We start from the raw sequence: 71,903 nt of genomic DNA, 5'->3' as shown, positions 1-71,903 counted from the left end.
ATAATTTAAATTAGAAATAAGTGGTAATTTTTGTTTTCATTAATATTTACATATAGAAAAAAAGTTTTCCAGTTGCAGACCATAAACTGATAGGTGATAAATGTTGGACAGGTACTAGCAATAATGTAGAAACTCAATATGGGTCCTTGAAGGGATATGTAGCTTATATAACTAGCTTTTTCATGTGCTTTAATAGTCTTCTTCACTTCATCTTCAAACAGCTCAGATTGCAGCAAAATTAAATGGAGCCAAATAAGGTGCTCTGGGTATTCCCAAATGCTCAGGAGTTACTGGGCTGGGGCTAATGTAGTCAATCACACATTTACTTTCTGTTAAAATAAATATCAGTTCCTGAGCCTCCAGTATTGTTCCTTCCTGCTCACTGCAGAGAGAGGATTCAATGTGCTGGTGGAATGCACCTTGGGGCTGGAGCCCAGGTGACTACACAGAACAGACAGACAGACGGACAGACAGGTCTCATGAGAGCTGGCATGAACCACCCTCTGAACCACTCTCTCACCCTGCCTCATGCTCAAACCCCACTGAGGACTTGGGCAATGACTAAAACTGGCAGGAGTTTCTGCTGTGGGCAAGGCATAGGGAGCATGCCCCAGCACCGTGGCTGAGGAAAATGCTAAGATGGGGAACAAAAAGGCTGCAGCAGAGTCTCAGTTCTGTGGAAATATGAGCAGCAGCCACAGAGAGCATGAACAGTTTTCCTCTTTTTCCACCAGAAAACAATGGCAACCAGGAGACCTTCAGAAGACAGGTTTGAAAATAGCTGCCCCTAAAATATTTATATCTGTGCTTGCTTTTCTGACATGACTGAGGAGGCATCCACTATGAAACTGTTGCTCTGTGAAGATTACTGGACTTAAATGAAAACTACATATGAGGGATGTGTTTTTCTGGGGAATGAGTGAGGAAGTTCCTAAGAACCCCAGCAGCAGGAAGCTGTGCTGTCACAAGAAGCTGCTGTAACTTCACAAGAAGTTACCAGGGGCCAGCACTGGATGCAGGTATTTCTTGCCAAGCAACAGTGCCAAGAGTGCTGCATCCTCCATCCTGCCTGCAGAAATCAAGCCAAAATATTTTGAGAGCAGAAAATTATGAAATCTGCACTAACACAGATTGACCACCAGTGGGGACTGTCTGTAGCCTGCTGCCATCACCCAGCTCAGAGGGGCTGCATGTTTTCTGTTTGTGTCAGATTTTGGTACCTGCTTTCTTCTCAAAGATCAGATTCCAAAGGTCTCTCTCTCACCTTACTGCAAAGATGACATTTCCAGGCACAAGCAAGGCTTCCATTCTTTTAAACAGATCATTAAAAGTATGGGTGTCTCAGGAAATATTTTGAAGCAAATGAGTCCTGCCTAATGTTCTGATCTTTGTCTGTCTGATTGACACGCTGGGAACAGAGTTACAAGGGCAATTCCAATCTATTTGCACATATATGAAAAGACAGTAAAAAATCAAATGGGAAATTGAATACAGTAATTTCCGCTTCCAGTAAACTGGACAAGAGCCAACACTGATTTCCACACCTAACATTGTTTTTTCTCAGTGCCAGAAAGATCCATGATTCTCAGATTCCTCTCACACATTGTACTATGGAAGCCTGTACTCACTCTAACAGCCACTGCAAGCTGGCTTTTAATCTTCATTTCCTCCATGAGGGCATTCATCTCACATATGCTGTGTTTCACATCCTTGCTCCTTCAGATCTTATATGATTAATGTGAACACTGAACTGATTATGAGACCTAAGTGCAGCAGTCTTTTTTTTTACCCCAAGACCCAGCCCTAAGTACTGCAGTGAGTTCCTATAAACTACCAGAGAAAATACAGACCATGTCACCATCCGGGTCACAGTGTATTTCAAAACCAAGTTTGTAATTTAACATAAAACAAATGTTTTTGTTTTCTTGCTGCCACAGAATTCCACCCATTGTGGTAGGTCAAATACAGCACTTTACTACTACTGCGCTTAACAGAGCCAGTTTCCATCTTGTGGTTAAATTTCTCAACACATTTAAACAATCAGTATCTTGGATCAACACACTGCTTATCTCCAAGTCCCAGTAGAGAAGTCCTATGACGGTTATTATGTCTGAGCATGGTCAACTACTAGAATATCCAGCTGTCCTCCTCTGCAAATTTTAGTTTGGCAGGGAACATCAGTCTTCATCTTCTGCATTTTCTAGCAGCAGCTTTACCAAAACTAAACCTCTGAAGTATTTCCTTTCTTACTTGAACATGGATAAGTGTTAGAAAGAATCAGACACAATCTCTGTCATCCGGAATCATTAAAGAAACAAAATCCTTCTCAAAAAGGCATCAACAACTACTTAGAATAACTACTTTTATTGTCTTATTTTAAAAAATACTGAGCAAATTAAATACATGGAATCTAAAGTACTTTTACAGTTTATTTTGTTTCTGTCTGTTCTGCTGTTATCTGAATCAAGCTGCCCATGTGATTCAGACCTTTCCCTGCTGAAGTTACTGGAATGGTGCTTTCCTTGTCTGTGCACAATGAGTTATTATACATAGTTCAACAACACAGAGATAAACTACAGAAGTTCCTCTGCAGAATTTTTCCTGTTTTCATTTCTCTCACTCTTCTGCACAATAATGTATTGTAGCTTTCCCTTCCCGCCCCAGTACAGACACCTAAGACCATTCACTTTTCTAATTTTCCCAAGGTTTTACAAACTCTGGGTGTAGCAGTGGGGAGCAAAGTGACATGGAGCCCCGTATGCATCCGAAGGAGATCGCTTTATTGTAGAACTCTGCCCTTTTTTATACTTTTAGTTTAACCTGACATAACTGAAACCAAACAGATCCATAGCAGAACTGAGCAGAGGGAAGGCGCCCATTGGCTGGCCCAGCTGCTGTGTCGCTGTCCCCGCGTCCTACCATCCGATCAGCTTCCTGCCACACACTGTCCCTGGTTCCCCCAGCCACTCACAATCTCACTCCCAAGTGACTCTGCCCTCACTCATAATTGCCTCTCACCCTCAGCCGATTACCCCTGCCCAGCCCGTGGCTGTGCCTTTCCCACGGGGCCCTCTGGTGAGCTAAGTCCCGACCACTCTAATAGTTATTACCCCACATCCTACATCTCCTCCCTCTTTTTTTTATCAAGCAATGAAAACCTACTGGGAAAAACAGAAACAACTCCTCAGACATTAATAACAGTGACAACAGTAATAACTATAACAACTTTTCAAAAACTGTAACACAGGCTTATAACACAGTAACTATGTGCGCATCGATTCAGGACCGCGCAACAAAAGGCTGCACACACCCTGACAGAATCCACTCCACTTGATGGCCTGTGGAGACGCAGGCATAGCCTCTGCCCCATTCACCAAGTCCAGTGGTCCTTTCCATTCTCCAGTCAGTAAGTCCTTCACCATCACAGGAGGTTTTAGACGAGCCTTTGTGTCAAAAGAATACTGCCTTTCACATGCAGTTTGTCCCATCTCATCGCAATTTAAAAAAATTGAGATCATACAAAGCTTTAGCTAGACTTCCATGAGGGTACCCAAACTCCCCCTCTTTTTGTTTTCCAAGCATCAATTTTAAGGTTTTACGGGCATGCTCAAAATAGCTTGACCTGTGGGCAAGTATGGAACACCTGTAAATCCTATAATAACAACCACTTGCCATTTTGCCTGGATATGCAAAATATAGGGGTGTTCCAGGGACTAGAAGATGGACAGATGTGGCCTAAGGACAATTGCTCTTCCACAAGCTGATTTAAGTTTAGTAACCATTCCTTTCATAGGGGCCATTGGTAAAGTCACACAGGGTCTTCAGTGAGTGTGAGTTTAGATGCATCCATTCCATTCCATGATTTTGGAAGCACTGATCAATGGCCCCTATGAAAAAGGCCCTCCAGTGAGGTTGAATCTATTTGTATGGTTGTCCCAAATTGTCCCAGAACATCTCTTCCCTATAGTGTGCATGATATAGGCAATGAACAGAACAATTCAGGCAGTTTGCCCATCGGGGCCAAGGACAAGCCAAAGATGAGCACTTTGTCTAGGGTGCTGCATTCCTCCTACCCCAATTAGGGTTGATGTGGGGATGATTGTAGGCAAATTACTAGGCCATTCATTGCTTTTAATAATAGAGACATCAGCTCCAGTATCAACAAGCCCTTTGAATTTTTTGCCATCTATAGTGCATGTTAAAGTTTTTGCCATCTACAGTGCATGTTGAACATATGCAGATGCTGTGCATGGCCCAACACATGCAAGAATCGCAGGTTTAGAAACTTGTGTGCAGAAATTAGAAGATAAGATAAAGGAGGATTACAAGAAACTTGGGAAGGAGGTTAAAGAGGACCTTCTCCAAATCTCAGCAATACAGATCAGAGATTCTAAAACAAAACAGAGATGTCCCCCAGGAAGGGGAACCCTAGTTCTTCCTGCATAATAATAGAAAAAACATGAAGAGGTGAGATGAAAAATCTACTGCTGCTCTGGCACAACGGGTGCTTAAATTAAAGAACAACAAGACTCAGAGAGGAAGTTCCACCAAAAGAGAAGCAACATTTAACAAAGGCCACCTAGTTACTTAACACCGGAAGTTCCACCAACCGAGCAGGCCCTGCCCAGTCTGAGCCCCTCCCTACAATAAACAAAGTCCCAGTGGTACATGTCAGAAGTTTGTCAAAGACAGTGTAAATCAATTCTGCCTCAAATACAAACTCATTTGTAGAGTTGTCTTTGCTCAAAGACCAAGTTGGACACAGTAGATAATAGAGACTAATAGAACAACACAATGGGTACCTCAAGGAGATCTAATTGTTGAGTGAGAACTGTGTGTAAATAGTTTGCTAAATGTTTGCTAAACACTGTTTGCTAAAAGTTACTGCCACTGTCTATGTATAGCTGCATATTATATAAATACATGCGTGTATAATGTATGTGTTTGTAGAGTTAAAATATATATTACTTTTGGTAGTAAGCTGACAATATGGGTATAAATGTAGAATGTCCTGAGGTGACTTTATGATGCTTGCATCCCTAAAATAAATTTTGCACCTTTAAGATTGATTCTGAGAGCAAAGGCAGGGGGTGGGGGGGAGCACACAGTTTGTTTTCCAACTCTGCACTCACTCCTCCACATTCCTGTTCCTGAACTGTGTTGTCTGCAGATGGACAGACCGCAAGACAGAGCTCTCCTTTGCTTTTAGTTAATTTTAGCTAGCTGTGACAGAGAAGTTCCCTAGACTGTGGTTTTTCTTTTTCTTAGAACTGTTTGAACCTGCTCTATACCGAATACCCAGAAAAGCACCGGCAGCTTGCACCTGTGGCCCACAGGGCCGGGCCTGGGCCGCAATATTTCCAGCACAAGAGGGACTGATAAGAGACTGAGTGAGCCAAGCTACAGCCCACAAAGGGGGCTTTCTAAATTTGTCATCTCTTCAAAGTGGACAGAAGTTTTATTGTTTAATATTGTTCATCTCTTTTTGTGCTAGTGAATGCTTTGCCTGTTCAATAAACAACTTTTTCCACTTTTCTCCAAGAAAATATTTTCCTGAACCAGTTGGGAGAAGGGTCACTTAAATCTACTTTCTAGAAGAAAGCCCTTTAGAAGTTTTCTCTCAAATTTGCCCTAAACCAGGACGCTTGTCAAATGTTTCTTCTTGCATTTTTCTGATTCTCCGAGATGCGTAGATCTGCCCCCTGCCAGAAGTTTCCCAGCTGTGTAGCCTTTCCTTTGACAGGGTATTGGGTACAGCAGCCAACAGCCCAATGCTTTCCCCTTCCACACCTGGGACAATCTTTAGATGGCATTTTTGTCCCGTCCCCTTGTTGAGGGCAATCCCTTTTAAAATGACCCATTGAACCACATTTAAAATAATGCCCACCCGTGTCCCCAGAACACAGAAATGCACAGATAAAGCTGCTGCCAGATAATTAGTGTTATTAGCAATAGTTCCTGCATTTTGGCATGCTCTAACCATGCCTGCTACATCACCATGTCTGCTATAGACTGTAAAGATGAACAGATTTCCAAGTGGAAGTACATAGGTCCTTTCCACCAAAATTGACAAATTGACTGCCATGTTTTATAGAAATATAAAAGAGGAGAAATAATTGAAAGACTCAGTGGTAAAGAAACAGTGAGACATATTGTAATATCATGATAGTTGCTGTGAAAGCCAACTGATCCATTAATGTTACTAAACTACGGATTGCCTTTGGCACTGGAGAACATAACTGAAAATGCAACTGAACAAAGTTTTCTCTGCATCCTTCTGCTGCAGCTTGGCCATGCTTACCTGCTGCCCTGCATACTGATCTGGCTTGCAAATCCTCAGTTTGTGCCTTTTTTCATGAGCCAGTGTTGTTTTTAGCCATGAATTGACTTTTCCTGCAGCCTTCCAGGGAGCTGGAAGATGTGGAAAGCTGATAGATGCAGGGGAAAAGAGGTGGCCAGGCCACTGAGCTGGCTGCTGCCCAAAAGAGAAAGGTGTGCAAGACAAAATCTCAAGTGTGTACTAATGAAAGGGCTGCTTGATCATGGTGGCTGAAAGGTGGGAATGAGAGCTGCCAGCAGCCAGTCATCCCACACAGGCAAAGGAGCTGCCACTGTTTGCCAAGTGCCCATCACAGTGGGGTCTGCTGCTCCCTCAGGTCTTCTTCCCCCCCAGCATTTTCACAGTCAGGTCAGTGTCACTGAGGGCTCCCACAAACAGGAGTGAAAATGTAGACAACTGCATTTTTGGAGCTGGAAATGGGAGCCACTGAAGCACAACTCACAGGGGAGAAAAGCACCCAGAGGAAACACAGGACAGAAAAGAGGCCTGGAGAGAAAAACAGAAAAGAAGAATGGTGAAGACAGAAAGTAGACTAGCTAACAAATGAAAAGGGAGATGAGAAGAATGCCTGTGCAAAATATCAGAAATCCCAAAGTTATTTCATGGTTGTGTCCTTGCCTTTCCTGAACAGAAAGGGGAATAGAACTTTGTGGCAATAATCCTGGATAAGATACATAGAACAGAAAGTATGAAAAACTGAAAATCAGCCACCCAGCCTGTAAAGCAGCTCAATTAATAAGTGTTCATAATAATCTGGAATTATTTCGAAATCCTGTGAAAAAAAATAGTGGAGAAAACTGTATGTGTTGACAGTCTCCAAGGGCAACATGAATCATTACTTAACTCTTGTTACTTTGTGCCCACAAGGCTATCTTCTGTCCCACTGGCACATTAACATAAGCAATAAAATAAATCGCTGTAAGCCAGAACCTTTCCTGCTGACTGTGAGCAATTACCAGTATTTATACGCTCAGTGAAATCAAGGAGGTAGCTTATTGGAGTAGCATGGAGGTCCACATCAACCTTTAAACATGGATTCTTAGAATGGATAACTCACAAATAAGCCAAAAGGGACGGCTAAGTTTTTTCAGACTTTACTGGTTTCTAGCTGTTAGACAAAAATACATAAATCCTTTCCTGTCCTGGTTTTCAAGGTGACAAAGAGGAAACCAGTGCTGGAAAACAAAGAAGCACTAGTTCCTGGCACAGCCAGGTGTCTCAGGGCAGCCAAGATGTGCTGGGCAGCAGCACCTGGTGCAGCCCCACAACAGGCAAACTGCAGGCACAGCATTCCTCCTTCTCCTCAGCAGCTACGGAGCAAATGCACGGGCATGTGTGTGCCTCTCTCCAGAAAAGGGCCCTCTCACTTGGTAAAAAGGTTTTTTATACTGATGAGTTTTGGTGTAACAAATATAAAATGTGTTTTCCCTAGGGAAATAGTGAGCCTGATCCATATATTTGAGGGATCCTAAGATTGTCACTCCGTACCAAAATATACCAGAGATGCTGCAGGCTTTTCTACTAACAGTCAATTACAATATTTTGAATCACAAGGATCTCATAAAAATTGCAAATTCGTAAACAAGGTTCTGGCCTTGAGTTAGAAACATCACTTCCTGAATTTTTATTTTTTTTTAAGTGGTAGAAATGATGCAATTTTCCAGGAACCAGATAGGAAGGAAAAGAGAGTAAGTATTTTTTCTGGCCAAAAGATTAATGGGGACACATTTGAAGGGAGGAATTTGCCCTGACTCATAGGAAATTATCTTTGTTCTTGGGCATTTAAAAACACCCTTTGTGGAACAAAAAAGATAGTCTGAACTATGTTTGTGTTTTGAGGAAGGATAGCTTTGCCTATTGAAAAGAATAACAAGGTGAAGTATGTTAATGGAATGTGAGGCCATTTTAATTTTTCTTTATAGCTGGCTGCATCAAAGGCAGATGACAGGGGTGAATTATTTTAAATATCATAGCAACAGAGAAATTGCAAGAAGTTTAGATTTTGAATAATTAATTTGGATCATGTTGCTGTTGCCAAATTATACACTTATCTGGAAGACACAAAAATAGATAAATTCTTTGCTTTGAAGAGATTTATAGCTTTAACAATGATGATCTCATGTGATATTAGTACTAGTCACACATTTACCTTCACTTTTTCTAAACCAATCACGAGGTTAATGAGGATTAATTGAGGCACAAACAGAAGGAGACCTGCAAATCCCCTCCAAATTCCAGTGAAGGTCTTTACTTATCATCTAACCAAATTTTCTGCACAGAAGAATGACTGGGAATTATTGAAACCATCTTCAAACCTGACAGCATCATTATTACATTCCTAAGGTTGCTTTTATGGCAGGATCACAAGCAGCTGTACTCCCCATCCAACGGTGCTGCTGGAGGAGAGGAGCAGCACTTGCTCCAGCCTTGCCTGAACTTAAAGGCAAAGCTGATCTTCCCTGCACAGTGCCTGGGCTCTGGGGACTCAAATTAAGTATATGTTTTAAGTAGCTGGAGCAATCTCACTAACTAATGCTTATTTTAAAGTAGGTTTGGACTCAAGCCTAAAACAAGCCTTTTTTTTTTTTTTTTCTCAAGACCTCCTATACAGAATTAATTTGGAAACTAAAGTAAGAAATTGGAGCTCAAACTTTGCACTGAAACAAGCAAGTAACTGGGACATGTGCTGGGAAAGGTGACAGGGAGAATCCCTGCAGCATGAGAAGAGCCACCCCAGCTCCCAGGCCTATCCAGGATATGCACACCTAATGCTATTACAAACTCTGCTGAATCCTTACCAAAACTGTTTTTCCAGGCTGAAATACCTGTCTGTGTTTCATCAGACATGGCACCCATAAGAGAGGGTACGGCGTCAGCTCATCAGACATGGCACCCATAAGAGAGGGTACGGCGTCAGCATGGCCAGGAGGGCCCAGCATGGCAAAAACAAACTGTGCCACTGGGATGCATTTTCCAGGCATTTGGTCTTTGAACACACCATTTTTTTTTTAGCTTAATTGCCCTTACAAATATTCCCTGACATTCCTTCAGCTGCACCAGTCAAGGAATTTCTCACAGATGTCCTTTCACAGCAAACATTTCAAGGAACTTCTCAGCTAAGGATCCTGAAGGTGTTTCAGGGAAGCCATGGCCACTTTTGGAAGGAGGCTTCTCAGCAGGAGAACGTGGCAGATGAGGATTGGTGACTCAAGGTGGCTGCTGTGGGCATGTTTGCTGCTGCTGCTGGGGCAATGATTTGGTGTTGCCGTGGGTATGCTTTGGTGCTGCTGTGGGAATGCTTTGCTGCTGCATTGGCAGTGCTTTGGTGCTGCTGTGGCAGTGCTTTGGTGCTGCTGTGGGCATGTTTGCTGCTGCTGTGGGAATGCATTGCTGCTGCTGTGGGCATGCTTTGGTGCTGCTGTGGGCAGGCTTTGCTGCTGCTGTGGGAATGCATTGGTGCTGCTGTGGCAGTGCCTTGGTTCTGCTGTGGGCATGCTTTGGTCCTGCTGTGGGCATGCTTTGGTGCTACTGTGGGAATGCTTTGGTGCTGCTGTGGGAATGCTTTGGTGCTACTGTGGGAATGCTTTGGTGCTGCTGTGGGAATGCTTTGGTGCTGCTGTGGGAATGCTGTGCTGCTGCTGTGGGCATGCTTTGGTGCTGCTGTGGGCATGCTTTGGTGCTACTGTGGGAATGCTTTGGTGCTGCTGTGGCAGCGCTTTGCTGCTGCTGTGGCAGTGCCTTGGTTCTGCTGTGAGAATGCTTTGGTGCTGCTGTGGCAGCGCTTTGCTGCTGCTGTGGCAGTGCCTTGGTTCTGCTGTGAGAATGCTTTGGTGCTGCTGTGGCAGCGCTTTGCTGCTGCTGTGGCAGTGCCTTGGTTCTGCTGTGAGAATGCTTTGGTGCTGCTGTGGGCGTGCTTTGCTGCTGCTGTGGCAGTGCTTTGCAGGGGTTGCCTCTGGCGGAGGGCGGCGGAGCCGGGGACAGCAGTGATGCTGCGGATGCCGGAGCGCCCCGCGACCCCTCACGCGGGCCAGCAAAGCAGCCGTTTTCCGCTGGGCAGAGTCATATGACAGCAAACAGAACAATATTGCTGTGTTTCCTTCCCATTGACTACTTAGGGACTGATACTTTGGGGAAAATTAGGAAAATTCCTGCCTGCTGCTGCTGAGCAGCAAAGTTATGAAAAAGCAACTATTTCTTTTAAATTCACTTCTCATTCTCCTCTTGTTACAATTATTTTTTTCATTCTGATGTAGTGCAAGACCTTTTAACATTATTTTCTGTCTCTTAAGTTTCCTGCATAGGAAGCATCATCCTGATGTATTGTGTCAATCCTTAAAGAGGATCAAATGAAAAAAGACAAAAATACTCAAATTAGGATCCTCTTGAAGATGATTTTCTTGTTTTCCATTTCCTGTCAGAATTTGATTTTGCAAATGAAGCTGACATATGCAAACTCTGATCACATCTCGTTATTAGTTTTATATTTAGATTTATGAGCTTGATTCAGATTTAGCTTGGGATTATTAGAATTTCAGCTGCTCATTTCTTTAACACAGAAAAAAGTTCTGCAAGGAAAGCACATCTGAGGATAACAGCATGATAGATCAATAAGAGCATTATATGTAAGACCATATTTCTATCAAAGATAAATCACTTCCCACTTGTCTGAAAGGTGCATATCTATCTCCTGGAACAGCAAAAGAGAAAAGAGACAAATCTATATATCCAAAACCAAATACAAGGGAAACAGCAATAAACTGAAGACTGTTCAATTTGGATGCCAAAATAACATTGAAATCTTTCTGTACATTGCAAAGAGAACTGTGGAAAAACTGCAGTGTAGCAGAGGAACATGTATTCTCAGAAAAGCCTATTATAAAATCATAGGAATCACAGTTTAGTTTTGTGACTTCCCTCCATAAACTTTTTCACAAGAATATGTTGTCTCCTTCATATGATATAAAATGAAAGTTGAGAATATGCTCTCATATATATCAAAATAAGCTGTATTCAACACATATTTGTATCAAAAGATGTAGCATCACTGTAGCCAAGGCACAAGATATAAACAAGAGTGGTTTGGTAAGTAGGGATTACATCTTTTATTAGATGAATTGGTGTAATTAAAAAAAATTAGAAATAAAAAAAAAGCTGCCATGAACACAAGCTCTTGTATAGATCTGAAATAGAAGCAGCAAGCCAAAGTTTGCTATGAAGCTAAGTTTCACTGCACATCACTGACTGCTCCTTTCCCATTCTCACATCTGGCAGGTGATACATTACCCCTCCCCACACTTCAAGGGACAAACTTATCAAATCTCTCCATTTTGCTGAGCAAGTACCAGCTACCTTTTCTGCTGTGTGGCCAAACTTACATGCACCCAATTTGGCTTAGAGCAGCTTCCTTCTACTTCTGTCAAGCTTTGAAGTTTGCTTCTACTTCTTACCAGAGATGGCCATGCATGCTCAAAAGTTTGTCTTACTCAGTGTGCAAACCTCTTCTTGCCAGAGTGTGTTAGTGCACCCCATCTCCATCAATTTGTTGCCATCTCTCATGATGTGCTAACACAGAATAATCCAGATGAGAAGAAAAACATGGGCAAGTTTTACTGCAGCAGCATGACAACGACATAAACACTTCAAGAACTAGCGTCACTGGCATAGGAGAAAATAAACACTTCCACAGCAAGAAATAAATTCTTAGAGAAAATTATAGACTCACGAATGAAATATGAGTGAATTCTTTATGACACAGTATTTTTAGACCGGATGAATGCAGTGGGATGGCAGTCACTTTTGTTAGTAGACGAATATTTTGCAAGAACAGTTCAACACTAGATGTTATTCATAAGTATATATAGAAGTAACTATAGAAATAAATAAATCAATAAGTTTATACCTAAAATATATGTATAAATAATTATTTTTTAAAATTTAATTTCATTTTATAAATATGTAGTGTGGACTCCAAAAGTCTAAGAGAGCACACAATAAGTATCCATACTCAAACAGCCCCAGATAAACCATCTAGATTTTGCATATTATCACAAAAATGAGGGAAGGTGCAGGGTGTGCTTGCTGTCCCTGTGTCCATACGGCATACTGGGATGAGGTCTGGATCAGTGTATAGGGCAATGCAGGTGAGCTGGAAGTGTGGTCTTTTAATTAGCAAAGAGATATGGACTGAAGGTATTGAAAAAGGGAAAGTTTTGTCTGTCCCTAATTAATGATGTTGGTGCTCCACCTTTCTCACTATGTAATGTGACATTATGTTTATTTATGGTGCAAGTTAGCCTAAATAAAGGGAGACAGGGTAAGGAAAAGGGCAGGGGGAAAAACATAAATTTCAATCCAAAAATTTTCCAAGCATGAGATTAAAATGATGAGGAAAAAATCCCTCCATTTTCAGAAGTCCCAACGCAGCACTGTTGTGTGCAAAAGGCCTGAAGAAGGCAGCCCTTGGTTGTGTTACCCTCGTTTTCACATTACACAGGTCATCAACTCTGTTGTCACAACATTTTCAGGCAATTGATTACCTGGTTAGGAAGCACAACTTAATGAGTCATGAGCAGAAAGGTTTTGCTGTGAGTGGCACATGTTTGTTTAATCCACATGAGAAATTAAATGTTTGTTTAATCCACGTGAGAAATTACATTAAAAGCATCAGTAGCCATTTCAAACTAGATGAACGTCAGAGAAGAGCAAACAGTTTTATATTTCTAATACTACATGTTGGCACCAAACTCTTGTTCTGACAGGAACCCAAAAGGTAAACAATGAGCCAGTGAGTGCTTGTGCCCATAGAGGCCACGTGTGTCGCCAGCAACAGTTAGCCGTGAAATTGAAAGCAAATATTTGCTCTGCTTAAAAAATGCTCAGACTGTAATAACTGCATAGTGCTGTAAGCTTCAAGAGCTTCTTGATCATTTACGGACACTGCCTCTCTGCCTGCAGAATATTTACTGAGCTCAGGGTGAGGTTCTCAGCAATTGACAATCAGTCACTCCCCTGGTTAAACCCAAAACATTTTCAAACAGAATTATGCATGTGAGTCAAGTTCTGATACACCATATTTTTAGTTTCCTGGTTCCCTGTATTACAGGCTTCTGGTTTTGTTTGTGGCAGTGGGCATGTCCCAAAGTCCAACCCCTCTTTCATTTAAGGTCCTGATTGGGGTCTCTTAAAATTGCAATCAAACTCTTGATATTTCCTATGCCAGGCATGCTCCAAGCACTAGGTGGCTTGGGGGGAGTTGTGGGACTGGATTTGTCCTGTATCAACCAAAAAGAGTGAAGAGTTTGTGGCTGGGCTTGGCTACTTTTCTCTGTCACAAATCTGCCACTTGGCATCCAGATTTTCCCAATTCTCGACGTTGCACTAAGCCACAGACTTTAATGCAAAAACAAAAAGTGCAAAACCCAAGGAAAATTGCAGCACAGTGCCTTTTACCTGGAATACAGGAATAAGTACAGTTTTACAACCCAGAGAGCTATGTAGCTCCTGTAGGGCTGTGGTGGCTGCTGCAGGGAGCTGCAGTGAGCTCCCATGCTCCCTCCAGGTCAGCATACAGAGCCTCCTTTCTGAGTCTTACCCTGGCTAGCATCATCAGCCCATTCCCCCATGCTAGGAGGCAGCCCTCACCAGCTCTGAGAGCACTGTCCCCCTGCTCTGATCCCAAGCACCCCAGGGCTGCCCCAGCCATGGTGTGCTCCCCCTGAGGCTGCCTGGGGCCCAGGGAGGGTCCTGCTCTGGGGAAGGGAAACAGCAGAGCAGTGGGGACTCTCAAGCACCCAGTCTGGGAAGGGACAGAAGAGGTGGGATTAAAAATCTCTTGTTCTAACTCTTCCAGTGGGAAGTCAGGTCCCAGACAAGTTGTTGTAGACAGCTCTAATGAGTTAAAAGTGCTAGCTCAGGCTTCAGGGAAGCAAAGCTGCCTGTGCACCACCTGCCCATTTCTGCCTTTACAATGGCCCCTCTGTGAACAGATCTGAGCTCAAGGCTTGGGATGATGTGGTTGCTAACCAGGATGTGTGCCCCAGCCTGGCTGGAAGGAAATGGGATGGCTCTGCAACCACAGCCTAGTAGGGAGGCATGTTCCTGCATGGACTGCTCCTTGCCCTGGGCCCTTGTAACTTCAGAGAAATTATTTACACCATTACATCCTGGACTCCTCATTATGGACCAAATTTCAGAAAGTGCTTCAGCACAGCATTTGTTTTATGTATCTCCCTGCCTTCATTATCTTCAGGAAGCTTCTGGCCTGCCCTAACACTAACTGAGATTGCCTAAGAGGCCACTTCTCACAGCCCCCCTGCCCACACATAGAGGGGTGATGAACTCTGCAAAACCGGCACCACAACTTTTTCTGAGAACACCAGTTTTGGACTGCAGTCTTCTAGAAAAGCATCCACAAACTGAACCAGGTTGCATCTGTGATGAACATGAATATTTCAGAACACATTTGCAAAATGCAATTATGCCTTCCTTTTACATCTGCATCAAGCCATGATGGTAATACTAAAAACACCTTGGGCTTTGTACACTAGCCCGTAACAATATTTCCAATGTGACTTCAGTACCTGAATGCACAAAATTTGCAGGATCAGGCTATGGCTTTCTGCCAAGCAAGGCTTTAGGAAGGCAGAGTTTTCAAATGGCCATTTTGAACTAGGTATACTTAGCAAACTACAGTCAAGCTCCTGCATGAAATACAAGTTCTAGACCCATACTCAGGATTTTTTAAAAAATGTATTTATTATAAGAGCTATAGTAGCATCAGATAATATAGATTATACATTGGATCAGCTAATATAGATTATATATTGGATATATTTAAATTTTAGCTATAAAACAATAATGTTAATTTATATAGCCTACATATTGCAATACATCTTTTGCCTTCTGGTTACTCAGAGCTTTATACACCAGATCTACTGGCAAAGCATTTGTTACACTCTGATCTTCTAAGAACTTTTTCTACTATCAGTTTCCTCAGGATACATCTTTTTAAACCAACATTTAGACTCTTACATGAGTCTTTGAAATTTTATTGCACTCTACCTCTGACACAGTCTTGTTAAAATGTTACTGTTACCTGTTCTCATCTTCTGACTAAGCAACATGAAACAGATGGTGAAACAGGAGGGACCTGTAGATGAGTGAAAGCAGTGGGAATCAAAACTACTGAATCCCTTTTCCAGTGTGAAGAGCCTCTGCCAAAGCTTGAGTTGTGTATGTTCCACTGATAATGATCATCTTGTTTCTGTAAGAGGGTACACATTTAGTTGTAAGCATTGCTAAGTGAACAGCATCTTGTGCTAGTACATACAGATTTGTCTGAAGGGGCTGCAGGACAAGGCAGGCAGTCTTCACCCAGGTGTTCAACTTCTGGTCACACCAACTGTCCCACACAGGACACTATGGGATGTAAGCCCTGACAGGAGAGGGATTCAAGCCCACAGTGTTGAAATACATTTTAGGTGGGCAAATAGACAGCTGTTGGAAGACAATAAAACAGATGCTGGTAAGGAGCAGGTTTAGTTGTCCATCCCAAAGAAGTCAGGAGGTGCTATGAAGGCAGACCTTCTGAGAGGTAAATATCAGTAATTAAGGCAGACATGTGAAGTCTTCTCTCTTGTAACGCTGTGCTTTTATCGTTAATGTGACCATACAGAATTGTATGAAGAGTGGGGCATGTTCTGGGAAATAAAAGTTGTAGGTGCTGTATCTATCTGGAGACTGTGAGCAGTCTCATTTTGTACCCAAAACCTATAGCACCAGGACCTGCACGGAAGATCCTTTTACCCAAAAGAAATGCAACAAAAGGTCTCTTGTATCCTCTCGAGGACATTGAAGAAAAGGGTATCTAGTCTTTAACTAGCTAGCCTTGCTGTAACATTTGATGGGAGTCCTAAATGAATAACGTATTCTTCTTTTTTTTCCCCAAGTTTTCAATTTGCAATGGGACTAATAATACTTGCCCCTTGTAGCAAAATACTAAGAGATGCTGAGATGAAAAACACTGTGTAAGTTCAAAGTACTTAATGTAATCAATAATTCCACAATATGATAGACTCCTCACTTCAATCAAGTGCACTTTAAAAAAAAAATTATGTGCTCTAAAGATAATTTCCCAAACACTATCCTTGAAATCAGAGGATTCAGATATAGAGTACTTAACTAGATTGCAGGAACGCATGCCATTTCTAGTCCTGTAATTAGGCAACAGAGCAGATCTAATCACTTCATTACTCTAATGACAGCTGCTACACGAAGCCCAAAACCAGAGAGAGAAATAGGTTACCACACAGGTACCTCAGAATGTGTTTAAGCATGACTGCTAATAGAGCTGCATACTTTGACATTTTTGTCTGCTATTTTCCTTTTCTCCTCATCTGCAGCTCGAGCTCAGAGCCTGTCTGTGAGGCTGGTGTTGACCCAGGGGAAGCTGCCACACCAGCAAGGCTTGAAACTTCCCTGTCTTGGGCAGATCAGGAAACCTTGCTATATTTATAGCAGGAAATTCCGGTGTGTTTAATTTTATTCGTTTAATGCTTTTTCTATGGAACTTTACTCCTCCATAAACATGTCATTAAAGACATGCACACATAATAACCACTGAACACATATGCACATAGCATGGCCTTGGCCTATAGCACTGTCACAATCTGGGACTTGCATGGAATATGCAATACCCAAAGCCTTGTAAATGATGGGATAAATTCTGCTTGCACTGATTTAATTTACGTTTAATGAATATTGAATTTGTTTGTATTTTACAAAATTGCAAAAGCTAATGTAATTACGAGAAGAAGTATGAGATGGGTCCTGAGTACCACATGAGACATCTCTTTGGTCTTACAGATGTGTTAATGACATCAGATTTTAAATAAATTGACTACTTCTGTCAGATTCCTCCCACCCTTCCTGAAATGCCCTCAGACATGTCAATAGATTTGTTTTGGTTTATTCTTTTAAAAAATATTGGCCATCAAAGTGTTCTTAACAGACATAATTTTAAAACCTAGTCCTCTACTCCCTGAGTCTGAATTTCTTGTGTGTAAATCTAAGCATTATTAGTCATTTGTTGACTGCGGTGATTTAAAGAAGTCACCATTTTCCCACCATCCTGAAAATCTTATGTCATCTTATTACATAGGAATTGTCAAAAAAAACCCTCTTTCCTTTTTTCCAAATTCTCCCATTTCATGATGTTTCCTGATACCATGATGTCAGCAGGTCATGTTATTGCAGGGTTGCACTAAGATCAGTACATACAACCTGGATACTTACAAGTCAGCACCTAACTTCACACATAGTCAAGTAAAGGAGCGCTCTGCTTTCTAAAGAAACTGATTTTCCTCCATGCCCATGTATTTAAGCAGCAGTGAGATATGCTCATCAACTTCAAATGTTTTTAATTAATGTTATGGATTTAGATATTTAATATTTGGCACCTAAATTCTCAACTAAGTTTTCTTTTTTTTTTTCTTTCCTATATATATATCTATATCTATCTATCTATCTACCTTTTAATCTATCTTCTTTAAAAGAGGAGAATTCAATTACTGGGCTCTGCACTAGCAGGCCAATCCTAGATTAAACAAATTATATTTAGTATAATTTAATACAATACATAACTAAGTATTTTTAGTATAATTTAATTCACAACAGTTTTCAATTTTCTCATGTTTCTAGACACATCCCACTCTCAATAGCTATGCTGTATATGCTGGAACTAGGAGTTGCAATTTGCCAGGACAATTTTTGACAACATGAGATCACAGGTATTATCTCTCAAAATACTAAGCAAGCCCTTGAAGTACTTTCTACAAATGGAATGGCAAAACCCATTCTTTTCTGAGGAAAAGAAGAGAGGATCTCATCTTTATGTTGTAACACAACTCAGCATCCTGGTCACCACAAAATCTGAATTTACTAATTTCAAAAAGATCAAAGTTTTATGGTCTACTCAGATCATATAAATTGGTCTATAGTGCTATAAACTGACGTCAAGAACAACACCTTAAAGGCAAGTAAATAAAAGAGCATCTTGTTACACCTACTTTTAAAATCTATTTAAATGAAACTTCTACTATCACTGCAGGCATCTATCGTATTGTAAATCTCTTTTATTTTAGCCACTGCTATTTCCTTAGCCTCATGCAAGAAGTTTGAAAACTTTGTATCACAGTAAAACACTTGTTCTGACTGAAAAAAAGAGTTAGAGCAGATGATCAGGAGTTAAGGAGAAAAAGCACAACTACCTGGTTCGTTGTGTGAATTCCTGAATCTAAAGAGGAAGAGCAGAGGACAACTCCTATTAAACCAGGATTACTCATCATCAGTCCTATACCGTACTTTGGCCAGGAAATTAACGAGTGATAACATCTCATGGTCACAGCCTTACAGACATGCATGCAAGATTTCACAGCCCTGGAAAACTGATTGTCTCAACATGCAGGGTTGGAGGCGGCTGAGCACATGTTTGAACACAGTTGATGCTATCAGTGTTCACAAAATCTGTGACAAGTGTGGGCAGCTCTTTTCGGAGTATCACGCAAGACCAGTCATGTACAGATCATACATTATGCATCACAGTCAATGGTGTTCTGCCTTGCCCAGCTGCTAGGCAAAATATCCTCCTCTACTAATGTCACAGACTCAGTGTCAGGACCCTGCTAGTACCAGAAGGCTTTTAACATGGTGGTGATTGATATCCCCAAAACCTATATTTTTGTTTGCTAGCAAATCCTGGCACAGCAGCAGCACTAGAGAATCCATAGATATTTGTTGAAACATTTAGTTTATTTCCAGGAATAAATTTGTACTGTGAAGTAAATAGCTTACTGTTCCACCTTGGAAGCCTTCGCTCACTTCAGCAAGCCCCATCGTGTGTTTGGGCCTGAACCACACCCAGCCCAAGTAGGTGTCAGTATTTTGTTTGTCCTTGCAGCACATCTACAAGACTTTTCAAGCACACAGTGTCTGTGAAACTTTGGTGAGAAAGGGATCTCCCTGCCTAATTACTTCCTTTAAGAGGACCAGTACTGCCCCCTCCTGTGAGCAGTGCCATGGCTAAGACGCTGTGTTATCAAACCTAAGCTTCTTGGCTCTCTGCAGTAAATGGACATGAATTCCTCTTTCCAAAAAAAAAAAAAAAAAAACAGTGGGGGAGGGGGAAAAGGCACGAAATTCTATGTGCATTTTAGTTCAACTTGATTTAGATGGAGTACTGAGGTGCAAAAATAGCCATTGCTTACGCCCTTTGCTTCATCGCTATTCTTGAACGGCAGTCAGAATAGCGATGAGGTTCAAGGTCACCTCCTGGCAGCAAGCACCCTCTCTGAAAAACACAGGATTTTGTCCTTCAGCTGGCTTTACACTTCTGATCTGTTCTCTTTTATTCTTCTCTCTTTCACACAAGCACTAACACATGAGTTCAAGCATGCCAGTGACGGATGTACTAAAATAGAGGTGAAGAGAGCTCTGTAAGCACCTCCAGCTCCACCTGTCAGCCTCATCACATCAGCCGTGAATTCCTCTGCCCCAGGCACAGCCACCTCCGACTCCAGCAACTCCATCCCCCTGGGCTGCAGCCATATATTTGCCTGAGGGTAAAATAGTTGAACGGATAATCATACAAAATTAATGATGCTCTGTCATCAGCTTTGTTTCAGGTGCAAGAATTGTGTCTGGAATGTCTGGTAGGCTTTGCTGCAATTTGGAAGCAAAAGACAACAAAGAAGCCAAACAAGCCCCACGTTCAATGAAATGCATGCCAAATCAAACAGCATTCTGAAACTGCATGAAGAAAATTGCCAAATATTCACACATGCAATAATTTAGTCAACCAAAGAAGTATTTGGTGTCTTTTGATTTAAGTTCATTTTTATTATGTAGATATATATTTTTTGTTGCATACCAGCAGTTTCCATTAGTAAGTATAAGTTAGTCAATAAGCATAAATTTTTGAAGGAGAGTACAGAAGGGAATTTTCCAGACTCTGGAAGAACATTGCACTTCAGAGGGTACTTCTGAAAATGAACATGGCTGTTGATTCATTTTAGGCAGGCAAAATATAATCTAAAGGATATTTGGAAGTTGCAAGTCTGAACAAAAGCAGATGAGAATGGTGATACCACAAACAAAGGCTCAGGGTTATTTCAGAGGAAAGAAAAGAGGATCCATTTTGACTAGATAAAAGTGTATTGAAAGACATCCAAGAAGAGATTTGAGATGGATGACCATCTCATACCAGTTTAATATGGGCAAAGAAAAATATTACAGTAAATTCCTGAATTTTGTGGTATATCTCTAAATAGGAATAGGAGCAAGATAATGAATGAAAAGAATAAAGAGAAAGACACAGGAGGAGTGAATAGGGTCAATAAGGAGTGACTGCCATGAAAACCTGTTGGAAAAAACCCTACAAAAACCCATGAAACTAGAATTAGAATATGCTTGCCACAAGCATCAAAGTTTCACGCATATCAAGACAAACAGAACCAACAGTGATAAAAAATCAGAGAGATATTGAGAGGAAGATTGGAGAAATTTAAACTACTAAAGAGGCAAAGTAAAATCCTTTCCATTCCTGAGAAATACTATCAATTTTTTTGAGCTGATTAAAATATATTAAAAAGACTTTTTTGAAATTCTATTAAAAATAATTACCTCCATTCTAAGAATGCACATGACAAGCTAAGAATCAAATAACCTGCATTTGTAACTATAAAAGGAAAGGAGGTAGCAGAGCACATCAAATCAATGATCATTCACCTGATAGCCTGATACGTATTTTGTTTTAAAGAAACAAAGTAGTTTCCTCTTATTCCCTACAGTAACACCACCTGACCTCATCCACTATATAATACATATTTTTATTCAATAATCTGGGGTAGAGATTGATTTTCAGTTTACCATATATAAGTCTAAGTGAGTCAGAGTGAATTGCAAATACTTGCTTCTCTGCTTTCAGGCATGACAGCTTGCACTGAGGGCTGGGTGGGGAGTGAAGCCTCTGGCTTAAAATCCAGTCCCTCATCTTTTGTCAATCTTAAATTTCTCTGGAACTGCACATGATTCTGATGTGAGAAGTTTAACCACACGAGTGAGGTTGAAAGATCAGCCCTTGCCCTAATGCCCTTGCTCAGCTAGCTCTTCCTCAGGCTTCACTCTCAATTCTGGGATGATGTGGCTCTTGTCCTAGCAGGGTGCAATAGGTGTTAATTAGGTTACTGCTTGCACAGCACTTCACATTCAGAGAACTCTGGGGTCCTCAGCACAGGAGACACATGGGGCTTTGGAGCAGTGGGGTCCTGGTGATGATCATAGGTATGGAGCCCCTCTCCTATGAGAAAAGGCTGAAAGAGTTGGTGTTTTTCAGCCTGGGGAAAAGAAGGCTCTTAGGAGACCTTATTGTGGCCTTTCACTACCTACAGGGGGCCTATAAGAAAGAGAGTGACAAACTTTTTAGCAGGGCCTGTTGCAATAGGACAAGGGTCTAAACTAAGGAGAGTCAATTTAGATTAGATATAAGGAAAATGAGGGCGGTGAAACACTGAAAGAGATTGCCCAGAGGGGTGGTGGATCCCTGAAAACATTCAAAGACAAGCTGGATGGGGCTCTGAGCAACTTGATGTAGCTGAGAATGCCCTTGTTCATTGCTGGGAGTTGCACTACATGACTTTTAAAGGTCCTTCCAACCCAAACTGTTCCATGATTCTGTGAACTGCTCTACTGGGGGAAAAAATTAAAAATTGTGAAAATACCAAAACAGAAATCGAGATTCTGTATGCAAATCAGTAATTTGAAAACCACAGTTCTTCATGTGTGTCATCTGCCTTTTTGGCCTGACATTTATGAGACACAGCAGTGGAAATTCCAGAGCAAGCACCTCAAGAAGCTTATGAAAGAGTTGCCATGAAAGCCTCCCAGAAGCCATTACCGTCCATGGGTAGCGAGGCAAACTGCACCCAAACCCACAGACTCCATCACCCTTTCATTCTTTGCCTTGTGATGCCCCATGCAAGTCATGTGTTCTGTAGGGGAGGGCAGCCAAGGACAGCTGCAATACCATCTTGCTTCAGGTTAGTTCTTGAAAAGTTTTTTCCAAGCCAAAAGGCTCATGCAGTGCTTTCTAGATATTAGGATGGAAATAACAAGCTACAGTAAATCATCCGTGCATTGAATTCCCCCTTTCATTTTAAGGAAGGCGTCTTGCCCCAGCAGGAAATACTCCGACCTCTTGCACAAATGGCAGCATTTTCAGCATATACCTTTTGCATGACACAACAGGAAATCGGCTAACACAATAGTACCAGATCTTCCGTAGACATTTCAAGTCACAAAAATCCAGCCTGGCTGCCTGGAGGGGTTCTCCAACCGTGGCGTGAAAAAAAATTATTGTCTTTTGTAAAAAGAGTAAAAAAAATTTTTTTTTTTTTAAAGGAAAGGTGTTGACGGTCCATGCTGCGGGGGAGCGGTGCGTGCCGGGGTCCCGGGGGTGCCCTGCCCGGACCGTGTGATCGGCCGCCCCGCGGAGCCCCCGCGCCCCGCAGCACCTGAAGGCGCGGCCCCGGCGCCGGCCCCGCGCGGCGCGCGCCCGGCGCGCTCCCGCCAGCCCGCCCACCTCCACATGCACACACCCGCGGCGGGAGGAGGAAGGGCATCTTTCTCGTCGTTTTCGTTTCGCCAGTTTCATTTACCCCCCTTCTCCCCCCTTTCTCTCTTTCTTCTTCTTCTTTCTTTTTTTTTTTTTTTTCAATTAAATTTTATTTTATTTTTATCACTGTAATTATTTGTCGGGGTTCTCCAGTCGGATCCCGGCGGAAAAGGTGGATCGCTTCTCGGAGGGTCCCCGCGGCTCCTGGGGAAGGTAGGCAGCAGCGGCTAACGCAAGGGGGGGGAGGGATGGGGCCGCGGCTCCCCGCGCCCCCTTTGTCTCCGCGCCGCGGCCGCGCAGCGCGGGCCGGAGCCCGGAGCCCGCCGCCGCCCGCGCTTTGTCCCGGCCGTGTGCGCAGCCCTCCCCCATCCCCTGCCAAACGTGTCTGCTCGCCCCTGGTGCTGCCCAGTGCGAACCCTAAAAACGCGAGCAGCCAGCCGGGCGGGGCTCGGGGAGCCCGGCGGGGCGGAGGGGACGAGGGGACGGGCGGCCATGCGGCATCTCCCGCGGCTGGGCGCGCTGCCGCGCCGGAGGCGGGAGCGATGCTGCCCTCGCCGACTGCTGAGGCGGGCAGCAGTTTGTGGAAAAAAACCACCAACAAACAAAACCCGCAGAAATAAAACAAAAACCTGGCAGTCTGCGGCTACGGTCTTCCGCTGGCGGCGAAAAAAAATGTAGTAATAATAAATGTGTTTGCCCCTTATGACGGCCGGGTGGCGGGTGCCGCAGCCCGGGCAGGGTGCGCGGCCGCGGTGTGGCCGTGCCCGGGGAACGTTCCTGCCTTTCCCTTAAACCCAGCGCTGCCATGGGGTCAGTGCAAGTTTTACGGTATTCGGAAAATGCAGTCCGGGCCCATGGCGCGCACGCGTGTGCGTGGTGCCCGTAAATACATAGTAACAGCTGAGGTGGTCGCTTTCCGTGAGCCAAGGCGAGAACAAAAAGAGGCCCCGGTGAATGCCCGGGGTGCCTCGGCTCACGTGTGTGTGTGTGTCCAGCTCGCTCTTGTGGCTGGGGGCTTGTTCCATTGTTCTGCAGAGTTCGTAATGCAACCTGTAGCATTAGGATGTGTCTGTTTCCTTGTGAGGGAGGAGACCATGAGGTGTGTAAAGCCGCGCTTTGTTTATGTGACATTGCAAGGACTGAAATAAACCCTGGATCTGGCAGCTGGTTTTATGGAAGGAGAAGCTGTAGTTTTCTTGCGCTACCAGCTGAACTCGCCTCATGTCCGCAGGCTATTCAGAATCCCGGACTGCTGTGGGGCATATCTACCAATCTTTAATCCAAATTATAAATAGGAACCTGTGCTCTTCTTCCTTCACCTTCGGGTTTGTTTGGCTTTTACTTGTGCATGAAAGGCAAAATAACATAGAACATTGTTCTAGAAGTAAAGTGTCAGAAAAAGATACGTTTTAGTTGATAAAATATATTGCAGGAATAAAAAACATAACAAAGCAAAAATCCCCTACATTCTGAGAATAACCTTCATAGATCAGAAGAAATAAAAACAGCTGCAGGAGGAGAAAGAAACAGCATCCTCCATCTAAATTTTACTTCATTTGCTACCAAAACACCAACTTCATTTAAAAAGCCTCCAAAAGGACATTCCATCTGTTGCTGAAGGCTATAGGTATCAATAACTGTCCTTTCCAGGCTAGAAGCCCATGCCGAAATGGCGCTGAAATCTGCTTTGCAAAACCTGCGTGAAATCTCCGAACTGCCATATTGCTGGTGAGCAGGGGCCTTCTGCTGAGGCTCGGTGGAAATTCACTGACGAAAATGCGATCTGCTTCACTGTCGTGCTGAATGACTCCTATTTGACTTTGCCTTTTTGGAAGGTCGGGTTTTTTTCTTTTTAAGAGGCACCATAGAGAGAGCACTTCACTGAAGCACACTGCAGCATCCTCTGTCTCGTCACTTGAGACTATTTATGCTGTAGTTGGACCAACTGGGCTCTCCAGCCTGGGTGAGGATGGGAGACGGTTGTTGGCAGTAAGCACCAAGCTGCACATACCTGTGTGAAGAGGATTATCCCCCGAGTTTGAGGCTTTCTGCAGACTGTTGTAAAATGTGGAGAATCAATTGTCCTTCGTGCCCAAATCCTGGTTGTTACAAGGGTACTAAAGGGTGGTTGGGGAGGGAGTGCTCTCTCGGCCTTCCTGCTTGGAGGATGCTCATCCTGGGTCTCTGTCCTACATTTTGTCTGTGTTTGCTGTTTTGGGAGCTTGTTCTGAGCAGTGTAAGAGTGGTGACCGAGCAGAAATGGGACTCTCTCCTGTGCTCTTCTCTCTCTTTTTAGCATCTTGCTCATTTCTGTTGGAATCTGCGTAGCAACTAACATGATAATAACCATCACTTACAAGTTTGTATTGTGAAGACAAGTGGATGTTATGGAAATATTTAAATATTTTAAGCCTGAATTCAGTTTTCTTTCTGATTGATACTTACTGCTGTGACCTTAATCCAATCCAAGAAATTTGAGCAGCTGCTGTTGGGAAAAATGGCAGCTTTTACATGTTTTGCAGTTAGTGCTTAAAATATTTACCCAAGCTTATCAGGTAAATATTGCTTCAAGTCTCTTACAGTCAAGAAAACTGAGGCAGAGAAATTACTTGTAAACTGGAGCAGAGGAAAAGTGAGTTACACATGAACTTATACAAAGGATTCTTCCTTTTGTAGTACAAAAGTTTACTTAAATGGGAATTTCAAAGCTGCTGTTTAACCCTTAGAAATACATCTGGATAGTGTGTTTTGTTGCAGTGACCCATAAAGCCCCACTCATACAGAATTTCCACTCTCTGTGGAAGACAAGAGTGCGTTTATTTGTGGTGGTGCGTTGTGGGATCTCTTCTGAAAACCAAGACTGTCGAGAGGATTTCACAAAGAAATATAATTAGGAAAAAATGTGACTATATTCCTCTGCCAAATGCCTTTCCTAATTTGACTGGGAAGGGCTCAAAACAAAAATGTACTTAAGACCATTTTCCTTTATGGCTCATCTTTAAGTGTTTTGCCTAAAGTAATGAATCACTTGGTGAATCAGACTGGGATTTTATGGTTTCTTATTTGCCTGCCTTTGATCAGCTGAGTAGCCTGTCGAAACTTAATTTGGGACTGTCTTCCCTTTCTTCATGGCAGCATGGAAGGGCAGTGTGGACAGTGATGGGGGAGAGCAGGAACGTTTTCCTGTTGCAGCACAAGGTCGTGCACTACCAAGAGAATGGCTGACTATCCACATTTGTTCTCATCACTTCTGTTTTATGGCACCCTTTTCTGAGTTTCCTTCCCAAGACTTCTGACACTTGTTTTCCCACCCCCTATCTTATCTTTTAACTGTTTCCATCCTGCATGCCGTGGGGGTTGTGAGAGAGAGGAGCCTGGGGATGAGAGGTGGTGGCTTGCAGACACCAAGCAAATGGCTGCAGCAGCGCCAAGGCCTTCTGGCCACTGCGCTGCCCTCATCCTGGCACTGCCCGATGGGCAGGACAGTGCCAGCACCCTGTTGGTTCTGTGTGGCACCTGGACCCAGCTGGGACACCACTGGGGCTGGGGTGAACCCGGTTCCTTCCACTGCTCCTGTGGCTGCAGTCTGCTGCAGAGGGGCAGAGCTGAGGAGCTGGAGGCAATGACATTTCAAGCACTGCAGATGCTTGCTCAGTGAGTCAGTCTAATTTCCAAGCTCTTTGTTATCTCAGTGGCTCTTCTGTCATTTCTCCATTTTGTCCTTTCTGTAGATGAGGAGTAAGTCTGGAGCTTTATGTCCCTCATGTCAGGTGTCACCAATGCAGAACAAAAAGCTGATAGTTGCTTCCCTGCCTCCCAGTGTGATACTGTTACGTATAAAGCCTATTCTTGCTTTCTGTCATTTAAGTGAATAGTTCGTACGCAGAGTTTCAGTCTCTGTGTTTCGTTATTTATATCCATGATGTCTTACTGGCCACATTGCTCTTTGAAAAACTTTCAAAAGTATCACCAAAGAATCACATCTCAGGCTTTGCAGGGCTAAAAACAGCTTGTGTGAAACTCGAATGCAGGGTTCTGATGACTTGTAACCAACCAAGTTTTTCTTGGCAATACTCTCTTTGAGAAGAAAGTTGAGTCATATTTTGTCTTTTGAGCAAATTATCTTGATTTCCATAGTTCAAAGTGCTTAGTGTGTCTTGGATATTTACCAGCCCCAAGACCATTTGACTGCAGGAAGTGTGCAGTGAATGAAGTGCCCAGTGAAAGGGCATATTGCAAAAGCCATACCCAGAGATGGACTAGATGTGGTCCAGATTGACCACTTGCCCAAATGCCTCTCATGTACTGGGTCAGCTTTTGAGCAGCCATGTGCCTTAAGATTACACTTTTGGAACTGTGTCATTTACAGGATATGAAAAAAACATGAATTAAGCCATTGTGATTACTACCAGGATTGATGATGTTCTTTTTAGAAAGACAGCTTCTGACTAAGTGTTTTCTGAGATTATACCTCTTCCATGTATGGCCTAGAAAGGATTCATGCATGAACCAGAAGAAATAGATTGTTTGTATTATCATATTTTTTCCAAACATAAAGTTTTTGATCCCATTACTGCTCTTGTGGAATTTTTACAGTCCAGGAAAATGGAGTTGCAGGGATTTTTTTTTATGTTTCACAAGTCAACAGAAAAAATTACTACAGTTCTTGGAATATGTTTTAATGGCTTGTGAAGGTCTCTGTGTCCTTGAAAATAATAAGCTCATTTTTTCTTCTTGTGTCATCTCATAGTCCTCCTGAAGTTGTGACCAGTTGTAATCTTTCCCATATTCTGCAAGGAGCACACAGCAAATAAATTATCTGTAATGGCTTTTACAAGACACATCATGGGATATTTAAAGAGAAAGCCAAGCTGCTAGGCCAGAGCAATGCTTTTCTACTAAACAGAGGAGCTGGGTCAGCTACCAAACACAGATCCTTGAGGTTTGTTTTGAACAGTCATTAGCTCTTTGCTGATCTTCTCTCCGGCTGATGCCTTTTACAAGAAGTGCTTGCCCGTTTGAGTAGAAAAATTTGAAGCAAGAGCAAAATTCAGATTTGTCCTTTATGATTTACTAAGTATTTGTCTGGAAGAAGAGGTTTGGTTGTGAGTCTCTGGAGGTTTTCCTTTCAAGAAGTTAAAAGCTGAGTAGTAGGACAGAGTAGTAGGCACAGTGGCTGAGGTGATTGGCATTTCTGCAGTTACTATTAATGTGATTATTTACTGTCTTTCAATTTGAATTAGGAATAAAGCTCAGCCTAAGAACTCTTAGCATTTTTATTTGCCTAAGAACAACATAGCTTTTTTATTTGCATGTCTTTTAAGACATTTCTTGAATGAAAAGGCCGTAAAAGTACAAATATTACCCTGCTGCTTCCATTATAGCTCAGTATCAACATATGGTGAATTTTTATTAGTTGAAGCAATTTTGGGATTTTTTTCTCACAGCACTAGTGACATGTACACTTGAGGTGGCAACTTGCTCAGCTATCCCAGCATTGAATCTCCTTTTGGGAGCAAAGCTATTGCAATTGCAGGGAACAGCTCAGTGTGACTGCAGACCTCTCCCATGGGTCAGGGGGTTTGTCCTCCAGCAGCAGGCTCTGCTGTAGAGGCCAAGTGACAGGTCTGGAGTGGACACTGGATTTGTAGGGAATTAAGCTATTTGACACGATCCCTAACCTTTTGGGATTTTAGATTTTATTTAGGCTCTGTGATTTGTCCCATGAGTGAACTTGAAGTTTAGATTAGGTTATTTGGGGATGAAATTCATGTGACCACCTATACTCCATTGACTGTGGAGAGTGCCCAGAGTAATTAGCAGTGACAAAGTGTTTTCTCTGTATATCTCTAAGATAAAGTTATTGCAAAAATTTTGTGATTTACATAGTGTTTTATTCCTGGTATCACACTTGTATCACCCTTTGTCTCTAAACCTTCAAGCACTTCACAAACTGAGTATTAGTATTGCTGTTATCATCTTAATTTTATAGGTGGAGATGCAGAGGACATGTTGGTTTTACTTTGCCAGAGATCTGTGATGAGTTCATGCCATGACAATGAAAACCTCAGTTCCCAGCCCCACCACTCTCTCCTCACCCACCTCATGTTTTGACGCTGAGATCAGGTTTTCTCATACTTGGCAGTGCTATGCATTATTTGATTCAAGATTTTTTTGTTTGTTTTTGTTATGGTGGTTTTTTAGTAAATCACTTACCCTAGCAAGAACCTGACACATATTCAGAGATATGCCCACTGTCATGATGCTTCAGGAGCAACTTGTCTGTCTGAAATATGAAATCTGCTGAAATGGTTGCTGGTGCTTCAGCTTGCTCTAAGATTTTGCTCTGTCCTATAGAATCATGGAAGGGTTTGTGTTGGAAAAGAGCTTCAAGATCACCTCATTCCAACCCCTCTCCCATGGACAAGGACACGTTCCACTACACCAGGTTGTACAAAGCCCTATCCAGCCTGGAACAGCTCCAGAGATGGGGCATCCACAACTTCTCTGGGCAACCTGTTCCAGTGCCTCATCACCCTCACAGTGAAGAGTTTCTTCCTAATATCTTAACTTAAACCTGTCCTCTTTCAGTTTAAAGCAATTTCCCCTTGTCCTATCACTACATGCCCTCGAAGAGTCATCATTCAATTAGTTTTCTGTAGAAGCAGGGTTTTGATTGAAACAGACAAAGCTTGTCACTTTTGTGCTGCAAAGATTCCTTGGGAATGAAGCGGGGAGCTGTGTTGCTGCCAGTCTGGTGCTGCAGTGTTTCAGGGGCAGAGGGCGAAGCTGGAGCCACACGTCAGTGAGCTGTGCAGCCGCTCTCCAGTGCGCTGCTTACCTCACACGGCTGCTAATTTCAGCACCTGTTTTTGAGACACTTAATGGGGAATTTATGAAGCACAGGGAATGTCAAGGCAGTTCTGAAAATCCTCCTGGGCATCATGATGCATAACGGTGCCCAAAGGAAAAGCTTCTCTGCTTGAATCTCAGCTGAACCTTTATAGCGGCTTTAAAATGCCAGGGGACCCAGATCCTGGTACAGGGGTTGCTGGGTCTCTTAAGAAATTGTTTATTTTAGGAACTCACAGTCACAAGAAACTTCAGAATTCAGTGGGGTTGGTCCTTGCCACCTCAGCAGTTTCTGTCTCCTGTGGCTTTATCCTTTTATAAAAAGACTGTGCTTCTCTTCCAAAATAGGTAGACTATTATATCCCTGCAGCCTCTGGGAAGACTGTTCCAGAATGCTAAAACCACCCTCTGCTTGCCAGTCTGCCTTTATTTATCAGCAGCCTAAATCAATTTTTTTTTTTTTTTAAATATTTTATTGTGCCAACATTTTAATACCTGAGCAGTTTTCTCCTGCTATCTGTAGTGGAAATCTCTTTTGCAGAGGAGTTGAAAAGTCTCCAGCTCACACACCCCAAACTCTACCCTTGCACCAGGCAGTGTTTGCCACTATAATCACATGCCTAGCTGCTCCTTCAGTTGAAGAGAGGGGGTCCTGCTGTTAGCCTCGAGGATAGCCTTTAAACTTGGCACCTGAACTTTGGACAGGATGGGCTCTTGAGGAATTGAAAATGGCGTTTCTGAGAAAGAATTTACAGGGAAAAAGCTGCTCATTTGCAAAGCTATCTTCTGTGTGGTGGGGATGTGGTATAAAACAGAAGTACTGGCTTCTGTAAACTTAATTTGAAACAGGCAGATGTCATAACTGAACAAGTGAGCTACATCCTCCTGTCTCGCCCTGCAAGAGCCTGGGGATGCTCGTGCCTCTGGTTGCATGCAGTTCAATGGCTTTGAGGTAGCCCTGAGAATTTAAAATATCCCCAAATTAATCTGGTGTCTGAGGGTTCACCACGTACCCCAGGCTGAATAGCTGTTTGGCAATACTGCAGGAAATTCATTCACAAAATGAGAATTGAGAGAGTTGTGGTGCAGGAGCTTGTTTGTGAGTAATATGCTGTTGCCTCACTACCACGCTGGAGTTGTAGCTCAGCCGAGGGTGGTTGGGCTCCGGAAAATATTGGTCTTTCAGTTGCTTTGCATTGCTGATGAGGAAGTATGTCACTGTAGCAGGCTTCTCTGATCTGCCTTTGGTGCTCCTCTCTGTGCTTTTATGGAACACATCTATCTGAAGAGACATCACCTGGTCTCTAGATAGTAACTGCTTCACACAAGGTATACATTGCGCCTTCTTTCTGTGATACATCAGCTTAGGGATTTTGGGTTTTCTGTTTCTCTCCTTGTTCATAACAAGTTTAACCATCTAAAAATTTGAACAAAGCGTCCACTGCACCTGTGCTTTCCCAAAAATCCTTAACAAGTTGGAATACATGTGCTAGTAGCACAGAGCACCAGGATAACTCTATCCCTCTTTGTATCCCACTTAGCATCAGCATGGACATGTATTTTATATTTTTAAGTAAGGATGGAGAGCACAGAGAGGACAAACACCAGATATTGAATTGGGACAGACTTGGACAAGCAAATAGTTTTTATTCCTTAATTTGAGGTTAATCTTTTTTCCTGAAACAAACAGGCTGGGCTTGCTCACAAGTTTAAAAAAAATACTGTTTTCAGCAATAGATTGCAGGACAGGGTAAATTTATAAGGTTAGTGAGGTTGATCTCATTAAGACATACAAGGTTACTATTGTTCAGCAATGTATTTAGATAATAACCTGAGGTCCATCTAACAGTACAAAATTGGTTGGTATGGATGTCCCTCCCGTGCAGGTTTCACTGGTTTCTCCTGGTGATATTTGATATTGCCTGCTGGTTTTGGTATACATCTTGGGTTTGTTCGTTTTGTTTTATTTAGGTTGTGGACACTGTGGCTCCAGTTTACTCACAAGATACCAACCAAACACTAGTATTTGAAGATCCACTTGGATAGGCACAGCTCCTCACCCAGCATGCCTTTCAAAGCTGGATTAGAACTGACCGAATTGCAGAATATGACTGTCCCTGAAGATGATAACATCAGCAATGATTCAAATGATTTCACAGAGGTGGAAAATGGCCAGATAAATAGGTGAGTATTTTTCCACTGACGTTGCCTCTGCTAAGAAACACACTGTTTAAAAACAGCATTCTAATTTTCAGTATATATCTTGAATTATTCATTACCAAGTCATGCTCCATTTGAAGATGTAATTTGAATTTCATACGTAACATCTGTTGGGCATAGGCTGCAATAGCAGATAAAGCAAACAGAGTAGCAATTTATTCATCATTTTGAATCTATCAAATCAGTCTAATAAAATTCATAAACATATAATGCAGCAAAAAGCCAAAAATTTTAGATGTCTGCTTCCACACAGCAAAGAAGTAATAACAATATGATGGCATAATTTTGGAGAAGTCTCTTAGTTGACTTTTCATCTTTGGTATGACAATTTTAGCTTGTCTGGCCACCTCCATGTATCCAAGCTTCTGGGGAGTTACAGCTGGTGTGGTTGGCAGCAATTGTAGTTCCAGTCTGTGTTTGCAATTTGACAAGATAAACTGGGCAGCGGTTTGCTCCCTTGAGGCAGAGGTGGCAAGAAGATGGTAAAACTGTGTCTTACACCTAACTCGGATCAAGGTTTAAAAAATGCATCAATATTGGTGAAAATTATTAGTTACAATTATCATTACAATTATTAGGCTGTTGGCTTTTTCTGTAAGCTTACAGTCATTTCTGAAGAGCTGCCTTTTCTCCAGAGAGCAGTTCTCCAGCCCTTCCTGCCAGCCTCCAACAGGTGCTGAGCCATCCAGTTTACAGCAAAGACCTGCTGACAGACCCTGTTTGTATTTTGTGAGCTGTAAAATAGGAAGCTCTGTTTTGATCAAACTTCCTGTTCAAATATTGCAAACCAAGGTGGAGCACAGGGCCAGTCAGTGCCTGCATGGGGATTCAGCCCTGCTGGGAAGCCTGTTGCCAGCACATTGTTGTGATCCCTTCTGCGGGGCTGCCACCACCTGTTTTATGATCTTTAAAATCTTCTTCTCTTGCCTTTTCTTCCTGTTGGCAGCATCCTCTCCAGCTATGTGAGAAACTCACTTTCTAGCGTTAAAATTAAATTCAGAGCTGTTTTTTCCCAGGCGAGGTTAGAGTCAGTTGTGAGACTCGCAACTGCATGGGTGGACAAGGATCTCGGTGGCAGGTGTGGGAATAAGCACCCAGCATTGTCCACACCATTCAGGCAGCACAAGCAGCCAGCCGTACCGTGGGGTGGTGGCGGGGTGGGGGCAGGAGGGTGCCAGCCCCAGTGAGGGGAAGTCCTGGGGCCGGCACCGGCAGGGCGGGTGGTGCTGCGACCGCAGCGCAGCTGCGCTGATGAAGATTAGAGCTGGTCAGGAATTTTCTGATGCAACTGCTTTGATGGAAAGTGCCAAAATGAAACACAAACCACTTCTGTTAAAAAAAAAAAAAAAAAAAAAGAGGCAAGAGAAAGACAAAAAACCCTCCAAGTTTGCCAAAACAAAACAGTTCCAGTATGAACCTGCTTGCTTTCCTGCTGGTTCATGTTGTAAGGAGAGGAGCTATGGGGCTGACAGTGGTAAATTCACTCCCTGGAGGCTGTTGAGGATTTATATCCTTGAGACAAGGAGTGGCTATACCGGGCTGGCTGTGCCTCCCCAGCACTTTGGCTGATGCCATCAGTAACTGTTATGGGGAAAAGCCCTGCTGGCGCTTCATTGTCAGTGAATGTTTATGGAGGGTGGGGAAGGAGCGTGCTGTATGTGCCTGGTCCTCTGTGGTCGCCATGTGCTCTGGAGTTAGGGCATAGTAAGTGTGGCAAGAGCTGGGCTGGATCCAGACTGCCTGCAAAAGGAAGAAGAAAAGTGGAGTGTCGAAAGAGGGTCAGAAACTCAGAGGCAGAATTTCTGATTACTGTTCTGGCTCTTAGGGCAGGTTAAGATATTTCACAATTTTCTATTCCTTTCTGGAGAACTTGCTTCCTCTGCAGAAGAGGATCTATCATTTGTCTATAGGATATAGCATATTATGGTTCTCTTAGTCCTCTGCCCAGGCACTCATGGGACAGCTACTTGCATCCCATGCATGACTATTTTGCCCTGTATATCCAGTTTGTTCATGTCCCCCTCCATATCCAAACCGAGAGATTCAAGGCAGCTGGCACGGACCAGAGTTTCCAGTGCAGCAGCACATTGGCACCAGGGCACCCTGCCAGCATGCCCTGGGGCTGAGGCTGTCCCTGAGCCCCCCACAGCTGCAAGCACCTCCATGCCATCCTGTGTGACGAGCAAGCAGGCATATCCTGCTCTGCACCCGTGCATCCTGAAAGGATGTGGTTAGTCCCTTCCTATAGCTATTTTGGCAGACACCTTTTTTTCCATGGAGTAAGAGGTTAACAGGCACAGGGAGCAACACATTTTGTGCTGCCTGACACGTGATGTGAGGCCTTGTAAAATGCCCAAGTCCATCAAAATCAGTGGGACTTTTTCTGTTGATTTCACTTGAGCTTTAGATTAGATCTCTAATTTTCAACCAACTCACTTTTTTTATTGTTTCAACCTGTTTGATTTTACACTCTGTATTTAATTTAATTTTTTTTTCTCTCAGGACGTAGTTTTTCAAGCTCAATATAGAGCAACTTTTTAAGGGTCTTTTGGAGATGGTACACTAGGCACAAGCTGATTCCAAAGCTGCCTGTAAACTCCAAATATTTCCTAATCTTGGAAAAGAATCCTGTATGTTCCTTTGACTTTCCAGCCTTTTCTGGGCCTAAATATATGTAGGGAGGGGATGTTGATTTGAAGAGGCTGTACTGCTAAGACGGCTTTTTCTTTGTATGCAGATGTTGAATGGGAATGTCTTCTGAAAATGTCAGTTCAGAGATTTGCATGAAACCCAGACATGGATTTTGTGACTTTTAACTATGTCTCCTGGCTATTAACCTTGCCATCTCTGCACATAATTGTGAATCAGTATTTAGATAAACTACTCCTTGACTATTACTATGACAATGCTCTCAAGAAGCTGATGTCTGTCTTGGTTTACAGCTGCTAATAAGTTATCAGCACCTCTTGTTCAGTTAACAAGGTTCTTAGTAGGTATGCTAAGATCTGGTCCACTTTCATAGTGTAAGTCAGATCAAGCTTTCCTCTACATTTCTTGTTCATGCCTGCCCTGGAAATCTTTGCCACTGCTCAAGTTAGCATGCAGTTTAAGAAGCTGCCTAAGGATAGAGTTCTGTCATCTTGGCAAAACTAGCTTTCCCTAACAAATGTTTAAGGCATTATAAAATACCATTTTAATTTAATTATGTTGAAACGTAACTGAGATGGCTAAATGGTTTTTGGCTAACTCTGCTTTGCCAAAGTGGTTAGCTTGGGGGTATCACCTTAATCAAACATTTCTCATTGAAGTCCTTAAATAAATTAAATTTGGAAACCATAGTTAAACATCATCCTTTTTAAACCACTTTATCAATAAGGCTAAGTTTCTACTTTGCACTAAATCAAACCAGGAAAATAATTAGATTAAGATATTCTTTCCAGGCCAGCTGTGAGGCTTCATGCATCACAAGGATGAGCTCATTGTATCTTGGCCAGGATACTTCATTAATGTATCAGAAAAGTTCTGTATAGTCTGTTCATGCTCAGCTATGATACAGGAAACACAACAGGAAAGCAGAAATATGTAAGAGCAGGTTATGTCTTTCAGTGATGGGTAAAGCATCATTTGAAATGAAGACAACAAACAGTGCAAATGGATTTCATGCTTGTCAGGGAGCCTCAAGGTTTTGATGGCACAGACAGTCCTACAGTGCATTGCCACAGCACCTCTCACAGTTGGCCTCTGCTCCTTGGGAGGGCTGGGAGAGGCGGTGTAAACAGGCGTTTCACTTAATTTGTGTCATATTCATAAAGGTCAAAAATGCAGCATTCTGTGACAATGAATGGCTTGTTTTCTAAGCACGTCCATTAAGCAGAGCAGATGCATGGCACAGTTTAACTAGAAATTCCGGTACTCCAGCATATGTTTCCTTTCATATGCTCTGAGGAAGAAAAACCACCCTGAAATTAAAAAAAAAAAGTTTATAAAAAGCAATAACTTGATAAAATTTGTTTCTGCTGAATTCATTGGATTACCTTCCACTGTACTTTCTTTTTCTTTTAATTTTATTTCATTTAAGGTCAGTAATATTTTTCATTTGTGGAAAACTTGTCTGGCATATGGTCTGGCCACACCAAGCGTTGTCCCAAGGCAGACCTCTGCACTGGACTTGCAGGTTAAGTTGCCTGCAACAGCAAATGCAGCACAGGCAGAGCCCACATCCCCTGGGCTGTCTGGGCAAGCCGTCCTGGGGCTGGGAAGTCCCCCATAAGAAAGCTGGGCTCAGTGCTATGTGCCTCATTGTTTGGGGTCCCAGTACCCTCATCCCCATGTCTAACTCTGCCCTCCTGTACACAGAAAAATGGAAAAAAGTGCAGTTTGATGTGGGGTAGATGAGGAGCCTAGGGGTTTGATGTGGGGTAGATGAGGAGCTGGGCAACAAGCCAACTCCATTTTTACTCTAGAACTAGCTCAGAAGAAAGTACTTTGGATCAATTTATCAAATCAGACTAGTTCTCTCAAAGTTGCATCCAGAAGGAAATAACATGTTTGTTGGCTGTGGAAGATACCAGCTTTGCAGAAGCTGTTTATTCTGTCAGAAATACTCTAACGGAAAGTCCTGTGGTCACTTTTATATTCAAGCAATGTTACTCAAGTGTTGTCTTTATCCTGTATTCGTTTTTTAACAATAATTTTCATGGAAGTTTAATACCAGAAGACAATAATAACAGTGTGCACAAATTTGTTATTTTTGTAATTATTATGGGGGAGCTGGCTGCAGGGGGATGAGCAGAACTGGGGGGAGCAGACTAGTGACTCCTATCATAACTCTTGACAAAATCTAAAATGACACATGATCTCCATAAAGGACAGAAGAAGGCAAAGTCTGCAGATGTTCCCAGCAGCGGTTACAAATCCAAAAGAGACAAAACTTTTCTCTGTGCTCCTGCCTGTACAAATTGCCTGCAGGGTGTTTCGAGAGAGAGCTGGAATGTCTTTTTCAAGCCGTTCACACTCTGCTGCCTGTGTTCAAGAGATGGGCTTTAACAGACATGAAAGAAAAAAAGCACATGCTCTGAATCAGGTTGAGATTTTATTCCACAAGGATGAAATACCTACAAGGTGAGCTTTGGAAAGCTAATTTCAGATCAGTCTATCTTAGAAGTGGTTGCTTCTCACTTCATAAAGTGGTGGGGGAGGTTCAGCCATCAATTCCAACTGTGTTAAAGCTGGTAAATCTGACATCATATCTATGTTTTTCAGCAAATTAGTTGCTGAAGTTAGTATTTAAAAAATACAGGAGAAGCCTATAGTTCTTTCTTATTGATTTAAAGGAAGTCAAAGCAGAACAATGGGCAGGAGGCAAAATTGTAAAAACCCAGCTAAAATACTACTTACATTTTACCATCTATGCCTGGATTTAAGGCATAAACACAAAATGTTAAAGACACAAGGCCCAGTGTGTCAGCTGTGGAAGCCAAGTCAGCAGCATTTTAGCTGCATGATTTTGGCATAGCCTTAGAAGCTGTGCTAGCATACATAGCAGCAGTAATTAGGCCACAACTGGGGCAGTAGGGAAGTTTGCTCAAGCTCTGTCTTTACAAGTTCACAGATTTATTACCAGCCTGAATACTGCTGGATGTATTGAGATGATGCAAAGTTTTGAGTCACAGTTTGAACTATACATCCCTGGCCAGTAGATGTTTCCCACTGTGGGAAAGGACCAGCAGTGCTGCTGTTGGTGTTCAGTGCTGTTTGTCTGCTTCAATTTAAGAAGAGCCAGCTTAATGCAGCTACAGCTAAAATGGGCTCTGACACTTGGTGACAGCCCCTGGTTAGGTATGTGACGTGTACCATGGCTGAGGCATTAGCCAGCGCAGACTAAGAACCATCTGTGGATTAGCAAAGATGCCAGGGACTTAATTGTGCATAAACCTTCAAAAGATGAAAAGCTGAAAGAATGCTTTATACAAACTAACATGTTTGCTGAAGAGAAGGTCTGTGAGAAAGTTACAGCACATCCAGATCAGAAGTGTAGTAAATCTCAAGGAGGCCAACACTGCCACAGGGGGACAGAAAGTTACTAAATGTGCTTACATCAAGGACACAGAACAAGCAAAGGGTAAAGAGAAAGAAAAGCTGTTTATTCTATGTCTCCCTGCACAGAAGTGTTTAATATTGCAATATGATGAATTCAGCATTGAGTTTTGAAAGACACTTAGATGAAAATCCAGTAGTCCAGAGCAGTGTACCAGCAGAGCAGGTTGCCTGCTTCAGGACTGTCCAGCCAGCAGTGGCATGTGTGTCACAGCTTCCTCCTCTTAACTCCAGCCATACCAGCCCTATGTGGCAGTGTCTTGGGGTGTCTTTATGATGCTTGTATCCCCATTTGTCTGTTTAGCCCAGAAATAACTTTTGCATCTTTAAGACTGGTTCTGAGACAGAAGAGGGGGAGAGAAGAAGTGTGCAGTTTGTTGTCAGAAACTACACTTGCTCCCCTGCATCCTTCTCCTGGACAGGATGTTGTCTGCAGATGGACAGATGGCAAGACAGAGCTCTCCTTTGCTTTTAGCTAGTTTTTAGCTCACTGAGGCAGAGAAGTTCCCTGGACTGTGGTTTTTCTTTTTCTTGGACCTGTTTAAACCTGCTCTGGACTGAGCACCCAGAGGAGCACCAGCAGCTCACACCTGTGGCCCACGGGGCCGGGCCTGGCCTGTGACATTTCCAGCCAAAGAGGGATTGCAGCAGACTGGGGGAGCTGAGCTACAGCCCACAAAAAGGACTTTCTGAGCTTGTCATCTCTTCAGATTGGCAAGAGGTTTTATTGTTTAATATTGCTCATTTTCTGTCCTGGTGAATGCTTTGCCTGTTAAATAAACAGATTTTTCCACTTTCCTCCAAGGAAATCTTTTCCTGAACCAGTTGGGGGAGGGCCCACTTGAATTTGCTTTCTAGAAGCACCCTTTTGGAGGTTTTCTCCCAAATTTGCCCTAAACCAGGACAGGCAGCTTAAGGTTTCAGTAGCAATGTAGGGTTTTGCAATGCCACCTGATAGTGAGGAGACAGTGACATCTTTTAGGGATCCTTGGCAGAATGATGATGGCAGTAATTCATAGTTACGATTAAAGGTTTATTTTTTAGCAGGATGTTATGATTAGTGTAGCACAGAATTTATTATTAGAATGGCACAGGATTTCAACAAGCAGAATCAATGCAGTGCAATCTATAAGTAGCATAATATAGAATTTAGAGAACAATTTGGCTTACAGTTTCTAGTCAACTGGATGCTCAGCAGATAGGGTCAGATCTTAATCTATGGTTTCTTGTATCAGTACACAAACAGAATCTCGACTCAAAAATCATGTAAAAGAATATGAGCCCCTCCCATAATCCTTGGAGGGTGCAGAGGACAGGGGTTTGTCTCTGGCCAGTGGCAGCTGCAGTCCCAAGTTCCCCACTTAGGACTTGTAACTGCTTGATTTTATCCTCAGTGCCCAGGATGCTGTTATTCTTTCCTCTTCTGTGGAGGGTCATCACCACTGCCTGCTGGGCCACGTGCCTGGGACCTTCCAACCTGGCAAGGCAGGAAGTAATTGAGCTGGTGCTCAGGAGTCTTGAGGTTGATAGGGAGGGGAAGAAGAAGTCTGTTTGGTTTCTTGTTGTACTTGCTTCACAGGACCTTGTGTTCATATTTTCTAAGCACTTGCTGGAAATAAATTCTCTGACTTCTTTCAGCAAGTTTATTTCGGATCGAGAAAGCAGAAGAAGTCTCACAAACAGCCACCTCGAGAAGAAGAAATGTGATGAATATGTAAGTCTCTCTCACTGCTCTGTTCCCTGTCAAAAGCAGCTGCATGTTGTGTATATGAAAGGCCTTTAGACATTGTCTTCAAAAGTGCTGGGCAGACACAACTATAACTGAATTCAATTTCCAGTAGGAACTGCCTGGGATCAGCACTTAAATAAAACCCCAAAACAAAACCCCTGAGCATATCGGTTAGATTGAGGCAAGGGAATCCCTCTGGCTTCTGTTGGGCAGGAAGTTGTGGTGGTTCCTTATGGCTTTGCCATATATGAATTACACATCCAGGATGTTTTTCAGGTGTAGTGGAAGATGGGGTTTAAAACTGAAAGTGCAGTATGAGCTGTGTGTTGCCTGTGCCATTTAGGGCAGTTTACAAAACCTATTGGGCAGCAAGCAGCATAGCTGTGACAGAGTTCAGCGACGCTTTCTCCTCTTTCAAACAATTTTTATTAAAACTTTTTCATAGCAGTAGTTACTTACATCTGATACATCACAAAACATGGGGTTTGAAGCAGGGGTGCATTTCCCTACTCTGTTCCAAGCTGTTGCTGACACATCTGTCTTTATTTCTCCAGATCCCAGGAACTACTTCACTGGGAATGTCTGTCTTCAACCTTAGCAATGCAATTATGGGCAGTGGGATTTTGGGTCTTGCTTTTGCCTTGGCCAACACAGGAATTCTCCTTTTTCTGTAAGTATTCATGTGGTGAGTAGCTGATCTCCATGGAATTTCACTGTGTTTAAAGAATGCATGCACTGCCAGCAAGTGGAGGGATTTATAGTCCATGTGTAATCAACTACAGCATTCAAGCCTGAAAATATTAGTTACAAGTTTCAGACATCTTTTTTTCAGTCACATGCTTTTGAGGGAAAAAACACTACTTGTAGTGCTAGAGAAAATTAAGTCCATGTTATTTACTACAGACCTAGACAGGGATTTTTCCTGTGCTCTGCAAGCTACATAGACATCAAAAATATTCTATAGTAATAGTTGCAGTGAGTTAGCACCTAGTTCTTACTTTTGTCACAGGATTTCCAGAGCTTTCTTCAAAGCATGGTGCAATAAACACTTTTTTTAAACCAAGAGTATTTATTTCCTTTATATGTTACATATATTTCTGTCTCACTCACACAGTTTCTTTAATGAGTCCTTGAAAGCCAACATAAATATAGCCATGATTTTAGTATAGAAAAGAACTAAGGTAGACTACTTAACTCCAGAAAAAAAAGAAAAGAGGCTTTTTATAAAGGAGAATTTCATAGTTAAAAATGAAACAGCGCCATTGAATGACTAAGACAGTTTTATTCTGGATCTCAGTATGAGATGCTTCATTTTGAAAAGTGATTGTTAAGAAATCAGTTGGGAATTGTGTGCAGATTTCAATGATAAATGTTAATTGAGAAAGGAAATACAATAATTTACATTATTTGAGAACAATTCAACATAGTTATTGAGTTTACAGATTGCTCTAAAGAGATGTCATTTCTTGAATGTCAAATCTAAAAATATAGAACTTTTGCCATTTCTTAGGATTTTGGGAAATACATAATTTGAGCCCTGTACAAAGCAGAGTAGATGGCCAAAGGGGTACATATAGCCATCTGCTCTGGAGTTTTGTGCCAGAGATAGCTAGATCCATGCTGCTAGCTTAGAGTTTGCTGTGGCTGGGTAAAATCTAGGAGTAATCAAAGGAGTTAATCCATTTACTTTAAGAGTGTAGAAGGTCTCATTATTGTGCTGTCACTAAGCTAGGCTGGACTGTAATTTTACATCTCTCGTTAGCAACGTGACAGAGTTTATTTTATTTTATTTTTGCTGCTTTTTTACCTAGTGCTCTAACCTGCGTGTAATATTCCACCCATGCTCCATCTCTGAGAGTACAAACTGGTGGTTGCAATAACTGCTGTTCATGCCTTAGGCCTCTGTTTTTCGGTAGTCCTGAAAAGGCATTGCTGTAAGGAGAGAAAAAGAAGTTGCATCTTTTCAGGCTTGTCACCTGATGCAGGCTGATTACAGGCTCTCAGCAGAGGAGCAGCCTCAATTTGTCGTTACTGCTTTAGTTTTTTGTAATCCCATCCTCTTCTCATTCTTTCAGCAGTTTTTATGAGAGTTAGGTGGCATGTGTTTGTTCTAAAGGATGTAAAAATGCTGTTTCTTTAAAGTGACATAGATCAGACAGGTGACCTGAACACCAGAGAAACTTCTAGCAAGGTGTATTGATGACTCAAGTAGTGAGTGTGTAGATCTGTACCAACACATTTAACAAAAAACTGCCAAACATGAATGTGGAGGTCTCATTCAGTAAATGACAGCATTGATCTCTATGGAATTAGCTGTGGGTATTTAAAAGTGGATAATAGTCTTTGTTAGTTTTATGATGCCTTTAGATCTGTTGGCCTTGAGATAGAGCAGCCAGCTGAGATCAAAGGCAGTAAGTTAGCAGGGCCTTCCTGAGCAGGCTAGTAGAGCTTCCCTCTTTGAAGCCTGGAGATGCAGGATCCTAACCTGGTGTCTATAGTTAGGCTTGAAAGTTGAACTGCTTTAAATGTTCTGCTCTCATGCCATAATCTCAGCATTAAACCTAGTCCATTAGTGATAGATTTTTTCTTACATGCTAATTATGTTCGTTTTTCCCATAAGTGTATAGTTCTGCTGTCATTGTCACAGGTAGATCATTTCTGCTTTGCAGGTGATTAGAGTCCTAATAATACTTTCACTTCTTTTTGCACATAAGAAAGATCTTAAATTCACTGCTTTTGAGTAGCACAGTTCTGGAAAGGTTCTAGGTTGCTTTATCTACTATTGACATGCACCATCGCTGAAAATTCTGCAGATGCAGAAAAATGAAGGGAGCATTTTCAGCACCAGCAAAGCAGACCCAGCCTGATTTCCACTCTCACAAGTTTTGGGCTCCTGCAGTGTGAAGCGTGTACTGCCATGAACATCTGGATCAATTCAGATCTGATATCCTAAGCAAAAGATGTGCAAAATAAACATGGCAATGACACATCTTATTTGCTTAACAATGCCATAACAAAGCATTATACTTTCTAGCCAAAATTACTGAGGGTGGGAGCTCAGAGGAACTTCATCGCAGTGTTACTGTAGCTATTGCCTAGACCAAAAGACAGCATCATTTCCAGTATGCAAAAGGAAAGAAAACTTTGCTGTAGAAAGATAACAGAAAAAGTTTGGAAAACTAGAGATAAGCTGGACTACCTGGGGATGGCAGGAGCAGTTGTTGTTGCTTGTGGTTTCATCCTGGAGAGCCAGGACCAAAGTGATGGATCACGTTGCAGAGAAATAGGGACTGGCCAAGCACCAGGTGTTTTCAACATGCGTTTAACCCAGCACTGTATGTGATCTGAAACACCTTGCTGAGGCAGAGGGACTTGTTAGATTGGGAATAGTGTGAGACTACAGCTGAAGTCACATTGCAGCCACTTCTGCTGGGTGTGTCTGGAAGGGGCCAGGAAGCTGCAGTGTAACTCTTGCAGTGTTTCAGGGAAAGCTGGCACACCTGCAGGGAGGCTGTATGAGAGCAAACCCTCTGCTCTTCCATCCTCTGCACCTTTTGAGGGTTCAGAACTGCTCAGTGAAACAATTCTTGTGACTGCATAATCCTCACAGGTGTTCCAGCCCCAAAGCCTGGGACTCCACAGAGGGGAGGGACAGCACAGGTGTCAGTTTACCTGGTAAATGTGGCATCTGGGAGAAGACAGCAGAAGGCATCAGCGAAGCACTTTGTTCTTCCCAACGCTGTATCAGTCCCCTAGCCTAAACTGTTTATTCTTTTGGGGGTAGGTAACTTTTGTATCTGCTGTTGGCTTCCGTAGCTACCAGCACTTCTTTGAAAGCAGACAAAATAAAAAGTAGAGGAGTGCTTTTGAGACTGCAGTGCAAGCTCTCCTGCTTCTGTTTTGAATTTGTGCAGAGCGAGTGGCATGGACATTTTCATTCCTTTCCAAGGGGTGGTTCTGGCATGAATATTCCTGTCCATACCACAGTCCTAGGACAAACAAGTTTTTCATACAGTGCTAATGAAAATGCCAAGTGTCTGTAGAAACCCTATGGGGAGCTAAGGACAACAGATCAGATAAATACCTGGCTGCTTGGGAGTGTTATTTTTACCACTGCAAAGGCTCCATGAGCTCAGTGCCTGAAAAACAGAAGCTTTTAATATTAAGACAGACTGGATGCTGGCATGCAGAGCTGTGGCCATTTGGGGCTGGGAGTGAGTCAGCCCTGCAGCTGAGCACTGGGGCCGAGCGCCGAGCCTGTAGGCAGACTGGGGCGGAACGGCTCGGCAGGGAACGCGGGCAGCAGCAGGGCTTAGCAAATCCATAAAAAATGGACCAGAGTGACCTCAGCTAGTACAATCTTTCTTTCCTTCTCCACCTTCTCAAGGAGAAGCAACCTAAGGGCTGTACAAAGAGTGTGTTGTTGTTGTCAGCCATCATTCTTTGCTGGCGAAAGGACAGTTCCACCTATCACCTCTTTATGTTTCTCCCTGTTCCTCTGGCCCCAAGAAACTAGTTGGTCATTATTTGGCACGAAAGTATTTCCAGTGTAAACTAATCAAAAAGTGGGGGAGGAGGCTTCTCATTCTGTTCTTTCTATGTATTCCCATGAAAAAGATTTGTTGCTGCCTATCTATGGCAGCAGTGTGTTTTCTCTTGAGTTTTAGTTGTGTTTTCCTCGGTGTCTGGAGGGTAGTTGTCATAATAAAAGGAGGGATTGCCAACGGATTGTCTGAATGCTCTTCACACACATCATGAAAACATCATCAGGTCTTTGTGTGTCAGAGTGTTGCAGGGGAAGGCACACATGGTGCTTGGATTAAAGACATTGAGCAATGAGAAAATGTGCTTTTATGCACTTGGCCCCCAGCACTGACTAATTATCATTTGTGCCAGCAAGTTCCCTACACAAACAGTTTGGTCATTACTTCCTGCAATTCTTCTGTGTGAAGTTAAATTATGGATCATGTCAGACCAGGACTGACATCAGTGAGGCAACATGAATCTCTACCTGGACAAAGTACAAGCCTTTGGTTGCATTCTTTATTCCCAAGGGAAGCCAGTCTAGCCTTAACTCCCCCCATCTTCCTCCTCCTTGGTCACTGTGAGGTACATAAAAAGCCATTTGGGCACCCCTTTGGTAGCATATGAAACATGTCCTGGGAAAAGATGCTTCCATTTGGTATGGAAGTCCTTAAATGAAGGACTTAGTTTTAAATTTTCACTCTGCTTCCAGAAAATAAAAAAGCGCCTTGGAATGGACTTTGAGTGAAATACCGGGCTTGTCGGTGCTCTGATAAATCTTCATTCCTCTCTGATAAAACATCTTTATTCTTGCTTTTTTCAATATGAGGAGATGTAACTCTGCAGCTCTGCTAAGTCTTATTTGGTTGTATCCCTCTACATGCAGAGTACTCTACCTCTGTGGTGGAACTGCAAGCAGGATGTGAATCACATGTATTTTAGGTCTTATTGCATTGTCAGGAGAATAAAAAATTATCTCAGAGTCAATAGGAACGTGACCTGACATGAAATATTGCAATGTCAGACCTCATCTCATATGGTAAACTTTATTTTCCGTTCTTTTTTAGGCTGCTTTTGGTTTCAGTCACGCTGCTGTCTATTTATTCAATACATCTCCTGTTGGTGTGTTCAAAGGAAACAGGTAATTTAAGATGCTACACCATTCAGTAGAATGCAAAAATCAAGAGGGGACAAGTGTTCAAATGAGGGCAAGTGCTTTGTGTAAGATGGGGATTTTCTATCACTTTGCTGACACAATAGGAAGGCCTGATACACTTTGAGTCAGAAGCCTAGAATTAACAAGAATTTGAAGAATTTTTGGAATGGCAATGAAGAACAACATCACTGTAAAGAGAAATACTTGTGACAAAGAATGAATTCTGCTGCCCAGAAATGTTATCTTCAGTGAGATAGAAGGAACAGCTCATATAGTTTCTTTGCATTGCAAATTAAATATAATGTATCTTTGCCTATGGTGAAACTTACCTGGAAACACAGTTTGTCCTTAGTGGTTAGTGTGAAACTCCTGATAATCTTTGTGGTGGAGTTTTCTTAGAAAAAAATAAAAGGGAACAGTTCCTTCACAGAGAGAAGTGTAACTGTAACACAGATACACTATCTCAACACAGAAATTAGAAGTTGCCTACAGTACTATGTCAAATGACACTGTGTTCTGAAGTCCAAGAGCCTCTTTCCTTGTTAACAATGTCTAAATGTTAACAATGTTTCCTTGTTAACAATGTCATATTTAAAAAATAATCTGTGCATAAGAATACTTTAATATTTAAATATGCAATTTGGACATATATGATTACTGTTATAATATGTATAATGTCAGCAACTGCCTATTTCAGCTAGGTACATCTTCCTCAATGTGGATACATTTGTGTCCCATTACACCCAAAATCTAAGTCCTCTTTTCTATGTTGCTGGTACATTTAAGCTCAGACTTACTTTTTACACAAACTTTAAAGCAGAAATGTCAGCTGTAAGGTAATATAGACAAAACCAGATAATGGGATCATTTTAAAAATGTATCCCAAAAATCATCTGCCCAGTATTTCTCTTTCTGTTCCTATGTATCTCACCATCTTCACAATGTCCACTACTCTTTTTTATCAGCCTACATCACAGACAAGTAAAAAAAAAAATTAACATAAACACAAACCAATTAATGGAGGAGTTTCACAAGCTTGACAGATATTTGGAAAGAAATTTTAGTTATCTTTTACACCTTTGCCTGCTTTACCAAAAGCACACAACACTGAGAATTCACAAGTTGAGGCTTTGTCATTAGAAGCCATAAATGATCCTCTAAACCAGTGGCTGTCCTCATCTATCAATTCAGTCAAGGCAAGCAGAACTGCAGAATGGCAGTAGTGTGTGTCCAGGCTGCCTGGGCTGACTTGTGGATCCTGCTGTGCTGAGTTTCTTCTGGAGAGGAGCCTTTCTGCGTTACTCTCATTGCAAGTGCAAAACTTAATATGCTGGGATGAGGATACCAGGACTTAACATGTCACTCGGGGTATAGACAGACTCATTAAAAGTGTGTAAAACTCTCTTTAAGAGCTTCCATTTCAGAAGTGACTGGTAGCCAACAACAGCATTTTTAGAAGTCAGGAAAATATACCTACATAATTTTCAGCCCTAGAAATTACAAGGGAGCTCCCTATTTACTTGCAAATGGCAGGTTTGGCTGCATAGATAGGTGCTTGGCTGAAAAGAAATCGTAAATGCTTTGACTCAACAGCTTTCAGTGGTGTGCTTGTTACCTTTCTCCTCTTCTTCTCATGCAGGCTGCATGGTGTATGAAAAGCTTGGTGAGCAGATCTTTGGTACCCCAGGGAAAATGATTGTCTTTGGATCTACATCTCTTCAGAATATTGGAGGTAAAGGAAATAAGGAATATTGAAAAACAAAGGCCAGGAATATCTCAATAATTTTACAGCTGCAAACAAGTCAGGATCCTTCTCTCCATGACATCCAGGGACCTTCATGGTCCTCAGTATAGTTGTGGCTATCATTTTGCATGCAGCCCTTTAAAAATACTGCATTACTGAGTGATCAGTAATTTACAGTCAGTCATAATTTAAGGTTTTCTATCATCAGACACCGATGTGGGAGGGAGAAGGTTAAGGATGCTTCTAGGTACTTGTTCCACAAACTATTTTACCCATTTTCTAAAATTATCTTCTTCTTCCTCCAGCAATGTTGAGCTATCTCTTCATAGTCAAAAATGAGCTGCCTTCTGCCATAAAGTTCCTAATGGGAAAAGAAGAAACTTTTTCGTAAGTTGAATTAGTTCTGTTACTTAGACTGTAGAATTTAACATTGTATAGTAAATTTTAAGCATATGTTTATAAAAGGTCTGAAATATTGGATACCCTTTAGGTTTGTCAAAGTAGATTTTCACAGGAATATCTCAGGGGGTTAATAAAAGACAAGATAAATTTGGGAAGGAGACAATGGATAGGGAATGAAACTTTAGTTGCCCTTTTTTGCACCAGCTTTTCATGAAGAATTTTGTTATATACAAAGCTCTTATCATAGAATCCCATATTTTACAGTGTTAGGCAACACTTGAAATATTGGGAACAATGCAAATTAAAGATATTATGTGTCTCCATGAGTTCTCAGTCTCTTACATTATTTTGCCCCTGAAACAATGTCCACAGAGTGAAATTCTTTGCTACTAGCACATGACCATTGCAGAATATTTATATAAATAAGATTTCTGCCCCTTATCTCTCTTTGGCATTTGCCAGCTACTTTAGTAGAGGGGTAGCATTTTTTTATACCAGTTAATACCTCTTGCACTGGATTGTATGGTGTGCTGCAGTGTAGGAGAAGGTTGTAGAGATTCCATTCTTAGGCTTTCCTACTGTACTGGACCAAGCAATGGAAATAGGCCATACAGAACATCACTAACACTGCCCCTTCTCCTCTTTCTTTCTTTACAGTAGGATGCAAAGCACTTTGGTAGAGGCGATGCAGACTTGGGCTAGCTAGTGCCTGCCAGCCTGCTGGAGCCTGTTTTGCTGCTCCAGTCACGTGCCTGGGTGGTTTGGCAAATGACTCGTGGTGGCCCCCCAGCCCCACTGTGCTCTCTGGCCCACTGTGTGATCTTTCATTGTCGTGGCAGGGTGGCTTGTGTCAGGTTACAGAGCTGGTGGTTCTGCCTCTCAGACCCACGCACGGATCTCCATGGTAGGGTGATACTTTGGTGACTCTGGAAATCTGCCCTACCTGAGTCAGAGCCGTGCCATGGATACCTAATGAGTCTACAAAGCCAAGATGTGATCCTTTCTGTCCTTTATTAGAAACATGTAGGGTAAGGACACCAAAGATAGTTCTGTAAGTACAGCAATCAAAGAGGATGACTGAGTGAGGAAAACCAGAAAATGTTTAGGATGTGCTCATGGTATGGTTTTTTAATGTTTTATACAGGGAATGGTACGTGGATGGGCGGATTCTTGTTGTCGCAGTGACGCTTTGTATAATCCTCCCTTTATGTCTCCTGAAGAACTTAGGTAAGATGAAAATGCCATCATGAGAATCGAAAAGGGGAACCCAGATATTGTGCCACTGATTGCCAAACTGACAATTCAACTATAATAAGAAAAATATGCTCTCATTTTTATCTAAGTAGCCTCCCTGATCCAGAAATAATCTGTGTTCTGAGCATTTTGAAAAAAGTAGGCCTAAATTATCACAGTGATTGAGCTCAGTATTAACCAGCTTTATCCACACAATTGTGGAAATTGATTTTACAAATTATAGTTAAGAGGGTCTTCATTTCGTAAGGTAATTCAATTTTATGTGCGGCCTATAAAAGCATGTTCACAGCTGGTGAGATTACAAAAAATGTTACTTTTCTATCTGCATGAAAATTTTTACTGGTGAGGTTAATTGGAAGTATTGGACTTTGAAGTAAGGTATGTACAGAGAATTGCATTTTCAGATGTGTTTGAATCCAACTGCAATGCCAGTAGGTACACAGTGTATTTTTTAAAAACCATCCTGGTAACATTTGGCACCAAAGTCCATTTGGGATCTTCTTTTTTGAGATTCAGCTGACATGACTTAGGGAACCTGAGTCATATTCAGATTGCAATTGCACACTTTCAGGTTTTTTTCAATTATCACAGCCTCTTTTAAAAGTAAAGTTAGTTAAACTGTGGTAAAGGTGACCCTGAGGAAATCACAACAGGTCACGGTGAGGCTTAGGCTTGCCCAAAAGCTGGGAGACTTGAAAGACTTTGGGAGACTCCCACACCAACAGGACATGCTCTTGTCCCGCCCAGAAGTTCACAGCACATATTAAATGTTTAATACATTTGAATTTTTCACACAGAAGCAAAAAGCAGTAAAAACCAAGATAAGACTAATAAAATTATTCTGAATGAGACTTCCTCTTAATTTCTTTCAGGATACCTTGGCTATACCAGTGGATTTTCATTAAGCTGCATGGTATTTTTCCTGGTAGTGGTAAGTTCAGCTTGCTTTCTTTGTTGGATGAATCACTTGGAATCAGGATTGTTAAGGTGTCGGCGATGAAGAGACTGGAAAAGTTCAACTCTCAACCAAGCACCTTTTCACCATTAAACTATGTCCTCAAGTGAAACATCCACTTTTGTGGTTTTGAACACTTTTAGGGATAGTGAGTCCACCAGTTCTCTGGGCAGTCTTTCCAATGCTTCACAACCATTTCCATTAAAAAAAAAATTCTTAATGTCCAGTTTGAATGCCCCTTAGTGCAATTTAAGGTCATTTCCTCTCATCCTGTCACTTGTTACCTGGAAGAAAAGGCTGAGCTCCACCTGGCTACAGCCTCCTATCAAGCAACTGTGGAGAGTAATAAGGTCCCTGCTCAGCCTCTTTTTCTCCAGGCTGAACATCCCCAGCTTCCTCAGCAGTTCCTCTTATGGCTCACTCTTGGCCCTTCACCAGCTGTGTTGCCCTTCTCTGGATATGCTGTGGCGCCTCAATGTCCTTCTTGTAGTGAGAGGCCCAGAACTGGAAACAGCACTCAAGGGAAAGTCTCACCAGTGCTGAGTACAGGGTAATGATCACTTCCCTAGTCCTGCTGGCCACACTATTGCTGATGCAGGTCAGGATGCCCACAATTCCACTGATACTTAAATTCTAATTTGCTTTTCATTATTATTTTAGCAATTAGCTGTCTTCTCCTCTTATTCTAGGTTATTTACAAGAAGTTTCAAATTCCCTGTGATGGACAAGGGCTAAATGCAACATCATCTATCCTATCAAATAGCTCAGAACATACGTGTAAGCCAAAGTATGTTATCTTTAATTCCAAGGTATGTTTCTTTTTATAATACTTACTTTTAATTCACATAATATATGCGCCTACACCCCATATTCTTATTCTGATCAGCACCACAAAGGGCCTGATTCTCCACGGTTCCACTTGTGACCCAGTGGTTAATGCACAGCGGGCGTCCTTGCCCAGCCTTGCAGAGATGCCGTGGTGAATGTGGCTCCTTGCAGTCTTGTCCTGCCCTGGCATAGAGGTGTTAAGGCTACGAGCCCAAGCTACCACTGGACAATAACTGCTCTCTTCAGGAGATTTTTCCTTTCCACTGCTGCTCACTATCCGTGCTGCAACTGTGCCTTTAGGCTGTTGCTCAGTAGAGGCTGAGTAGGTCACATCTCCATCCAAAGCCCAAAGCCTCTGTCCTGCGCCCAAACCATTTCTTTGTAACAGGGTACAAGTTTCTGTAGCCATGTGGTGAACTGGACTGGGAAAAGGATATGGTTGAAAGTTAATCCAGCAAAAATTTGGTTGCCTTTCAGCTGGATGCTTCCCTCCATCACCACACAGCTGCAGAAAAAGTTGGTCTAAGAGAATGTGAGAGGGCAGCTGTCTCTACCTGCAGGAGGATGGTTCCTGTCAGCTGTGCTGGGATGCAGTGCTCCCAGTGAAACAGCACTTTATCCATCAGGATGTGGTCCTCAGGGCCTTAGTCACTTTCATAGGGAATGCACATTTATAGCAGAGGTGTGCAAATATATTTTTTTTAAATTTAACCCACCAGCTTCAGTTGAAGAAGCCAGGTGAAGCACTTTTCTTTGGCTGGGAGTAACCATCACCCCAGATCCATCATGATGAACCAAGAATTAGTTAACTTGCTGTGCCATGGCAGCTTAGGTGTAGGTATATTTCTGTAAATTTTGAAGGGTAGTCTTCAATGAGTGTCAGCATTTGCCTCAGAGTCAATGGAGGCACCACGGAAGGATCAGTCCATCTGAATTAGGAGCTGAACTCCAGAGGCTTGTCCTCTGGGCCAACAGTTTGCCAGTCTTTTTAGCAGCTTCAGTGTGTGAGAGGAGAGACAGGACAGTTTCACTGAACAGGACAACTGAGGTTGGCAGAGACCTGGAAATCACCTGGTCAAACCTCTGTGCTGAGGTAAGGCCACCTAGCACTGTGTCCAGGCAACTTCTGAATATCCCTACAGATGGAGACACCACAACTGTACTGTGCTGTGAGTGAGGGAGAGGTGGCAAAGGCCTGGGCAAGGAAGGACCTCTGGAGAGCAACCAGCACATTTACTGAATCTGTCAGGCCTGGGGTGCACCAGAGGATGTCTTGTGTGGGAAGGGGATGCCTGTGACCAGCACAAGCAGATCTCAGAGGGCAGGACAGAGCTGCATGTAGAATAGACTCATGTTGTCCTTAGAGGAGGACCTATAATTACCTATAATTTCAGGTATGTGACCTCTGCTCATACCTGTTCCCTCAGGAGAATGGAAGTGCCTGAGCACTGATACCATTTTTGAAGTTTGGCTGAGGGCTGAAACCCACCCAAGTTGTTAGTGGAGAAGGGGCTGAGGTCCCACTTGGAGGCCTTCTGCCCTTTCTGGTCACATAATGGTCTTTCTCTTTCCCCAAGAAAAAGCATGGTCCCTCCACAGCTCTCCTGGTCCTTTTGTTGGCCTGTGAAATTAAGGGATTCAGTCTGGTACCTTGAAATATCCATTTCTTTGTAAGTTCTGCATTCCTGTTCTCTTTTCTTACAGTCTGGATACGGGCTTCCTCTTCAGGACTTCAGCCTTAGCCCCATGGGCGCGCACCCCTCTCCATGCCAAGGCAGGGTAGCGTAGCCGTGACCCACCACACATCCCTTTCACGCGTGACACTGTGACACTGTGCTAGTGACAGTGGCAGTAGCTGGGCAGGCAGACCCATCCCAGGGGGCAAAGCCAGCTCTGTGCTCTGTGAGCACAATCAATGCTGCGCTGATGCCACCAAGGCAAGACTTTGTCCTCCTGTTGAAAGCGCCCTGGTTTCCCCATTTTGTTAAACACATGCTAAGGGACAGGTCTTCTGCCTTCTCAGAAAGGCTCTCTGTTTGTTTGAAGAGTCCAGAGAGCTTGGAGCTGAGGTAGTTGAACATGGAACATTTCTTCAGACCACTGGGGAAAATACTTCTTCTTAACTTATTTTCTGAAATTCTCTCTGAACAGACCGTGTACGCTTTGCCCACCATTGCTTTTGCGTTTGTGTGCCACCCATCAGTCCTCCCGATTTACAGCGAACTTAAAGAGTAAGCCTTTTTTATTTTTTTTAAACAGTTTATTGTTTTGACCCATTTTACATGGAAAGTGTTAGCACAGAGGTGCTCTGAGTCATTTGTACCACTCAGAGGTGTGCTTTAGTAACACTCATCAAGCATGGCTGTCAGCTAGGAAATCTGGCCTCCAGGCATGCTGTGCCCCTGGAGCAGGGGCGAGGGAGGTGGAGAATAATGCAATACTTGGGAGTTTTCCCTGGAATACACAGCAGCCTGGGGAGAGCCAAGTTCTGCCAGTTGATATTTGGCACAGGAGAGGCGTGTGTTCTGCTAACAGTGTTTGTTCCACAGCATTAGCGCAACCAAAAGTCTGTTGCAGTACCAGGAAAATAAAAGTGCTTTCAGCCTTACTGATACTAAAAGACCTTTGTTGGTACTGCTGTCTCACTGACACCCCCAGCTGGGATGGGTGGGCTGTGGGGAGCTGGAGACCAGCTCTGCTGTGGCACTGCTGACAGCCCTGGGCAGCTGCAGTGGGGTCCTGGGCCATGGGGCAGCCCCAGGGAGAGGTCAGGGTCTGTCAGACCCATGACTGCCCTCAGACGCTTGCTGGGTGCTTTAAATTTCAAGTCACTTGAGCAGGTTCCCAGGTACCTGTTAGGGCAACCTTATGTGGATTTAAAAGTCTGAGCTTAGGTACTGGAGTGTTCATACTTCAGAATAAATATCTAAAGATTAAATGGTTACACTTAACCTATTTTACAGGTCAGCATAAATCCAGAATTTTCTGCACATGGGGACACAGATACTTCTCTGCAGTCATTCAGAACATTTTGGGTTTTTTTTCTCTCTGAATAATTTTATACTTCCTTCATTTTGACCTTTTAATTTAATTACCAAAGTGTTTCAGTGTCATCCTGTCTCCACATGGCTTCACTGTTTAAGCAGGTACAGACATGGAGCAGACCCACAGGTCACACCCACTGTTTTTTCACTTAAGCCCCAAGAAGGGTCCTTTTCCCCAGTCCTTTTCTTCCTTGTGCAGCTGTCAGTGAGTTACTGTTTTAAATGAAAATGCATTTATGAGTCTCCCCAGAATTACTATGCTTATGCAAACACCTAATACATTTTGAAACAGCTATGGAAAAATCCAGCCAAACCATTCTTATGTGTTCTTTTCTTGTTCTTTCTCCAGCCGTTCACAGAAAAAAATGCAGTTGGTTTCAAATATCTCATTTTTTGCCATGTTTCTGATGTACTTTATGACTGCCATATTTGGCTATTTGACTTTCTACGGTAAGTATGGGGTTCTTTACTGATCGGAGTAGAAAGGGGATACATGCCAAATCAATAGTGTATCCCAGCTGGAAAGGAAAGTCCCATCCACTTATATTAAAGTACTTTTCCAAATAATTTTCCTTGTAGTTCTCATATTGTAGGTATAAATCCTTTTCTCCTCTTTCCCTGTGGATGAAATGCACAAGTGAAAGTATTATTTGCAAAAGGCATTTTCAAAATATGAGGGAGAGATTTTTTTTACAGAACTGAGGATTAGCTGGGCCCCACTAAGATTTTATTTTATTCCAAGGTCCTCACCTGAATGATGTGTGCATTGGTAATGGCTGAAGCATGCATATTTGCAAAAGTTGAGACAGTTTTGAGAGCAGGTCCTAGGAAATGAGTAACAAATTGGCCATCACAGCTTTTTCACTTTCTTAGTAACACTTTCGTCATAGAGGCAACAGACCAAATGTTTTCCCTGTGTCCCTAGAGCTGACCTCTTAAGGTCTTGGTTAAACAAACTGCAGTGAAGGTGGGGAAGCTTTGAGTGTTGTCCCAGCTCGGCCACCAAAGGATGATTATCTCAGTGTTTGAGACTCCCACCCTGTCTCTTTCTATGCATATCAATTCAGTTAACAAACAAATTATATTGTATCACTAAAGGATACAATATGCATGCCCTAAAGGCACAATTCTTAAGTAAAGTAGGATAAAATACAAATGTTGCCCAGGAACTCCCATATTCCAGTATCATGAGAATGTTGAAAAGTAGTGTCTTTTTCCATGGACTGCTAAGGGGTTACAAGACAGGTGACAAAGCTGATGTTTGCCTTTTACCTCAGAGTCACCCATCAGTCTTCACCACCCTATTCTAAGTGGCATTTTTGTTACAACCTCCTCATTCATGATAATGTCCCTTGTGAGCCACCAATTGCAAGAGAAAAAAAATAAGTAAATATGAAATGTGGCTTTTTTTTCCCCAAAGCTGTACCAAATCTCATATTTGCTTTCTCAAACTCTCATTCTGATTATGAGGCCTTGAGTATCCATGTGTTGAAGTAACTTGAGGTCATCTGTTCTAATTTTCCCAATGAACCCACAAATAGGCTGCAAGTGACAACAGCATCAGCCGCTCTCATCCAGCTGCTCCCATCTAACACATTTTCGTAGAGATGCATCAAATTAGCAGCCCCAGGGAGCAAGTGGGTGTAAATCAGCATGGACCCCTTCGCTTTGGCAGGGAGGAGATTCTGATGTGATTGCCCCAGGGATCTGAGGAGGCAGATCTGTGGCGCTCCTCTCTGGGAAGCTCCCACACCCCTCAAGGACGAGGGTCTGGAGTCCATGGAGGAGGTAGGGGCTGCGTCCTTCTGGCCCTCCTGAGGGGGAATGGCGGAGGAATCCCTGGGGTGTCTTGTGTGCCTCTCCCCACATTAGGCATTCCTGCTCTCCAGCACTGACAGCCCACAGGTGGAAGCTGTGGAGAGCTCTGCTGGGGCTTCTGCAGTGTCAGTGCAGTGACAGGCTGCAAAAAAGACACTGAGGGAATGTAGAATTCCTCCATAAAATTCCTTCATTCTTCCCCTTGAGACCAAAAAGTCCTTACCTTTCATATGTTCACTTACAGTGTTCTAACCCTCTTCTCTACCCTTACCTGGGTAAGAACAGTATTTTTATTGTGACCATTTCTTCTTTACACCAATAGTACTTGTCTGTTTGCTGTGTTCTCACAAGTGTTGCAGTGATGACTATATTTACATTGCAGAATTACAGAAAAGAGGTGTTTTTCTTCCCCTAAAAGGTCACAGTGTGGTTGGGCTCTGTGGTGTATCTAGCTGAAAGGAAAACAGACCTTCAACTGTAAGCCTTGCCCTTCACTTCCTACCTGGCTGCAGCCCGTGAGCGGTACAGAAGTTGCAGTCTGTGCTTGCAGGAGCAGAGTAAGCTCTGTGTTGCAGAAGCTGTGCATGTGCCCGGCTTGAAAACCCCACTCCTGATCTGCAGGGAGGTGGGAGAGCGTTTTCTTTCTCCTGGTGGGGATTCAGGCACTGCCTAGGTGGTGTTGACCTGTGGTCTCTACCCAGAAGGGTGCCCTGGGGGGAGTGTAGGCATTTTGCCACAGAACAGATCCCTCTGCCTCCAGGAATACATGAGGTTTTCCCAAGTGCCAAAGATGGTAAATTAGACGTGGCCACTGAGTTCCCTTTAAGAGCTGTTATGTTTTACCACCAGCTTTCTAAGATTAGCAAGCAGTAACAAGGGCCTAAAAAGGGGCAGCAAGTGTGTTTGGTGGCATGCTTAACAGCCACTCCTTTAGGTTATTGCTCCTGGATATTTAAAAATTACAAAGCAAACATGTAGGTCCCTCAGCAACTTGGTTTTCCTGCTGGTTAGTACACGCAGACCTGCTCTGCACTATTTTTCACAGCTTCAAGGAAACATTTTGGCAGGAGGTTGTATTAAAATATTGCCAGCACCTCCCTGTTAAGCACCCCCTGTGATTTGTCTTGGCTGCTGGGGCTGCTGGCCAGCGTGGAGCTGAGCTGCAGGCTCTGCTGGCAGCCCTCAGAGGAGCTGCTGAAGGATTCGAGTGCAAATGTCAGAGTGTCCTGCTGAGAGCTGACCTGAGATAGGCTTTGTTCTCAGTTGAGAACAGGGGCACTGCTTTTTGCTGGAAGTTTATTTGCTGTTTAAATGAATTTAGCTCAAGACCTTGCAGTTTATATTAAGTTCAGCCATTGCAGTGCATGTCTTTATTTTTATATCATTTGGAACTTTAAAAAAAGTCCACAGAACCAATTAAAAATAGCTAATTTCACTTTACCTATTTTTGTATAAATGTATATATGTGAGCAAGCTTTCATGTATGTCTCACTGTTGTCTTTTCTACAGTGAAAATTACTTTAGACTCAGGCCTGTGCTGTCATGAATTAAGATGCATTTCTAAATCAGGCCTCCAAAGAATTAATCTGGAATAATGGGATCATTGGGATTTTGTTTAAAGTGCTGTATTAACTCAAGGATGTTTCATTCCATACTCTTTTGTTTACAGATAAATCACTTGTTGTTCAAGAAGGCTGTTGTTAAGCAATGATTTTTGTGGACTAATTGCCTTTTTGCCAGAACACTTACCTTACTGTCTTTCCCATAGAGAATGTGCAGTCAGATCTGCTTCACAAATACCAGAGCAAAGATGACATCCTCATCCTGACTGTGCGCTTGGCTGTGATCGTGGCAGTGATTCTCACCGTGCCAGTGCTGTTTTTCACTGTAAGTAAAAAGGTCTGCATGGTTTGGAAGTTGGTAACAGCTGTGCACAGCACATTTCTTCAAACCACAATCCAGTGGTGGCTGAGACTACAGTGTTGCAGCTACAAAAAGAGCTTGAGCTTGGATTAGTCTTTTCTCATGCCAGATGCCCACTAACTTCTGGAGAAGTTCTCTATATAGTAAATAAATAAATCACTTTTGGTAAACCTGTTTTAAATTGAATCCACAAGGATCCTCTCTTATGTCACATCACTTTACTGGAGCAGGCTCAGAGGTGAAGTTCCTTTTAAAGTGCAGAAGGATTCAAAAAGGCATGTTAAAGAGGAATATCCTACTGCACATGCACATGTCCCTACAGTTCTGAAATAAAAATTAATTTTAAGGGGTATTTCAAAGGACATTACCTCAGGCAACCCAAAATTTCTGACAGATCTATGCAGCACTTGTCACATGAATAACCAATTAAAATAAACATGGGAAGCTCATAGACTGATCTTGACAGAAAACTTCCTCTCTCTCTCCCCCTACAGGTGCGTTCATCATTATTCGAGATGGCCAGAAAAACAAAATTTGACTTATGCCGTCATATTGTGGTTACTTTGGTTCTTTTGGTTATCATCAACCTGTTAGTCATTTTTATCCCATCCATGAAGGATATTTTTGGAGTTGTAGGTAGAGTATCCTGGTTTTGTCCTGCTAATAAAAAACAGTTGCTAATCAGCAACGCAATAATTAGCTGTTGCCGACAGTTAACAAAACTCTTTCATTTGAATTTTGCAGGGGTCACTTCTGCCAACATGCTGATCTTCATTCTTCCTTCATCATTGTATATAAAAATTACACAGCAGGATGGATCAAAGTTGACTCAGAGGATTTGGGTATGAATTCCATTCCCATCGATGCAACACCTCCATCTTGTCGTTCTCTTTAATGTGCTAGGTGCAAAGCAGACCTAGTCTGAACATATGTGTGAGCTCCTTTACATGACATTCCCTCTGTACCTCAGTCAGCTGGCAGCTGTGCTTGCCCTTCTCCTTTGCTCACCCGGGGAGTCCCCTGGTGGAGGGGCCGTGCCATGCACAGCATCTTGTGTTTTGGGGAGACCCTTCTCTGTGGGATGAGGTACTTCCCAGGCTGGCAAGCAGCAGCAGCAGCTGTCAGCAGGGTGCAGGAAGCCCTCCAGCCCCAGCCCACTTCAAGAAGCCTTTCAGTGCAGCAATCTCTCTCTGCTTCTGTGTGTTGATCCAGAAAGCATGCAAAGTGCTCCATTTGCAGTATTCCCCATGGTTTTAATGGACCTGAGTCAGACCTAGGGTGGTTCCACACGAAGCAGCCAGCTGAAGTGTTATGTTAGCCATTTGGCACGCATGAGCAAATAGGAATGGACCTTGGAAAGATTTCCTGTGAGCTCCAGAGAGTGCTGCAGCTGAAAAGATGCAGCATTCCTGTTATTCCCAGTCTAATGGGGCATGCACTGGAAGCATTTACAGTTAGACCTTTCTTCTCTGAGCAGACAGGTAGGAAACTTGTTTCACTTTGGCTGCATCCACAGATCCCATGACAGAAGGGCTGAACTTAGATGAACACATATCCAGTGGGAAGAATATACTGATTTCTGTGGGGCTTTGGAAAGAGCAGAGCTGATCTGTCCTAAAAACAGATTCACTTAATCATCTTTAGAGGTGATCAGTGTTTAAGAAGGGAATTGAAAGGAAAAAAAATTAGTTTCATGTTCAGCAAGTAATTATTAATGGCACTAATCTGTTTAATTACCTGTTGGTCTTGTCTTTACCAGAAGTGCTAGCTCATTTTAGCTGATAACTTTATTACATCACCTTGTACATCTTCTTAAGAGAAGTTAACATACTTGAATTGTCTTTTCTTTTTATTCGTTAATCTTCTCTCTTTTTTTTTCTTGTTTCAGGCTTATCTTTTTTTGGCACTGGGGGTATTGTTTTCCCTGGTGAGCATTCCCTTGGTCATCTATGACTGGGTACAATCAGGAGGCAGTGCCGAAGGCCACTGAAGTTCACCTTCTTCCCAAAAGAAGATACCCCTGTTTGCTACACACCAAAATCGCAACCATCCGTTCTGTTGTCTATTCCACCCTTTGTGAGTTTACTCAAATCAAATCCAAATAATGATTATCCAGTACTGAAAATACTGTCATGGGAGTATTTTCTTGCAGAAAACAGACCCATTCTTCCAGCAGGCGGTGTCACTCTCTGATCAGCAAAAAGTCTGTGTTAATTGTCCATGAGATTATATAGAGCATCACTTACAGAAATTCGTCACAATTAGTTTCCCCTCTTCCACCCATGAATTGCATTGTTCCATTATTTTCCTTAGCCCTCCAGCCACAAGCTCTGCTCCTTTAGGACAGCAGCGCCTGTTGCTATCAATTCCAACTGGAGTGTTGTCCGTTCACATCCTTCCCCCCTCTTTTAGCCAAAACTCTTCTCTCTAATTGTATGTATCTGGTTTGTTGGTTTGTTTGTTTGTTCTGTTGCTGTTCCAGGCACCATTTGCCTCACTGGGTTAAGTGTAGCATTCTGGATACAGGCATGAAAAGCACCACGAGAGCGTAGCGAAGGCTGTGTAAGCGTAGGTCCTAAATCCGGTGCTTCTCTGATGTTCTGGGGGCAAACCAGGCCCAGGGCTTGGTCCATTCATGGCTCTGGGGAACAGACTGGGTGTGTCTGTGTGTGTGTGTGTCTTTGTGGTGCGGAGCCGGGAGCAGGAGAAGGACAGCCACCACCACCAGCCGCTATTCCTCTGGCACACTTGAGCTGGAGGTTGACCAGAACTTGACCCCAAACCTGACCAGAACTTGACCCCATGAGTACTTGAGTCTGAAGAGAAGCAGACATTTGGAGATTTCCATAAGAAGTCTGCATTTTCTTCAGCATTAAATTATTTAGTAATGCCCCATTGGTCTCAGAAAAAAAATACCAAGCTCCAGTTTTATCAAAACCTACGCATTTCATCATACCTCATGCCTTTTCCATACCTTGTAGGGACTGGCTCCTCTCGTGTGTCTTACCCTCCCTCCCACTGAAGTCAGTGGGGTCTTTGACAGCAGTGGGAGCAGGATTTGATTCACACTACTAGATTTCTAATGGAAATTGAAATCTGCAACATTTCTTTAACTGAACAGAAATACTTTTTATATTTAAAAGATTTCATTTACATTTTTCATTTGTTCTGCATACCAATTAGAAGATATTCTATTAGCAGAAACACTGTAACTTGGAACAGTTGTCCACAGAATAAGCATTTGCCTAATGCCTTATAGCTGGTGTAGAGAACTACATGTAGAGACTCAAAAGCTAAGCAGATGATCACTCACTGACCTGAGCAGGCATCTTCTATTAGTGCACTGCCAGCAGCATAAACGTGTTCACCTTATGTCATTCACCATGTGAGCTAAGGAGTGCCTCAGAATATGAACATGGCTCCCACGTTCATATTCTGGAGGGAGCTGGAGGGAGCCCCACTTCATGCCCAAGGGCTGTGATGCCCTTGGTATGCTCAGACCATACCTGTCAGTATGCAGCGACCCTCTTGTTCTCAGTAGCTGCTTTATTGACAGCTCCCTTTGTAACTGTGGAAACAGACCATCATCAGCTGTGAAGAACCTGTCATTGCAACTTACTCTTTTTAAGGTTAGGGATAGAGTATTTGGGATCTTGGGATTTCTGTGAGCTACTGAATTGCCCCATTTGCCATTACCTTGTAATGTAACACCTTACCATCACTTCAAGTCACTGAGAGTTGAGATCACAGAACTCATCTCAGGACCCTGAAAGTTGGTTTCTAAAGATAACATCCAGAGAGGTTAGTTTGGGGCCTTCTTAGAAATTTGGGCATTGAGTTGCAGATTGTTCATGCTGCAGAAACTAAACCTACTAAACTCAGACTGCCAGATCTGTACCTTAGCATAGGCAGTGAGGTGCTTGCCTTTGATGCTACTTCACTGTGATCCAGAAATAAGGCAGAGTGGATTCCACAAGCTTCCAAACTACTTGGAGTAGCCCAGCAGCAAGAACAAAACTGGAAACCTCCCAGCAAGGTCTCTGGTGCATCATCCTTTCTCCCAAGCACCCCCTAGCTCAGCCTTTGACATACAAACTGCTGAGCTACCTGGAGCCCATTCACTAAGATCCCTTGTACTTTCCTGTGGGTGGTCTCAGACCCTTATCTGTGATGGTGCAGGTCACTGGTTCTTTCTATGCTGTCCCCTTATGGGACTGATCCCTGCCCTTATTCACAGAGAAGCCCATACTATAGCCTACAAGACCAGGTGTTAGGCAAGCTCTAGGGAGAAGAGCCTGTGCTTTATTCCTATCTCTTTGTGCCTCATTCCAGGCATCTTCTCAGCTTGGGATGTAAATTTATGGTTTTCCTTTTGCAGGCTCCGAACCCTCAGTGGTCACTGCAGTAGAAGCCCAGCATCTCACTCCATTCTCTGACTCAGCTTGCTGAGATTGCATTTCAGGTTTTGAGGTGCCTTATAATCTCTCTGGATCTTATCCTAAAAACCTAACTCAGACCTGAGAATGCTGTGCAGTGTTATCCTTAAGATGCTATCAGGCTCTCCTGCTTTCCTCTCCCCTTGTCTTTCTTCTACTACTGATTAATGAGCAGCACAGTGCTGTGCACTGGGGGGTTGTGAGAGACAAGATCTTGGGAAAGATTTTCAAGTATCCAGGTATGAGCTAGAGGTCTGATCTGCTGCACAGGATTCCAGCAAGATCCCATATGTGACATCTCCCTCCTCCTTTCCCCCCCCCCCCCCCCCCAATAGTCTGTAGTCTGCTGTTTGAAATACGAACCATTGAGTTTTGGCACCCAACTTCCTTCGACTTGAAGGGCTGTTGGGTCAGTGATTGTTCATCTTCCTAAATCTCCTCCATCACCATTCCTCTCTCTCCTCTTTGCTATTCTGCCTTCTCCTTTTCCCCAGTTTATTTGTGTACTGGAGTTTTACTGAATAAATAGGGATAATGAGCTGAGTGTGCATAGAAGTGAAATTACCCAAGGTACTGAACCACCAAAGCATGTCTTATATACTGAAAAATAGATACCCAAAATATTAAGTCTTTAAACAGACTTTGTTTCTGGGTCTCGATAAAAAAAAAAAAAAAAAAAAAAAAGGAATTTTGCTTAGACTGATTTACTGGCATCATATTTATAGATATTTATGGAAAGGAATCATGTGTTTTTGATGTCTGTGGTAATGAACGTCAAATAACGTGCTTTTTGTTTTCTCATCAGGTTTATACATTCTTAACAGAATGCAATAGACCCTGCTGTAACTGTCAACATCAGTGATGGATGACAATATTTGTATGAGGTTATCTGTAAAATGTACTGCTGTTATTCAGTTCATTTGGAATAGTGAACCTGTAGCCGCGATTGTACGAGTCCCACATTTTAGCTAGGATTTTAAGAGCACAGTGAAATACTGTAGGAGTTTCTCTGTTGTAAAATTAATAGGATCCAGAGTACCATATCTACTTAGTAGATGATAGCATGCTTTCTTTTCATAGAGAGTTTATCACTATTGTGAGCACTGCAAATGTCATAGACTGTATGCAAAATTGCTCCTAATAATTGCAACAAAAATCTTTAAAATTCTTATTTGTGTAGTAGCAACAATCGAGTGGTGAGGGACTAGGAAGGACTAATTAGAAGCAGGGATTACTAATAAGATTGTAAGAGTTAATCCTACACTTAAAAGACAGCCTTGCTGCCTGTCCTAGTCCACAGCACATTGCAAAGAAAATAGTTATGGGCTTACAGCAGCCATAATACAGCTGCCCTTCTCTGTCCAATGGCAAACATGCCTAGGTAGTAAAACACAGTAAATTGTTATTTGGGAACAGTGTCTCGGGGCAGTGACCTCTCTGGGTGATGCGTGCTCCTGGTTAGAGGGCCAGTGCCAAATCTGTGCACCAGCACAGACCTTCTGTAGAGCTGGCACAGACCAAGGGGTGCCTGGCACATGTGCAAGCCTAGGGCACAAGAGCTGGTGTCATCCTGCGAGGTCAGGGATGAGAATGCTCATCCACCCTGAGGGCTGCTCTTCTGAGCCACATATGAACCCCAAGCCTGTGCTCCACCTGAATAGGTCACACATGCAAGTGTGGGTTGGAAGGTGTGTGGGTTTTGTCTGTACATCTGCCTTACAATGCATAAGCGCAACACAGCTCTCTGATATGGAGTATTAAACAGTAACAATTAATGGTATGTCTAGTTTATCTATAAATTTATACATTTCTTTGCTTGAACCTTACATTAAGGCTAAAGAGCACCTTGGTCAAAACAAAACTTTCATGTGGTGGTGTCCCACCTCCAGTCCTACTGCCCCACCCCAGTGCCTGTAGGAGAAAGGCACCACAGAATGTACTCAGCTCCATCAGCAGCTCCATGAGATGGCTTTATCAGCTGGCGCCACGGTGCTTTCATAAACAAATCCCCAGAGCCCTTGGCGTCAGAAAATCCTTATTTCCTGTAACGTACAGCAAAGAATGTTTTATTTGTATCTAATGTAAGGATTTCTGTAATGAACTGTGAAAAACAAAAAAAAAGAAAATGAATTAATAAAAGGTACTGGGCTGGAAAGTCTAGAATTCACAAATTGTACACATACCTATGTTTCTGAAGACAAATCTATGCAGTTGTGTTGTAGGAAATTTCATTTTTATGTACATATATATTGTAAATAAATAGGATGCTGTATATTTTTGCAGTTGGTTATCCCCTATGAATGGAAGTGTTAAGATAGGCTCTGCATATTAAGAATAATTTTAATAGAAATACAAATACTTTAGCTTCTTAGCAAAATGTATATCCTTTTCTTTCTCCCAAGAGTTCACAAGTTAAATTCTAAACTTGAAATTATAATTACATCCCTAAAGTAAAAAGAGAAATAAAAGGTCCAGTTAAATTGCTAGGATTAATTCCAGTGCATGACTCCCTGTTTTCTCAACAGCAAGTCTACCAGTCTTCCTGTTGGGTAAAATATCTCCCTTGTTAAAGGGCCCCTTTGGTACCCAGATCCCTCTTACCTTCTCAGCTGGGGTCAGTTGGGAGTAAGGTGCTGAGAAGGGTTTATGGAAGAAACCATGGCAAACTGCAGCCAGCAGTTTGACCTAGCATTATGCTGTGTTGTATCCAGGCGTGTATTTACCCAACTAGTACAAACAGAAGTCAGGGCAGAGCTTCTGCATTTCCATTTTCAGCCACCAGAAATGCCAGTAGTTCAGAAAAAAAAGTATGGCAAGCCAGGGTTCAGCAGCAACCAGAGCAACTGGTGCCATTTCCAGCCCCCTCCCTTCCTGCAGAGTCCCGTGGCTGGTCTGCCTCACACTCTGCTGCTCTCATGCAACCAAAATGCTGGCACCTGAGGCTGCCAAGAGCTTCCCTGGCCAGGGACTGCTTGCACATCCCACTCTGTGAACAGGCAGAGGTCATTGGATAGCTGTGTCCAGGGGTGAGGGCTGGGTATCTCCTGAGAGTGCATCCATCAGAGGCCTTGCATAGACTTTCTTACTGGTAAAGCATGGAAATGTTTTTTCGGGACTGCTGAAAAATGGAGGTTAAGAAATGCATCTAAAAAGAATTGTGGGTTTTTTCCATGTTTACTTTATGGGCTTGGATGAAAATGAAACTTGAAATAACATTTGCTTTTATCATGAGCACAAATTTGAGGGGAAAACCCTATATACAGTCAGTTCTACAGAACTTTTCAAATTAATACCAGTGTATGTTTTGTTTTCAGTGTTATAGCCAACAAAATATAAACTGAAAAGGTATTTTTCCACTAGACTTGAACTTTTCATTGTTTATAGAAACCTGGTTTTAGTGTCCCAACATATGCTAAGGCTCACACAGATCCAGTATAAACAATGTTGTTTGAATGATGTATGCTTCATACAAGCTCATGTCTAATAGATTGTTGAAGTGAGTCATCGGTAATATTTTGCTCTTTTTAGCACCTGTTAACTTTGTGCTGCTCATATCCAAATAAAAGACACAGTTTTTCAGTTTCTATGTGTAAATAAAATGTATCAAGTTCTATGATCTCTCTGTTACCTCTTGGTTTTTAAACATTAAAATTGGGATCTTAATTCATGTTGGGACCATACTCATTCTTCCAAAGGGATGACGATGTATAATTTTAATGGCTTGAACAGCAAATGCTCTCTTTATCCAAGTATTTTCACTGAATTTAGGGCATGCAGCTCTTGCAAAGCCAACTACATTATATTTGGTGCAGTATGTACAGCAAAGCACCAACAAAAAGCTATGAAAAGTTAAGGTGAGGTTTCTGAAATAGTTTTAGAGGGACCTGAAACTTGGACAGATGGTTACTATAGCCTGCGGTTGCTGAAGATGACAGCATTCCTCAAGGCCAGTACTTGTTTCTGCCAGCTTCTAGAAGACTGTCTGAATGCTTGCCAGTCCGTTTCAAGGTCAAATCAGGCAATTTAACTTAAAGGGCTGCTGTTAAGTTGGGTTTAAGATGTCAAACTGGTGCCTGAAGTGACCGAACCCCTGCCAGACTTTTGTCAGCTATGGAAGCAGAAGCCGTTAGCAGGTGTATGAGGAGGATACCCAAAGCCAGTAATGTCTTAGGCAGCTGTTTCTGCCAAAGTACCTTTGTCAAAGCTTTAAAGGGCCTGGAAAATGCTACCTTTTTTGCCTTTGACCACTACTTTTACTAGTGTTCAGATTATAGTGACCACGTACAAAAAGGCTTCTTGGCTAGAGTCCAAACAACTGAAGAGCGTACCTGACTGCACGGGACGAGTACAGCTCCCCAGGCTCCTGCAGAAGTGATGAGACCATTTAGAGGATCCTTGGAAGACATTGTCTGGTCCCCAAGCCCAGGGATGTATCCTAAAACCATAAACCTGGGAGCACAGAGGAACAAGCTTCTGCACTGGACTGGTCTAATAGTCTCTTCTGTTTGGCATACATTTGTACACACTTCTCTACCCAGTCAAACTTAATCCTCTCATAGTTATATCTTAAGACATAGGAACATAATTTATGGAGCAAAGGAAAAAAGAGAAACTATAGTTCTTTTTTCTCCTTGCTTGCAGAGACTGCCACAAATATCTGTTGCCTTCTGTAGTGCAGTCTGACAGCTTCACCTGAAGTTCACCTAAAACCACACAGCCAAAGTTAAAAACACCAATCTCCTTTCCAGCCACATGCTTCTACTTTTGGCTCGTACCCCCAAAGTCAGCATCATCTCTTGAGTACATCTGACCAGTCCCTGTTTGTGAGTGGGAAAAAAAAAAGAAGAAGAATTACTATTTCCTAGGGCAAGCAATGCTTTTATCTGAAGGAAGACATTCCTCCATATTGCTCAAGTGGGGTGTTGGTTTGACTTAAATTCATGTAAAATTGCATTTAGTCTTCAAGGGGAAGCCCAAATTCAAGCCACTGTTAGGATGTCTCATTCTCCACTGCACTAAGCGCTGGGAGTAAGAACTCATGCCAACTTCAGACAGTGTGGAGAAAGTGGAGATGGTAGGAACAGGCACAAATGATCAGTCCATTTCTAAGACTTTCTGGCCACAAACTTAATATGGGTTTAGTTTCCTGTGAGGAAGCTTCCTTCCCTGTTCTCAGCCCCATGCAGGAGAGCGGCACCCTTTTTTTTGCAGTCAGTTGTGTTAAGGATCTCTGGCTGAAATACTGACTTCCTAACACAAATCCCAGTGTGGTTACACAGAAGTTTTCAGGAAACTCAGCATCTGCATTTTGAAAATATTAAGTGCCATGAATTTCTCTTTCAGCTTACAGTTATGGAAAATGGAGACTCTTTAAGCTGTCAGTGTTACTAAATTTCCTGGCACCAGCAAGGGATGGTGCTGCTGGCTTAGTGTGCCTCAACCTTGTCACGGCTTGCTGCCTGAAAAATGTGAGGTTATTGGTACTCTTAGAAAATGCTGTTGATCAGCTGAAGCTTAGACAATATGCCTGGGAAAGTAAACTGTGAAGGCTGAGGTGGCACAGGCTAGCCCTGTCAGAGAGTCAATCTGCAGATAAAGCCACACTGAGAATTCCCTGAGCTATGGGCCCACAGAAGCTGCTGTCCTGGAAAAATGGAGGAAAGTGTATCATCAACATGAGTCAGAATGCACCCCAGAGACAAGAACCATGTCCCTCCTTAAAAATACTACCTGGCCTAAAATGTCAGGTCTTTTTCCCAGAGGTAACCAGATCCCCTTCATCCTCCCTGACATATTTTCTTGGTTTAAGACAATTTAAAGTGGACACTCTAAAAATGAGTTACCTCCCCTTAGGTCCAATCAATCTATTTCCATCAGTAAAGAACTAATACCAGTAGATACAAGTGGAAAAATTTGTTACTAACAAGTGAAACAGCAACAGGCAAAAAAATAGCAGTGAATAATAACTAAATACAAAATTGCTAAATCACAAGCTCCACAGGAACAAAGAGACACTCAGTTGGCAGGGTACCACCCCCTTCCAAGATAGCAGCCCCCACTGCCAGCTGCAAATGGGGAGACAAAGGGAAACCAGTGTCAGACCCGACCCTTTGAAAGGGATTCGTGCCCTTGACCGTAATGCAGTTGCACTTCTGGCTGTGCCGCTGGGCCGTAAACAGACAGTAGTGATTTTTTGGACACAGACAGATATGGGATGCAATAGCATTTTGGGTGCCCAAGGACACATGTACCCTTGGGAGAATGTTTACCCATTGGGCAGCAAACCTGAAGCACTGTCCTCTTGCTTGTTATGAAAAGCTGGTGAAATTTACCTAGCTTTGGGTGGAGATCATCACTTCAGACTAAACTTAAATGTACTAAGTACTGACCGTACCCTTGACATGCTCCCATGTGGTCTTCCTTCCTGGACACTTTTTGGGACTCATGTTCAGGTAAGTTCCCAAAAATTATTCTTTCCAATCCCCACTGTTTTCCCAGCAGTGCTCACTTTAAGCTTTGCAACAGCTGGACCGTCCTTGTTGCTGCCCACTATACACCTGCCCCACAGCCCAGGCAAACCTGCCAGCTCCCCTCACCTTGCTTAGGAGGGGTTTGCTTAACCATTCCCCTTGCACATCACTGGATGGCAACAACCCATGCACAGAGTTGTTTGACAGTGATTACAGGGGTAAAACCAAGTATCAGACATGGGAGCATCTGCAGCTGCCATTTCTCCTCTTCAGGCTCCTGACATGAGCTCATCCTGGTAAGCAGCTGATGGGGATGAGAGAGGAGGGTCTGTTGCCCAGATGTCTCCCTGGCCACCAGTTCCATCCCATCAGAGCTGGATGTGCAGTCTGTTACAGAGATGGGAGCACCACTGCAGGAGCCAAGTGCATTGAGGATAAAAAACCTGTTGTTCTACCCCAGGTAATTATAAGGGAACATAGCAGAGTCAGGCGTCAAGGCATTGGAAAGTGTTAGGATAACAAAGAAACTCACGAAGAGGGTGGAGAAATTTTTATGATGTGGGATCAGATTAATGACCTGTACAATGGCTGCAGTAAAAACAGCAGCATACAGATGCTACAACATTTGTAGAACACATTTCTTCAAACCATAACCAAAGGCTGTAATTTACTAGGATGTTTAAAACAAAAAAAAAAAAAAAAAAAAAAAAAAGGAACAAAAAAGAAAATTATATGTTCACTGACACAGCCAGTTCTTGCTGTCTCTGAAGTCTTCTCAGGCTTAGTGCAGGCAGCAGTTCCCGTAGTACTTCTTACATAATAGCTGGATTTCCTATTAATTTTCAGATACTGTTTGTAGATAATCAGAGAAGTACCAGATGCTGGAGAAACAACTTCCCTGACATAACAAGGAATTATATATCTCTTGCAATTAGATCATCACAAAATGAAAGGAAAGCAGGCATCAGTCTGCTATTCCTGCATCCAGTGGCACTTAAACAATGAGCACAGTTTCTGTTACTATCGCTGGCAACCCTCCAGCAGCACTTTGAAAAGGCAGCGTGGCCTCCCTGTAAACTGATAAACAATCTTGTAAAGCAACAGGCACAGGAACATTCAAGTCTTTGTTGAATTTTTACTTGAGAAGAGAACTAATTGCCATCTTTCTGTGCTGAACAAGCAGGGTCAACTTCTCCCTGTCCAGAGGCAGATTATTTTAACCAGAATCCACAATCCCTGTAGTTAATGAAATAAACACTAGGAGTGCAGGTACTAGGAGATGCAGAAATTATTTTCTCAAAGAGCTCTGGTTGTGAAACAATTAAACTCAGTTGACAAAAAAAGACAAAATAAATGAGTCCTAGCTGTGTTGATGGCTTCAAAACATATTCATTATTACTACAAAAGCAGACATGTCATCCTCACACGGGATGCTGATGTTCTAAAGTAACATGTGATTGATTACTGGCTGTACCATTCAGACCAGTCTCACCCAGAGAGGGGATGATATTCTCACCCCTTCTCTGGGCCAAAGAATAAAAACCAGCCTGAAATCTTTTGTACAGAGCTGCCAGTGCCCACCAAGATGAAGAGTGCTCTCTAAGGAGTGGGAAATGTGCTCAGATAAATGCATGCCACCTAATTATTGTCCTTCATGTAGTGTTTTGGCATGTCCCTGCCTGCTCCAAATTACACCAAGGCAAATTCAGCTCTTGGTAGGACTCATGCTCTGGACAACTGGGAGGAGAAAGCTTGTCCCTGTGGATGACCAGGGTATGAGTTTAGATAGACCGTGATGAGTAGGTGTACCAGAGCAGATGTACCCTGTGCAGTCTGCAAACCCCACACAGGCAGCTAAAGCACAGAGCAAGTCAGGCTTCACCTCAGCACTTCAGGCAAGCACATCACCAACACCTTAACCTCTCTGGGGACAATTTCACTATCCTAAAAGAGAGCACAGTAATAAATCAGTTCATTCAAGCAAGAACATTTCTATATTTACATTATAACCCTCTGTCAAGCACAAGAGACCACTAGTTCTGTTTACTGCAGAAATAAGCAATACTTCCTCTCAGACAACTGAATATCTCTCTGAGGTCTCAAAACAGTTGTCTAAAATTGGAAAGCATCTTTTTTGGGGTATTTTTTATTTTACTTACATCTGGCAAACAGTCCAGATACCAATAAACAAAATAGGTCAAAACTAGTAGCTAGAAAAGAAGTCTTGCAACACACTCTTTACCTACCCACTTATCCTTGAGGAAACAACGTGGTTAGCACAGTTGAGACAGGGAAACAACACCCACAAAGAGCAGGATTCATCAAAGCCAGCTCTGAGAGGTACTTTTAATAATGGGACATGGAAGAGGGCATTTATGGAAGAGGGCATTTACTTGCAAGAACAGGCAGTGTTTCCAACCTGCCTACCCACTGTCCAAGAACAGGCAGTGTTTCCAACCAGACTTTATAGGTGCTGCATCACTGGGCCTCCAGCAAAGGCAGCATTGTCCCAACACACAGCTGGTAACACCTCTGCTGCCTTGCTGGGGAAGTACCAACTTCAGGATGTTCCATGGCTCAAAGCCACAAAAGAGATTTCATGTATCCTTGCTATGGATCATCTCAGCAAATTTTCAATCCCAGAGGCCCTCCAAGAAGATCTGGATGAGTCCAAGACAGAAAAGCCACAGCCTAGTTACAGGAGGCCAGATGACCTATATAGCACCCACATACAAATGCTGTGCATTTTTTAAAGAATTAATTAATGCCTCACAAGAATTTCAAGTGCCAAGTTTTATGAGCAAAGAAATCTAGCCACAAACATCTTGAGTTGGTACAGAGCTTATTTCACAAAAGGTACTAGCAAGCACTACTAAGTGGTAGGCACGGCAGACTAATTTGCTAATTAGATAGAGCTATTTCCAGGCACTATTTCCACAGACTTTCCAAGGTTCACATCTTGCTGTGAAATGGTTGAGGTCCTCTGTGATCAATGAAATCAGCTTTAAATTCATATAACCTGATAAAATATCTTAGACTCCTGAAGAATTGCCTTAATGGATTCCTACTAAGTTATATATTAATTGCTTGGAGGAGTTGGAGTGGATAGGAGAAATGCTATATAAGCCTCAAGCCTTTGTATCTTTTAGTGCTGATAAAGGATTTATATTTTATTTGTTTCAACCTTGGTAAGAAATGAAAAAGTATCTAAACTGACTCAGGAAACAATGCAGAGGGTCAACAAAACCCCAGGAAAACAGACAGTACTACTGAGGAAAATATATTTAGGAATGAAAATTCACTGGAGTTGCATGAACTCCAGGTCTCTTAGGAAAATATTACTTCAAATCTCTACTGAGAGTAAAAAAAAAAAATTAAAGGTAAGTGCAAGTGTGGTAATAGAACCCAGTGAAACACCATTTAATGCACAAGGCCCAAGCTGTGAG

The 71,903-nt window shown here is 42.6% G+C and overlaps 1 protein-coding gene across 2 annotated transcripts; it reads left to right on the top strand.

Annotated features, from left to right (window-relative positions):
- The first annotated feature begins 22,981 nt into the window (after window positions 1-22,981).
- On the top strand, window positions 22,982-65,603 carry SLC38A1 (solute carrier family 38 member 1). Of its 2 annotated transcripts, XR_008482826.1 has the most exons (17): window positions 22,982-23,219; window positions 31,830-32,042; window positions 39,813-39,888; window positions 40,458-40,573; window positions 45,495-45,568; window positions 47,223-47,315; window positions 47,633-47,714; window positions 48,874-48,956; window positions 49,856-49,914; window positions 50,628-50,747; window positions 52,918-52,997; window positions 54,160-54,260; window positions 57,397-57,515; window positions 58,046-58,187; window positions 58,296-58,393; window positions 59,440-59,627; window positions 62,793-65,603. XR_008482826.1 is itself a non-coding variant. In XM_054271483.1 (16 exons), the coding sequence occupies exons 2-16, from the start codon at window positions 31,924-31,926 to the stop codon at window positions 59,539-59,541; spliced, it is 1,464 nt and encodes a 487-aa protein (XP_054127458.1). In that variant the 5' UTR covers window positions 22,982-23,219; window positions 31,830-31,923; the 3' UTR covers window positions 59,542-60,329. The 2 variants fall into 2 exon arrangements, 1 of the variants encoding a protein (XP_054127458.1); XM_054271483.1 differs by lacking the exon at window positions 62,793-65,603 and having other exon boundaries at window positions 59,440-60,329.
- Window positions 65,604-71,903: the final 6,300 nt, after the last annotated feature.

The sequence above is a fragment of the Melozone crissalis genome, unplaced genomic scaffold (genome assembly GCF_028551555.1).
Source record: "Melozone crissalis strain CALT ecotype California unplaced genomic scaffold, PUWL_Pcris_2 ptg000004l_1, whole genome shotgun sequence".
Lineage (NCBI taxonomy): Eukaryota > Metazoa > Chordata > Aves > Passeriformes > Passerellidae > Melozone > Melozone crissalis.
Note: the sequence above shows the minus strand (reverse complement) of the source record. Positions and strands in the feature narration are given on the sequence as shown.

Coding starts and splice junctions, on each gene's coding strand:
- SLC38A1 (XM_054271483.1), top strand. CDS start 31,924: ATGCCTTTCAAAGCTGGATTAGAACTGACCGAATTGCAGAATATGACT. Junction 32,043..39,812: donor GAAAATGGCCAGATAAATAG/GTGAGTATTTTT, acceptor GACTTCTTTCAG/CAAGTTTATTTCGGATCGAG. Junction 47,715..48,873: donor GGAAAAGAAGAAACTTTTTC/GTAAGTTGAATT, acceptor TGTTTTATACAG/GGAATGGTACGTGGATGGGC.